The sequence below is a fragment of the Urocampus carinirostris genome, chromosome 15 (assembly GCF_059441175.1).
Source record: "Urocampus carinirostris isolate Australia breed hairy pipefish chromosome 15, RoL_Ucar_1.0, whole genome shotgun sequence".
NCBI lineage: Eukaryota > Metazoa > Chordata > Actinopteri > Syngnathiformes > Syngnathidae > Urocampus > Urocampus carinirostris.
This window is the reverse complement of record NC_142363.1, coordinates 21,464,353-21,524,313: the sequence shown is the minus strand read 5'-3', so window position 1 is coordinate 21,524,313 and position 59,961 is coordinate 21,464,353. Positions and strand designations below refer to the sequence as shown.

The following is a 59,961-nucleotide window of genomic DNA, read 5'->3' as shown; positions in this document are numbered from 1 at the left end:
GTGGTTTAGGGTCGAAACGCCCAAGGACAGTTGGACACCACCTAATGAAGGCTACAGTCACTGTTTGAGGGCCTGCAAAGTTAGCACTGATTAGAAGTATATGTAATAGGCTCCTCGATGAATTCTTAACTTCACTGCCTCATGTATATGGTGCTGTGCAAGGTTTTTGATGTAACTATTTTACAATTATGAATTCAGGTGTCTCATGTGTGGGGTGCCACCAGTAGCAGCGGTTATATTTACTTAATCTGCTCTTTGTTAGGTTTGACGAGGAACTGTTGTTTTTCCGTTTTTTTTCTCAGTTCCTATTTCTTTACTTGCTATTGTTACTGTCCGTGTTTGTTCATTTGTTTTTTCATATTAGACTTTCACCCTGGATGCTGTATGACTATTACCAGTGTCTGAAATAACGTCTGCCCGGACGCCAGGGGCGTGTATCTTTTATGTCAGGCGTACAACTTACAAAACGTCTCTGCCCGGGTGGCCGACAACTTTTTCAAGAAAAAAATAAAATTAAAAAAATGTTTGTTTTATTACGATTTCAAAATATTCGTTCGGTTTGGCAATTTGCATACTCGGCAGCCAATCAGAAGCCTGCATCGAATAACTTCCGGACTTTCCCGAGCCTTATAAGGTCGTGTATTTGCATATTATTTTCCAAAGTAGGTGCACAGAGAACACAAGAAAAATGGATAAGTGGTTAGGAATGAAGCCAAAACCTCAGCCCCAGAAGAAAGACTCAAAAGAAGCTAACAAAATGTATGCATCGTGGAAAGAGGGGTTCACGAGGCTTGCATCAGACGCAACACAAACATTGCATGAATGAAGATGAGTACATACAGGTACATACTGATGGCAGATGGAAAACAGTGATGTCATATACATGCAATGAATGTTATAAGTAGATTAATGATAAACCTAATTTTAAAGAGTTGCTCTGTTATATATTCTGATTATCAATCCTTAATACTTTGCAACAATGGTTTATAGCGATTAGTCATCTTATTGTGTTTCAAGTTGTGAAAAATGGGGCAGGCAACTTTTCAGAGTTGTCTGCCCTGGTGTCCGGTAACTTTTTGTCATGAGTTTCAGACACTGCTATAAGATACTCTCATATTTTTCTATGTTTGTATCCAATTTAATTAAAAAAAAGAAAAAAAAAGCCTATTACTATGTTGTAATTATGTTATTACATTATTACAATGTTGTACAATGTAATCATGTGAAGTAGGGTTAAAATACGCTCGCACACCCACTAAAGCATCTGTTTAAAGCCCAATTTTAAAAAGAACATGGACAATAATGATCATGTATTTAAAGACAGTCCTGTTCTCATGCCAGTTAGAAATCAAATTTCCTTGAAAATCAGAACTACTCATTCACCTGTGAGCTATTTTTAGAACTAGTCCACAGGCTACTCAGGTGTTCTCAGGGCGACCCAAGGTATAAACTATAAATGGAGACGGATAAATTGTAAAATAATTCACTTGTTTTTACTTGGAATCTTATCTGTTATTTGCCTAAAAACTCACTGATCTGCTTTCTAAATTTTGCAAGCATCATGTGGCATTTATACATAACTGCAGATAATTACAGACCATTTCAACATTTTTTTACGCAACTCGCAGTTGGGCGCGGTCATAATCCTGCATACATAGCAAAGGCTTATCGCACAATGGTAAATAAACGTGAGAGTCATGGACATCAAGCTTGGATACAGAATCCAGTTTCTTTCATTTGGTTTTATTTCCGCCAGAAAAATGTTAAAATTTTCATTGTGGGTCCAGTTGCATCATGGGGAGACAAATTGCAGCTCACAGTATTACCTCCATCATCAAACCAAAATCGTTTTAATTACAATTCAAAAACTTTTGAGATGAGATTTTTTTTTTTTTTTAGCTTAAAGCCTAAATAGGTTATCCCTTGCCTAGCAGACAGAGTGCATACTTGTATATTAAAATAGCTCCATGGAGGAGCACACCAGGCAGTTACAGTGATATGGTCTCATCCATTAATGCAGCCAACTGCAGAAAAGACAGAAGAAACAAATACAACATTCAACAAACAACCAATTTACGAATTACGTAAAGCTCCTTATTTTGATTTAAAAAAACTGTCAGTGTTCAAGAAATTTGGTGTTTTTGAGCATTTGGTAGCACAAGCAACTCACCAGTTAGTGTTTTAATTTTGTTTACGTGAAATATCTGATATGGAAATTTCTAAATGCATAGGAAATCTGTGCAATTTAGCAAAATGGGTTTTAATCCGGTCTTAGAAGACCCTAAAGGGACAGTGTGTAGTACAACCAAACGGGAGTGCTAAAAAGTACAAAGAAAAATACAAACTCTGGAAACTAAACCACACCAATTTTCTTATCATTTTTTTGAGTTTTTGGGCCCCCATAGCAGCAAGATGCCCGACAATCATGTCAGCTCCCTCTAGGCAAGACTCATGTTATGTAAAATAAATGCAAATTTGTCAACCTACTTTTATATGTATTTATCTTTCAAAAAATGCATGTTTATATGATAGTTTATGTTTTTAACTCATTATTGTTCTTTTAATGAATTTCTTACGACTAGGAGGAACAATTTTATTACACACTGTCCCTTTTAGAGTGTTTGAGCCAAGCCGCCTTGCAAATAACAAAATAAATATGTGAAGGTAATAGAAAGTCATAAGACAAAAGCTTGTAGTTTAAATTGTTTTGTAATTTAGATGATTGAAAATATTATCAAAAGGAAAAAGAAATTAGTTGTTAGGGCTTTGTGTCGAACCCAGGGGGTTTCCTGAGTGGTTATTAGATACCCCAAAAATCTTTGAGTGAAGTTTTACATCCACTTCTCTTGTTTTGGCTTGATTAATGTCATGTTGTTTTAAAAAACAACAGAAAATCAAACTGTTGAGAGTGTTCACATTTGCACAAATAGTGTCATAAAACTGAGCCTTTGGTTTGTAAACAAAAAACAAAACAAAATGATTAGTCTTATACAATTTGGATTTAGTGTGTTTTATCAGAGGATTAGACATTCAGTGAGACATTTTTAATTTTCACTTAATTATAATTATGATAGTGTTTCATTTCTACAAATATTGTTTGGTTCCAAAATGTCAGCAATCCCCATAATGTGACACAGGGTGCACTGTGACATTTGTTGATGGTAAGCTGAGAGACATTTATTTTAGGTGCCATTTCTCAAACTGGTCAGGAGTCATTTGGAGGGATTTCACATGTCATGTGATTCGGTGATGAAAAACGGGTGAGAAACGCAGAGCAACACACCACACCCCGCCAGTTCATCTTGGACCCGAGAACAGATTGGCAAAGAAAACCCTTCAGTTAATTCACCTCATTTCAGATCCACATTATTAAGCATTTTCACTGTCTTCCTTGGTAGCGCAGTCGTGTCTTTGCTTTCGTTTGAAGCGATTCGGCAGCGGAGGGAAGTCCGCATTCCGGGTCTTGATCGCTCAGACTATTCTCCATTGCATGACGCTCATGTCCTTTCCTCCGGTGGACACCAGGAAGCTGTCGTCATGCAGGAAGTTCACGTTGGTCACGTGGCTGCTGTGGCCACCGTAAACATGGCTTGGAGCCTGGCAAAGATTTTTTGAACATCAGCCCCAAAATTTGTTAGACTTTACTCATATGACCAAGAAACCCACACCATACAAATAAATCTATAATTTTTCAATATCATAATACCGGTAAATAACTGATAAGTTTATTAATATGGCCACCTGCACAATAGATGCCGGTTCATCAATTTGACTATTATTGCTCACATTCACATACCCTTTAGTGCATATCTGCTTTTGTAAGCCAAAATATTTAATTTAAAAAAGGGATTAGGGAAAAGCCTTTAAAACGGGTTTGACTTTCTTATCTGAAGGCTTCTCGCACAGTCCTCCTGGCAAGTTCAAAATCCATAGATGTCTTCTCTTATTTTGAGCATACACTAAAGTTTAAACTTATCAATAAAAGAGATTTGGTCTTTCCTTAGGGGACATTAGATTCGGGCTGCCACAGAGCTCACTGTTGAGACCCACCTTGTTCCCAATTTTCTTTTTTTTAATCTTTATTTATATTGCACAATTTATACACCAGGTAGTTAAAAGTGATTTACATAATTTTTAATTGTCACATTTTAAAGTACGGTAACCTTGCCCTACTTTACGCTTTGCACTGGTTTGAAAAACATTCCACGATCGATTATCCCCGTAGAGACAGGCAGAGCGGACTTTAGTCAGGAATAGCAGGTCTTTTGTTTTTGCAGTTAATTCCACCTGAAATGAACAGCACTTGTGCTGCAGCGAGCAATCATCCCCGACCGAATATTGTTACACGCAGGGCCCGGCAGAGCGCACTTTTGTGGTGCCTGGTGGCTCTTTTTTTGCCGTTGTGCCCTCATAGAAGGAACTTCACTCGTGTGGACGTTTCCTGTTCTTTCCACTTAAAATGAACAGCACCTGTGTGGCTGCGATCCATTATCCTCAATTGCTGCCTGATAAAAATTGGTGGGGCTAGGAAGTTTGTGAATTTTTGCATGTAACCAGGGCCTATGGTCCCAATTAACCACGATGAATAAGAGTTTACAGTATTAATGATAAAGGAATTGAAGAAACAAACGCATATTAAATAAGTAGTAGGATATTGGAATTAAAAAATAAAAAAGCGCCAAAAACATTTGTTAATCCATAATTAAGATTGTTTAAATGTTTTAAACTGTTTTTACATTATGACAGTAAAAAAGCAATGTGCCAATACTCTGAATTGAACATCACAACATTTTTAACAAAACAGAGGACTCTAATAGCTTACCCTAAACTGAGAACAGGGAAATGAGAATAGGTGGACCTTCCCGAAGTCGTCCCCGGTCGCCAGAAGGCTCTTATCGTTGGATCTGCTTCCGGCATTGATGTCAGTGCCGTCCGAGCCATCTGACCACATGCCTGATGAAGATAATACATCAGTGGGTTACCACAACTTACTTCCTAACAGAGAGGGGGAAAAAAAGAAAATTAAATTAAACTTACCGAAAACCTGAAAGCCTAGAGTGCAAGTGTGTGTGGCCCATTCAATGTCTCTGATGGTCTCCATGCTGACTACTTGTTTGCACACGGAGGGGATCCCTGCAGAGACACAGTATCGTTTTATTGTCTGTGTGTGGAGCTTCCTAATGTAAATGAGGAAGTATCGGGATATTTCTGAGGGGGGTCAGTGGTCTTTCCGGAAAGCACAGGTATAAGCATGGATTTTCAGTACTGAAAGTTTCTTTTATATCTCCACATATACTGTATTTGCTATGTGCTCTGTGGATTTGTTCCTTTATTCCCAATTCTTCAATAATGCAAAATTTCTTCATAAAGTGGAAATACTGTGATAAACTTACAATAGAGTATTTCGTAGTCTCCTGAGTTTGACACCAAATACTGCGAGTCAACTGACCAATCCAGGTGGGTGATGAAACTTGAGTGACCCTGGATAAAATTTGAAACTATATTTTAAAAACAATACCCTGTGCAATATTTTGTATTACTACGCTATATTGCAAGTGAGTGGGAAAGAAAAACACTTACCGAGCACTTCCCCACTCTGCTGTACTTCCTCCCATTTTCTGCCACTGCATAGATGTAAATGTAGCTGTCATGAGAGCCAATGGCCAGGAAGTTGCCATCTAAAACAGGTTTTAAAAGGTAAAAATATGAAAATGCTGCAATAAAACATGCCCTTACATTATTTAGTAGGTAATTGGACTGCAACAACTTATCAATAAAATTGATTAAAATCAACCATTTGAAGCGTTGGCAACTAATTAGATCATTGATTTTTTGTTTCGCGTGATTTATGAGCCACCGAGTATGTTATATCAAATGTGGTGCACGCTGGGAGTTGTAGTACCAATGGTCCTGCAGAGAGCGCTGTGACCTTTTTTTAAATTTAATGCTACTGTATTTTACTTTTCTAAAAATCCTAAATATTGAACATTGCATAATTACAAATAAATGGCATAAAGGTTTTAACTTTGTAGTGTTTGAAAATTTCCTCATGAAAGTTTCATTTTCAAGGGAACAGACATTCCTGCAGGAATGAAAAGAGGAAAAAAACAGTAAAATAGGTAAATCAAATAATAAAGTAAAATGAAAAAAATGATAAAAATAATAATTACATGTTTGACTCTACACAAGGGGCTGATTATTGTGCATGTATCATTTTCTTATTGGGAATCATATTATCATTCAAAGATTTAACAAAAAACAAAACAAAAAGTTTAACATTTTTGAATAGTGGTTTTGTTTACATTTTAGAAAAATTTATTTTGTGGATTAAAAAAAATGCATCACAAAATGAAATGTATTGCTCTTTCTTGTTTGTTTTGTATGATAAGTACAAATATAATGTGATCTTTGGATAAGGTGGTAAGAAAAGAGTAACATATTTGCAGGTGTATAACCATACATTGGAATTTATGTTTGTTTATTATCCAATGAACTGACAAACATTTGTATTTTTTTATTGTTTTATATTACAGGATAGTCTGTTGTTTTGTGCACTGATTTTCTACCTATATTTGAATAAAGAGAGGGAAACTAAAAATGTCTTTGATAAATCCAATGAATCGATTAATAGAAAAAAAATAATCAATCGGTTTATCCCTTGGGCAGCACGGCGGCGTATTGGTTAGCATGTGTGCGGCACAGTTCTAAGGTCATGAGCTTGAACCTTCCTGTGGGGAGTTTGCATGTTCTCCCCACTTGCGAGGATTTCCTCCGGGCACCCCGGTTTCCTCCCACATTCCAAAAACATGCATGTCAGGTTAATTAGCCGGTTCAAATTGTCCCTAGGTGTGAATGAGCAAGTGAGTTGCCTGCGACTGGCTGTCAACCAGTTCAGGGTGTCCCCTGCCCACTGCCCGGAGATAGCTGGGATGGGCTCCAGCACTCCTGTGACCCTACTGTGAATAAGCGGTGCATACAATGGTTGGATGGATGGATTTATCCCTTAAGAAATTAATTGTTGGTTGCAGCCCTAGTAGGGATAAAAATACTGTAAATTAAACTAAATTAAACGCAAAACAGAGAAGTTTGTTTTGTTGATGAGCATACTGTATTTAAAATCATGCTGGACAACCACAAATGTTATTTTAGTCAGTAGCAGCAAAAAGCGCTAACCTGGGCCAAAGCTCATAACAGAAAGCTGTTCATTTCCATCTGTGTGCACTGTGACTAAATCCTTTGAGTCAGTGTCCAGAACCAGCCACCTGCAGGAAAAACAGCACAAAAGAAATGTATGCCTGGTTTTACACATAACTTCCTCGTGGAAGGTGACTCAGAATTGTAAGTGCACCATGAAATATTTAAACGGCATCACTTTTGAAAAGGAGTTTCCCCACATACCTGCCAACCTGGGTTCCTATTGCAACAACAGCTCCAGATGGATGGAAGTCTGCTGATTGGGCAGTGTCCTGTTGGAATTGTTTCAAGATTGAAATTTGTTTGAAAAAAAAAAAAAAAAAAAATCAAGAATTGCTTTGCAAAACCAGTGATTCTCAAATGGGGTATAGTACCCCTGGTGGTATTTGAGATGATAAACTATATCACAAAAATTAGCATTATTGAAGAATAGCAAAACCTCGTTATTCTTTTTCTTCGATGCACAAAACATTTGACTCATTTAAATTTATTTTCTTATTTAATAAATGTAACATTTATTTTTAGGTAATACAGCTTTTTTTTAAAACCTCCCCAATTTGATACATTTTACCCTCATTTACAGTAAAAGGAGAAAAAATATCATTTAATTGAGCAAACTTATCTCATCCGGATGTTGCATTTAAATTAGCAAAATTTGAAAATATTTTTTACAAGAAAAAAGAAGGAATTAATAAAGATATAATATTAAAAATAAGAATAAGTACATATAAAGAAATATCTGCCATAAATGTCAATGTTGCTCACCATCATTGCATTGAAGAAAAAAAAAAAGGAGTTAAAAATACGATAACATATGAAGCATAGTTCTAACGAAATAACTAAATCATTAATGGTGATGATATCAAAAATCCTCATTCCTGAGTCAAACACTAAGAAATGATACAAAAAGTTCATCCAAGGCTACGGCATTAAAAACGTGGAGAAACACTGATTAAGATAGAAAATATGTAATTATATTAGAAGCCACAAGGAGGCAGTGTTGGCTAGACTTACTTCCATATTTTTACTCCAGATAAGATGATGTGAACTGGAGTCCCACATGCAAACCTGTCTATCATATCCACATGAGAGGAAGTAGGGCCTACAAGGATGCACGGCCAGACCCCACAACTCATCTGTGTGACCCTAAAATTAAGATTCGTGTTATGATTCGAGGTGGCTCGAGTGCAAGAATTGGAAAATGACTAACCTGAGTAATGGGCAAAAACTCTCCATCCAAGCTGCCTTGCAGAACAAAATTCTTCGTGGTTCCGATGAGAACAGCCTCCCCTCTGCCCTCGGCTACAGTCCGGATGGGACCAAAAGAATCTGGCACCTGCGACCAAATCGTCAAAATATAATAAACCATGAACTATTGACCTTGTTTACATTAGTCCTTCACTAGTAAGCAGGTTATATTCAAAGAAAGAAATCATCCTCTGATTTATTTATGAAGCACAAAATCTGCTGCACGCTGGGATGCTGCTTCTTGCCCACATATGCAGCACAGCTCTTCACAAGAAAATATACTATTAATATTTTATCACCTCATTCAAAATAAATCTTTAAACCAGAAAGTGTAATTTTCAGTAGTGGATTTCATGAAGTTTAACCTATTTACATGTTAATATCCAAAAACACAGTGACAGTGTTGGGAGGAACGTGCTACAAATGAACTCATTCCTGGAACACAATTAATTTTCCTGGTAAAGAGTACCGTGATGAGTTTTTAACAATATTGGGCGCTACTTAGCAATTTTCAAAAGCAGAATATTTAAATCTAAGTTTAAAACACACTTCTATAGCATATGAATAATCTATATTTTATGTTGACAATATCTGTTTACTATTTGTTATTGCAACATCCATTGCAGCCTGGTCATCCTGGAAGGGGGATTACCTCATGTGCGGTCCCTTCTCAAGGTTTCTTCATTTTCCTCTTGTTGAGGTTTTTGAGTTTTTCCTTGCCCTCATGTAGGTTTTAGATCCGGGGATCGTGTAATAAGTCTGTGGTTTGCAATAATCTGTGGTCTGTGCAGCCTTTTGAGACTCTTTGTGATTAAGGGGTATACAAATAAACATGACTTGACTTAAAATGACCTATCACAATGTTTTTTGTTCTTTATCCATTCTTTCTTCACTCTAGAAGAAGCATATGACTCTCGATGCACCAGAAACACAACGATGATCACAACATTTTAAAAGGGTGAGCGTATTTACATGTACGTACAAAATACAAGTACAGTTACAGTGGCGCCATCTCAAGCACAGAGAACGAGAACACGTAATTTCTCCCTACTGAGATTCTGATATTCTCTCTAACGTAAATACTCACACCATTTACAACTAAGATTAAATACTGAAATCACTTTATATGCACATATTTGGGTGTGTCAAAGGTAGCAAATAGTAGGCAGCGCGTGGGGAGTGATTACAAAATCAATGGTTCAAACATGTGCAGAGAATTTACGGTAAAAGATATTTGGTCTTTTTATTTGTAGAGTTTTTTTTAATACATCATGCCTGTAGAAAAAAGAAAACGTTTTGGACATTACCCAGAAATGGAGAAGGAAATCTTCAAGTGCTTTGAAGACTAAAGACAAATTTGGTATTATGGAGTGTCATGACCGTTTGTTTCAAGCTCTCAAGATTCAAATGCTTCCAATAGGTTGTTGTCCACATTTTCTTCTATTTCTTTAATTATAGGGCTATTTTTAAGCAGTTTTAGGGGGTCGGTTTCAATGTGAGTATATAGGTCATTTGTAACTCGAAAAGTAACTACTGTATACTTTCACAGTAACATGCTCCTTTTGGGTGTCAGTAATCCGGAGGGGGTGGGGTGTTAACACAATCACTTTCTAAATGAAGTAACAACTAACTTTAACGAATTACTTTACCGATCACAACATTGATCTTTTCTCACCTCCACTGTTTGAATCTGCTGGTAACTGCTGTCCCAAGAGAGAAGCCGGCAGTCTTTGCCCCCAGACAAAAGGGTGCCATTCCTCAGCATGCACAGGGCAAAGATGCTTCCTTCGTGAGCTCCGTGGATGACATGGCTGATGCGATTAGTGCCTGCGTGACAGAGGCAGATAAGATGGACGATGAAGATTTCGCCCGGAGAAAGTCGGCTTGTAAGGAGCCGGCAGTCAGACCGCCGGATCGATAGAGTGGATCAGTGAGAGATTATGTTAGAAGGAGAGGGAGTAGCCGGCTTCTATATAATGCCTCCAAGATGATCTTGCCCGATTATAAATAGGCTGCATTTGAAGGAAGCATTTAGAAGGATAAACAATGTCTAGCAGGAGTCTTAGAAATTTGCCCACAACTTATTTGTAAGAACTAAATACCTTTTCCCCACACCAAGATGTTTCCACTTGAGTCCCCAGTGATGATGTCACCATTTTCCGCAAAGGTCACACATAAAACAAACTTGGGCTTTTCATGTTTCTGTAAATCACAAAAGGACAAATTTTAATTACGATTCCAAAAGGGCAACTTATTTATAGTTCCTTGGTATTTAAAACGTTACCTTTTCACCATTTATCATGTTGAGCGAATTCCCAATGATGACCGTATTTCCCCAACCATAAGGAGCACATGCATATAAGGTGTACCCTCAAAATATTCCTTTATGCTGCTGCTGGACCTTAGTGCTGTCTTTGACACTGTGTACCATAATATCTTACTAGAACGGTTGGAAAAATGGATTGGTCTCTCAGGAACCGTCCTTTTATGGTTCAGATCCTACCTCTCAGATAGGACGAACTGTGTTAAATATGGTGAAAATGCAATACTGAGCCCTTTAGTGTTGCCTGTGGTGTTCCGCAGGGTGCAGCACTTGACCCCCTTCTTTTCAGCACTTACATGCTTCCATTAGGTGATATTATTCGCAAGTATAATATCATTTCCATTGCTACGCAGATGACACTCAACTATATCTTCCGATGGAGGAATCTGCCACATTAAACTGTGTAAACTTGGAGCCCTGCTTGACTGAGATAAAAGATTGGATGTCACTCAACTTCTTGCGCCTTAACTCTGAAAAGACCGAAATGTTAGTTATTGGTCAATCTAAATGCCGTGACTTGTTCTCAAAAGCTGCTCTGAACATTGAAAAATGTAATATCACCCAGAGTGACTCAGTCAAAAATTTAGGTGTCATATTTGACACCTATCTGTCCTTTCAAACACATGTTAAAAATATTACGAAAACAGCTTTTTCCATCTTCGCAACATTGCTAAAATTCGCCACATACTGTCTCAGTCTTATGCAGAGATTATAATTCATGAAAATACTGGTCTACTAGTGATCTCACGAGGCAAGAAGAGATCCGCAGGTTCAAAAGCGTTCTCCATTCGGGCCCCGGTGTTGTGGAATGCTCTGCAGTTTTGATCTGCAACCTCAGGGGAACTGTTTACATCTAGGCTTAAAACACACTTCTTTTATATAGCATATGAATAACCTATATTTTATGTTCACAATATCTGTGTATTATTGGTTATTTCAACATCCATTGCAGACTGGTCATCCTGGAAGGGGGATGACCTCATGAGCAGTGCCTTCTCAAGGTTTCTTCCTTTTCCTCGTGTTGAGGTTTTTGAGTTTTTCCTTGCCCCCAGGTAGGTTTTAGATCAGGGGATGGTGTAATAATAGTCCGTAGTTTGCAATAGTCTGTGGTATGTGCAACCCTTTAAGACTTTTTGTGATTAGGAGCTATACTAATAAACACTACTTGACTTGATGAGATCATTGTTTCCATATATAAGACGTACAGAACAATGAGGCGCATTAAATTAAAACTACAGTATGAAAAGATAGTAAAAAAAAAAAAAAACATTACATCGGACTTAAATATTAGGACATTTGGTTTCACAACCAAATTACCTTTAATCATTCATAAATGGTTATGTAGGAGTATTATAATTATAATTGAATATGCATTTGCAATCTTTTTTTATCTTTTTTTTTGGTCTGTAAGGTGCACCGGATTATGAGGGGCACCTTTGAATTTTGAATCTAGCAAATATTTGGTTTTTAAGTGTGCTTCATGTTCTGGAAAATTGTACCTAATAAAACCATCAACAATACTATGTTTTCAACACAGTTCTGAAGTTTGGGGTTTGACTCTTTAATATGCTCCATGTGCTTGTCTGCCTGAATTCTTCCAAAGAAATCCTGAAAAAAAGGTGCTGATGCTGGTGTTACGTCTCACCTCAAAAAGTCCTTGCTTTTTAACCAGCATGCCTTTTTCCAAGCTCCAAAAATAGAGATGTGACTTGCCGCAGGTCACCAGGATACTGCTGTCAGTTGGGTGAAAATCCACAGCGAACACAGTGTCGTTGGATGTCTGAAAATAGACGTTTGCATGGTTAGGTAACTCACCTAAACCAAAATCCAGTACAATTTAGTGTGAGCTTTTTAGTGACAACTAGAGGTGAGATCTAGTGGCAATCTTTAAGTCAGGCCTGTCTGGTTTCTCACTCACTGTTTTTTTTCTCCCTTTTGTGGAGGATCTCAACAGCATGCGCTTACATTTACTCAAGTGATTATTTAGATAAATAAAATGCTTACCAAACTACCAGTATAATTCAAAATCACTAAATCCAAAGACATTTTCTTCCTCGGTGTAGGGGTTATAGACGCGCGGCCTCCTTCTTCCTTATGTTTCTTGCCAACAGTTTGCAAACTTCACAAACTTTCTTTCTGCTTTTTGGGCAAATCTTTCACTATTTGCAGCTTGTAATCTGCATGATTTGATTTTCTAACCCTAACCCAACCAACAATGTTTGAGTTATATTGAAGGGTGATTTAAAATAAAATAAATAAATAAAATAAATGAAAATGTTGCAATAATGAAATTGTGAATGTATTTAATTGCTGTTAAAAGTGTCGATAAAAACTCATATTGTTGGGATGTGAAATAATGAAATTGTGTGTTTAATTGCTGTTAAAAATGTCAGAAAAATTGTTAAAACGTCACGAAATTGTGAATATGCTTAATTGCTGTTGAGATTGTCGAGAATAATTGTTCAAACCTCACATTGTTTATTTGCTAAAAAACAAACCAAGAAGGGTTGAATGTATTTAATTGCTGTTTAAAGTGTTGATAAAAACTCATATTGTTGGGATATGATATCATGAAATTGTGTGTTTAATTGCTGTTAAAAATGTCGAAAAAATTGTTAAAACGTCATATTGTCAGATATAACGAAATTGTGAATATGCTTGATTGCTGTTAAGATTGTCGAGAAAAATTGTTCAAACCTCCCATTGTTTATTTGCTTTTAATAGTGTCAATAAAATTGTTCAAACGCAAAAAATTCAGGGTTAAATACCCCAAAAAAATGATGACAACTTTTTTCAGGTAAAGGATTTATGTTTAGTCGTTGTAAATTCAAACAGATGAAACTGCTCAACATTTTATGTGTAAGGATTTGGTTCAGTCTTCTGAGTGTAGCATGGCATCTCATCCAATATTAATAAAAGGCCTGCTAATTAGTCAGTGCATTCTCACAAACACTACCACTTATATATATATATATATATATATATATATAATATATATATATATATATGTGTGTGTGTGTATATATTCTTGACTTGAGACCAGTATTTTGGTCTACAGATGCTCTATTTTGAAGCAATTTAAGTTTTTGTGCATGAATAAACGATCGCATTAGACTTCTGTTTTGGTGAGTTTGCCACTTCTGGTTTAAAACAAGCACAAGATGTTCATTTTTTTCATTTATATATATTCCGGAGACGGATTGTGTTTCGCGCGTAGAAATAAGTGTACGCTATCAAATCTATTGGTTTTTAATGTCAAAAGGTTGGTATCTACAGTATGTTTGTGTAGAGTTTAGTGTAAGCTTTATTTATTTTTCTTTCGTTATCCCCTTTTCCTCTCTCAACTCTCTCTCTCTTTCACTTTATTTCTCTCTTGCTTTTTCCACTTCTTTCTCTCTCCATTTTTTTCTCTCCTTCTCACTTTAATTGTTACGCTTTCCTTTTCTGTCTCTTTCTTTCTCTCTGCCCCTTTGCCCTCTCAACTCTCCCCTCTTTCTCTTGGGCTCTCTATTTCTCTCACTCCTTCACTTTTTTTCTGTCTCTCTTACTTTTTCTCTCTTACTCTTTCTCCCTTGTTCTCTCTCTCATTTTGTCTCTCTCTTTCCTGCTAACTTTTTCTCCCTCTCTCTCTATTTCTCTGAACTAGAAATAAAACTACTATTCCGGACCCCATTTTTTTCCCTAGCATGTGGCCCCCAGCTCAAATGAGTTTGATACCCGAGCTCTAAACAATATTAACAGATGGCAGGGAGATATGCATCCACAAACAAATGTCCACATATGAAGAAACCCACCTTAACTTCAGCCAGTCTGTCTTCTCTTTGCCAGTCCCAAACAGACAGCACATGGTCATTGGAGTCATCAACAACGCAAAGTGTGTTTCCTCCGTTCTAAAATATATGTATGAAAAAAGAAAGTGTAATGACATTTTAAAAAAATTAAATTATCAAATATTGCCTGCGGATGATTAATAATAATTCTAACATCTCTCACCGACTTCGAAAAAGCCAAGCAGACAAGGGCTCGCTCAAAGTAAGCGGCCCCAAGAACGTGGAGGGTGTTGAGGCTGACTGAGTCCCAAACGCGAATATGAGGAGCCAGCTGAAAATGATTCCATATTTGGATTATCAATAAACCAAACATGTTCCAAATTATAATAAAATACCAATATTACAATTTACTTACTTTACCCTCTAAAGAGGTGCCAGCTACCTGCCCGGTTGCTATGGTGATTCTATCAGGATGGACAGCCAAGCTGATAATTAGAAAACAAATATTAAAATCATTAAATTGAGCGCTTGGATAAAAATGCAAATAAAGAATAATTTTGACTCAGAAAATGAAGATAAATAATGATTTTTTTGGGGCGATTGCTGACAGATCAGAGTAACTTAAGATGCATCCAAAGTGTGGAGGATTTATCTGAACTCTCATGAACCCTGAAGTGTAAGGATGTGTAATCATGGTGCCATTTATTACGCAACATGCGACATGTGAAGGAAGCCAAACACAGCTTGATTTAGTGTTCTACAGCAGTGAGGCCACAAAATCAAATGATATTGAGCTGTTCTTTGTGTGCGGGGAGTTGTTTTAAGGTACTTGCGGGTCTCTACGGACGTCCGATACCACTCTTTTAAGATAGTGATACTAGTCAACACCTTAATATTACCTATACTAATACCAAGTGCTGAAACATTAGTATTCTACACTTAATAGTTTCCTGTTCTCCTTAACAACAAACTAGATATCCAAATATAAGGTTAGAATGAATTAAAAATCCACAATTTCACAATACAACTAAAATAAAAAATGGAAAAAAAGGCTGACGGGAAAAAGCTGAAGGTTGTCTTGGTCTCATACACTCAACTGCCTATACTCCTTCCACACTAATAGATATAAGAAATGAGTTTCCAAACCAAACTACAAATGATTGTTGGTAGAATTTGAACCTACTAGGGTGAACCCCAATGGATTTCTAGTCCATCTCCTTAACCACTCGGCCAACATTTAATTAGACCTTGCCCAATGCTACACAGTTAAAAACTGAACTCTTGTCCATCTGAAAATGACATGTAGCAGAGTCAAGAATACCAAGGTCAAAAGGATTCGTCAGGATTAGGATTTGAACATACTGTACGTGCTCCAAACCCCATCTTACTTGTGAAGGATGACCTTCTTGAGCCTGGCGTCCTAGAGCACGTGGCCATTATGACTTTATAAATAGATCTTTTGGGAAACAACCCAAAGCTCTTATCTCTGGTCATCAAAATGTAAAATGAATTTACTGGCGTGTATTTTTAATTAATCCTTTCATTTAAATAACCCTATTTTGTTTGGTAAGCTGAAGGAACAAGACTTAAAGGTGATTAATGTGCCAGCCATGGTAGCTTAATTGCTGATACATTCTAGGCAGGATTCAAACCTACAGGGAAACCCTAACAGATTAAATAAACCTGATCATCTGATACGATACTTTGGTGGGCTAGAATGTAAAATGCAAACGTGCCATACATTGTCAGCACGATTTTTTGGGAATATAAAGGCTTTAAAGTCTATCGCCTTAACAACTCAGCCATGACAACTGTATCCCACCAGCTTGATGTCAACATTAGCATTGACTCAGCCCAAAAGAGTTGCACGAGCGAGCGGCTATAGGGAAGAAGACTTGAAGGCAAATAAGTCAGCAATAGCTGAAAGGATAACGGTTTTCCGGCAGGATTCAAACCTGCAAGGGGAAGACCCAATGGACTTCAAGTCCATCACCTTAACCACTCGGCCACAACAACCTGACACACAGTATTTAATGTCCAATAGTGAACTCTGATGATTACATGAGGAAGCCTGTGAAAACAGCACTCTTAAAGATGACATAGTAGAGCAGGGTTGGCCAATGCAGTCCTTGAAAGCTGCATGTCCTGCATGTTTTGAGAGTTTCTCTGCTCCCATTCAGATGATTCCTATCACCTGGATCATTATCAAACTCCCACACAGCTTGCTGAGTTGGAGGAGATAATCGTTTAAAACATGCAGACCATGCAGAACATGCAGCTCTCAAGGACCGGGTTGGCCACCCCGGTAGTAGAGTTAAGAATTCCAAGGTCTAGAGGATTTGTCAGGAATGGGATTTGAACCCTCACTTCCTTTTGGAGGCTATAAGCTCCAACTAACATGTGAAGGATGTATCTTTTGAGTCTGGTGCCCTAGGCATTATAGACTCTTTATATAGACTATTTTTACATAAACCACATAAGATGCAGCAGGAATATCTGCATTTTCAATTCATAACCTTCACCTGTGGTGATCATTCGCATACTGCTGTGACTGTGACTAGTTGAGTTTCAAAACAAATGGTTTAAATTGTATAATAATTGTCTGCAATGCTTATCAAGAGCACTTTTATTCATTGGGTGTACCATTTGATGTCGTCCGTGTGTCCAGTGTAGTGTCTCTGCAACCGCTCATCCACATTGAAAAGGACGACCACTGAGGCGATAAAGTATACCGTTTCTCCAGTGGGTAACAAGTAAAGATTGGAGCGGCAGTCTCGACCCCGGTAACCGTACCTGATCAACATTTAAGTCAAGAAAACAAAAATAAAGTGATTGGCAAAAACGCAGGCTGACCTTCATGTTCAAGCAGTGTTGGTTTAACTGTGAACAACATCTCTATCACAAATAACAGATGCTGAAAATGAGAAATTCCACATTTTACATTTTTTTTTTAAAGGATACACCCAGTCCAGTTTGAGCTTGTTGGTCGGAAGGTCTGATCTTGCTTCCAGACAGTAGCCATCCACTTGATCCTTAGGCATGAACATGGTGATGGGACGGCCCTTCAAATACATTTTCACATAACCTTCCTCTGAAAAAGGAAAGAGGAAGGATCAGTTTGCTGAATGCAATAAAAGTCTAGAGGGATTATGTCTTTTTTTTTGTATGGCACATTTTTGTTGCAATGAGGTAAACAAAGAGTGCTGGTTGTGCGTGAGTTTTATGAGTTTTATCCTTAACCTAATACATTTCTAAGTGCCAGAAAGAAGGAGATAAGCTACAAAACACACGAATTAATTTTGAAACCCTCTTTATTAGGCAAACACATTATTGGAATATAACACACAAAAAGTAATAAATACAACAAAAGAGTTCGTTAGGATGGAGAATCAAAGGGCTCGCATATGCAGACGCAAGCAGATTCAAATGTTATGGTAAAAAACAAAACATAAAATGCATTCATGCAATAAACAACCAAACAAATCGATTGGCAATTTAAATGATGATAAGTATTTTTTTTTACATTTGGGAAGATGTCAAAATTTGAATACATGTCATTTTTAATTATTTAGAACAAGTGGAATTCAACAACCATGGTTACCTCATAGTGTAATTGGTAGAAAGCAAGGGTGTTGTTTTGACATGGACTGAGAGGAAGTGTCCCTGCCAATATCGAGCAATCACTGTTTGGTCCCCACAAATATTATGTGACCCCTTTTTAAAAATGGACTATGTTCCCACCGATGCTAACACCACACCTACACCATTGGTCTAAACCAGGGATGTCAAACTCAGGATACAGACTTTCTGTTCTGAGGCGGGCCAGATCAGTAAAAGAATGTCAGTTTCAAATGTTTAGCTTTGTTTTTATGTATTGTGCTTCAGCCAGTAACCTACCCTACATATTATAATCACATATGACATTTATTCACAGACAAAGGGGAAAAACATTTTCATGTTTGGCATTAAATGTATTAACTGGTTTATTTTAACAGTTGAGTGAATGCAGTTTTACAACTGAACCAACTCACCAGCCTATACAAACTAAACACTAACCTCTGGCAGACAGAGAGGGCATTTGGTTTGCATTTATCTAAAAAAATAAATAAAACCTTTTGAAACAAATAACCCCGAGACTTGATTCTTTTTATGACATGCTCAGAAATTTGAGACGGGCCGGATTAAATCATCCAACGAGCCGGATCCGGCCAGCGGACTGTATGTTTGGCATGCCTGGTATAAGCCAATATTGTTCTGTTGTATAAGTACAAATTGGGTCTCTAATTTGGTTATTCAAGGGCCTTAAAGTTAATAACAAATCTGAAAGTATTGACTTGGAGATTTCACCGGGCTGCGGTAACTTAGTGTGTTGCGACCATAGTTCGACGACTGATTTCCCATTTTCCTGAAATGGGGAGTAACATTCAGAGTGTTTCTGACAGACGGCACCCTTGTAGCAGATCTTTTTCTGGCCGTGATGCTGTGTGCACGTTGGGTGGGGTTTGCAGCTGAATGCGGCGTTAGGGCCCAAGCTGCATCATTGCCACCGGTCCCCGTCCTCTTGGCCGAGCGACGGCTGAGGAAAATCTGGACTGTAACTAGTGTGGGTAGGCCGTTGGGGGTTATGGAAATGGGGGTCGAGAGGGTACCGGGAAAAGGGTATGGAGGAAGTGAGTAAAATATGTTAGAAGGCTCCTGTCATTGTGGAGCTAATTAAAGTATAATGAATACAGAGAAAGGATAGGTAAAGGGGTGACATTGTACTCTAATAATTTATGTTTTCTAATTAAACACATTGTCTATATGTATTTACTAAAAATAAACATACGTGTTTTATATCTGTACTAATTTGGCTTCAGTTTTTTAGAATAATATATAATATGGCCAGAAAAATCAAATTGATTACCTAAATAGTCAAACCCCTTAAGAAACCAAATTTCTATTACTCTATAAAAAATATTTGGCAGTTATATTAGTCTTCCATCCAACCATTATCTGCACCGCTTATCCTCAGTAGGGTTGCGGGGGTGCTGGAGCCCATCCCAGCTATCTTCGGGCAGTGGGCAGGGGACACTCTGAACTGGTTGCCAGCCAGTCGCAGGGCACACAGGGACAGACAATTCGCTCGCTCAATCACACCTAGGGACAATTTGGACCGGCCAATTAACCTGACATGCATGTTTTTGGGATGTGGGAGGAAACCGGAGGGCCCGGAAGAAACCCGCACAAGCACGGGGAGAACATGCAAACTCCACACAGGAGGTTCGATCTTATGACCTCAGAACTGTGCTGCACACGCACTGCCCTCTATTAGTCCTATTTTTCAAAGTTTAGGTTCTCAATTGCTGTGAAACAACTGAAATATTTAAACACAATTGTGAAAATATAACTTACCGATTTTGATGTAGAATCAATAATCGAGAGATGTGTACATTTTGAGTAGTGGTATCAAAATAATCAAAACATACATCAATTAATTCTAGATAACCAATTATCTATAAACACATAGAAATGTAATTACTTACGGGGATTTTCTTTTTATTTTAAAATTATGATGGCCCTATTTGGAGACTTTTGAGCCCTATTTGGGAAGACTCAGTTTGAGTGGAATAAATTACTTTCTAACTGTAGACAGCTTTTCCATTATCTATGTTCCAACTAAATTAAAACCTATATTCCTGAAATAAAGCAATGATAACATTTAGAACTTATTTGACAAAACCCTTTTGAGTTCTTAACCCAAGAGGACTTAAAGCAAAAAACACATTTCTAAAAGCACTAACAAAGCTTGTTTGCAATGCGAATATTCAATGTGCCTGTGCGGTGATTTAAGCAGAGGTGGATTTAAAAGCTCTGAGCTGCAACGTGATCACAGAACTCAAACCTTATTGAGGGTGCCTGTAGTTACTATGACGATGGAGTGAACATAAGGCAGACAAACACTCCAGCACCGTCTGAAGTGGAGTGAGGCGTTTGAGTAAGTGCAGTCACAGTGGGAGCACAGCAAAGTGAGTGCATATTAGGGTCTTTTGCTTGTGCGTTTGTTAATATGCGCTCAAAAGAATAACGCTACCACACGATTTAGTCAACCACTCCTGGTCCTGTCTTGACAGCTCTCTGATCACAGAACATCTGTAGACTTTCTACACAGTTTAGATCATGAGTCCAGAGAGCTGTGAAGACTTAGGTAAGGAGTGAGGGAAAGTGAGAGGTTTCTGGGGAGGGGGTCCATTAAGATAGGATCATACCTTTGCAATGTGTCACCCGTCGCATCCCTTGTAAAGTTCACAGAGAGAGACACAAGCACCAGGTGAGGGGTAACATAGCTTCCTCACTTCCTGGTCTGTCATCACAGGTGAGTGCATGTTCTGACTCTTTACTTTATCAACACGGCTAGTGTGCAGCTGCGTGATAGCGTTCCACACAGTCATTTACATTAAAACACGGTTCTGGATCATATCTATTTATGATCTAATTATATATACACCATATATTTTTAAACCTCGTGTATAGTGCACACTCAAAAACTGCGTTATACACGAGGTTTTGTGCAATGATTGATCAATTGGATGTAACGGGAATCGACACGGATCATGGCAAAGAGAGCACCGAAACCACTAGACCACCATATGAAAAGGTAATAGATTTTATCTCATTATCTCACTATTTTTAACCACCGTGCCAGAGACAGATGTTAGAGAATTGAGATAACATAAAGTTGCCTTGAAAGATATAAATAAACGCAAAAAAAACATAACGAGGGAAACAACTCTTATGTTTCTGGTGATGAATCTAACTTTGAAGGACATTGAATAAATACACGATAAACTGTATGTTGGTATTGTGTTCATAGGTTACGTTGTCAATTAATTATTTTAATCACAGTCCAATGTATTCAACAACATTTGTACATGAATAGATACTGTATTGCATATATTTTACACATACTTCTCATTAATTAAATTGTATTCCAATACGTATAATAAATACATGAAAATATTTAAAAATAAACGATAAACATCCATATGAAATTATTTGGGGCAAAGTTTTGATGAGAAACAATACATTTTTTGTGTGTGTGAAATAAATTTCTTAGTCAGTGAATCAATAGAGTCACCAATTTGTGTATTACTTGTTTACATATTTTGCTTATTTTTATTGAGCACAAGGGGAGAAGTTTATAACGTATAACTTTATATTTTCATTAAAATACTTATTGGAGTTTATATCATTTTCTTTGAGTACACATCAGAGTAATTTATCAGCTAAAGCATATCAAAGTCTCAATTGTGGATTGCTGCTAGAAGGGACCAGGAAGTCCTGTAACTAGTGGTGAGTAACTTAAAGCCCCAATGTGTCCAATTTGATCACTAGATGGCATTGTGTTGTTTGGTAAAAGAGATGGCTACACGGCAAAGCGGGGCAGCAGGATGCCAGGCAAATACGGCATTGACTTAAGTGGGGATTCCACGGTGTATGAGAAATACAAATACATCCGTATTTTTTTTTCCAATAAAAATTAACATTGGTAAGATAGTTCATGTATTTTTGCGCAGTATTGACTGGGTGGAAACATATGTTGGCAGGAGAGATATGGACACCACCAGGCTGTACTTGCCCAAGACACACCGCAGGAGGTGATGACCCTTGTGGTTATGGGATCCAACCAACCATTTAATCAATGTTGGATGAAAGTTTTTTTGTACCACTAGGAGGCACTAAATATTACACTGTTCCTTTAAAATGTCATAAAAATTAGAATAATGTCGGCATATCTTTACAATATTTCTTTGTATCTCCCTCCTAGTATATATCCTGTAAAAGCCCTTCTTTAATAATTACAATAAATATAATTTCAGAAAACAGGTGAGCTGTGGTTAGTTCGCTAAACCCAGAGTCGCTGTAATGTCATATTCCCTGGACCATAAACGACAAATGGGCACCTCTCTGGATGGTGGACTTATTTTGTGAAAATAAATCTTGGGAGTTGATTTATGATGAAAATGTAACCATGACTGAAAAGTGATGGCAAGAGAAAAAATGTTTGCTTTTGTAAAGGATGAAAAATAAATAGATGACAGTTTGTAAGTTTCGTGGCGCTACAAAACAAGCTAAGTGAACAAAAGAGGCCTTACCTGCATTGAACACAGGATCCCTCTGCTTGCTGCAAAGTAAACGAGCAAACTGTCAATCAGCGCCGTTCCTGCACATGTTCGGCATGGACATCTTGTTGATTTGGATCATGTTGACAGTGAAAAGCGCTCGCTTATATGTCAAAGACGTTACTTGTTCACCTGTCACTTCTTTTGCCGCTGGAATTGCTGCCCGTGGACCCGGCTCGAGTTCGGTTGCCCTTCGAGTCGCCCGAATCTTTCCGCGTAAGGGACCCGACGTGCTCGTTAGAATTGGCTCTCCTCACAGTGCTGGTGAGAGGGAAGACACACAAGCCAGTAAGAACAGATTGGATTTGATTCAGTTGTTATAGGACAAGTCAAATTCAAGCACTTTCAAGTTGTGTAAGGGACATGGAAGGAACCAGGAAGATTATATAGTTTGTATTTGAAATTATCAAAAAATATCAAACAAAGGCTTGTACTCTTTATTAAAAAACGCTTTGACTAAAGTACACAAAGACTTGAAAACAGGTTATAAAAACAGTTGGGTTCTTCTGATTGCCTTATCCTTAGATCAGTGTTTTTCAATCTTTTTTAAACCAAGGTAAACTTTTATTTTGAAAAATTCCAAGGCACACCATACGTCAAAAATGTTTGATTATTAATTCCAGGCAAAACATTTTCATGTTTTTTGTAGTTGTTTTTAAAGCTTTAATTAGCATGTCGCCTTAATCGACTTTATAAAGTTTTTCTTATCATTTGTGGTCATCACGGCTCAAGAAGTCTCATCTCATCTCATTAGCTGCACTGCTTATCCTCAGTAGGGTTGCGGGGGTGCTGGAGCCCATCCCAGCAATCATCGCAGGGCACACGGGGACAGACAACTCACTCGCTCATTCACACCTAGGGACAATTTGGACCAGCCAATTCACCTGACATGCATGTTTTTGGAATGTGGGAGGAAACCGGAGTGCCCGGAGGAAACCCACGCAAGCACGGGGAGAACATACAAACTCCGCACAGGAAGTCTGGAGCTGGATTTGAACCCACGCAGGAGGTTCCCATGACTTGAACTGTGCCGCACATGTGCTAACCACTGTGCTGCCGTGCTGCCCGGCTCAAGAAGTAGTATAGTTTATTATTTTGTTTTAATAATGTTGCTTTAAATTTAAATTTTATTACATTTTTTACCTGTTTTTCAAGTTTTACTGTATTTTATGTCATTTTTCTAGAATAATAATACTTAAAATGTGTAAACAACGTTCTTACCTTTTTGTATTTTAATGTTTCAGAAAAATGATAAAATTCTGCAAAAATATGTGGGGTATTTTGACTTTATTTTATTTAGTTTATTATCTTTTGCAGCGCAGTCCCAAAAGGCTTCATAAAACAAAAATTATTAAACATACTGTATTAGTTCATGAGCAGATACAAATGTAAATAATTTAAAAACAGTTATCTGCAGCCACCTACTGATATGAATGAATGAATATTACAGTTACTAATCTGGTCATTGGAAGAAAGCAAACATGAACAATGGCTAATTTAAACAAATACTTTATAAAAATTGGCCAATTTCCTGCCTCACACTAAACAAGGTTTCACAGCACTGCCTAAGATAACCGAAAGTATCCGCCCAGTTTGTGTGTATAAACCAATTTGAAGCATTTCTACTCCCGAGAAAAAAATGGAGTAATGGTGCATCCGTATTAGGCATGATTATGGATGGATGGATGGCTATCTATTTTAATTAAAAAAATATTATTAATTATAAGATATGGATTGAGGTTAAAACTTGAAAAGGGGACAACATTAAATTTAAGTTTTATGTAATTCATTACACACATTTGTATTTGCATGCAGCATATTCTCAATCAAGGTAAGACAGCAAAAAACTGTGAAAACCAGATTAAAAAAGGGACTTGTTAGATGACTGCCATGTAGATTGCTTAACCCTAGCTCAACCTGATCAATTGGGCCGCCGACAGCAGAGTGTTTCAACACAATCAAAAGACCTCATCAGCAGTCCACAGTCCAGGCGACCCAGTCAGTCTCCTAATCCTCCCTATTGACATTCAAAAACGCTTGGCCCTTTTAGAAATTATTCGTCTGCTTTTGAACTGAACAAAAACGGTGTAGGAACGCTGTAGTGTGTTGCATTGGCCAATGAGAAATTATACGAATGGTGTCACATAGTAACATCTTGGTGTTGTGAAGTACTTCTATTTTGGATAGCACACAATGGTTAATACAGATTACATGACAATTAATAATAACAAAGCGCATGACTGTGGATTGATGTTAAAATAGAGGTTGTATTATGTTAGACTGAAAGCAAGAACATGTAAGCATGCTCACCTGAGCAGAGGTGAAAGAATTCTAGATGGCAGGGACAAAGGAGACAAACTACACATCTTATTAAACTGTGACAATTCGTACATTGGTTGACATGAGTGTCAAAAGGGAAATAATTGGGAATATAGAATGGACCAAGTAACCCACTGAGAATTGAAGCTAACATTCAACGCATTTGTCATAATTAATGATTTGGTTCCGGGTTATTCCCTCGAGTGCCAACCGAGAGCCACTGAAGTGGAGCTATACTGTACGTTGGAAATTATAATTAATGACCGACAGGATTTGCAAAAAATAAATTGCATATAACTACTGCTCTCAGTCATAGACCAGACACAATTAAATCAGAGAGAATAGATAACGGTCTAAATCATTTGGCTGACACTGTGTTTAAAATCTGCACCACAATGACACACCGTCTTTAGATTCCCGAGCTTTGTTAAATGTCAGTGGCTTCGTCTGAAAAAGCAGAAAATGGGAAGATTGATGATAGGAATTGTAAGACATGACGAGACCTTTAAATGTCCAGAGGCGAGTAAAAAAAACACAGATCCCCAACCCGGTTAAGTCAATTTCAGCATCACATTTCCTGAGGGAATTCGATTAATGTCTTATTCATGCTCACCTCCTGGTGGATACTGTGCCAGTGTCCTTTCTGGATCCAGATCCAGAGGGGGAGGGCAAGGTTCCACCACCTTTCTTTGGTAAGATGGTCCCGTTGTTCATTGAGGGTCTTAGCGGCAAAGTGGCAATCATAGGCCGGCCTGGCGAGTAAATCAGGAAAAAAGAATGTTACAAAAACCCATTTACCAATAAGGGAGGTAAGCTGACACAGTTAAATTCAACTCTGTGTTATGTGATTACTTTTCCCCAAGGCAATTGCTCTGACACAAGTGACCAAAACTCTGGCCAAAACTCTGGCTCCCGGTATCATAGCTAGAAGAACTAATGATGCTTAAAATTGCATAGCCCCCCTCAAGCTCATTTAAGTCACAGATTTAGGAGTATTTTCCCAAGCAGTTTGAACACAAAGTTGCTTAGTTGGCAGCCGAGACTGCTTACTGTAATTCCTTTGAAAAACATCATTATAGCTCAAAATGTGCTCAAATGGGTGGAGTTTGCATTCTTGGACCCTGGACCAGCAAGACCGCTAGACTAGCGATAGCTAGGAAATGAATTAACGGCAACATAGATGGATTTAAAATAGGACCCTGGAGGATAAAGGTTGTTTTAAACAAACAAACAAAAATGTAACATTTTACGCCAAAATATTGCATTATGTACAAATAGTCGCAGATTATTCCCTAAGTAATTAGTTAAACAATAAAATGGTTTCTTGGAATACACAATGGTAACAATTAATTTAAAGACAAACACATGTTCGTGCTTCAAGTTCCTAAGGATTAACCAAGATGCGGCTTTCCTTACAGTGATGAATATTTGATAGTTTTGTAAGGCAAACACTCACACTTTATTTCATCTTTCACGCAAAAAATACCCTGCAGGGATAAACTGGGGGTTGTAATTTTGCAGTACATCATAGAATACCACCTCGGGTTTGTATTCTTTGTTGCACTGTGTTCTATTCCTGAAAATAACCACGTTGTTTTTAGCAACTTTCAATTTTCGCAAAAAATCCTCATCGTCCGCTTATGATTCATATTATTGGCAGTTTCAAGTGAAACTGAAGATAACAATGGGAGGGGTGAAGGGACTCTTGTGGAGACATTAAACCACACAGTGAGAAATGGCAAAATTGCATCATGCAACATAGACACAACATTGCGCTAAACTTGTAAGCGCAAAAAAAAAAAGCGTTTGCATCGTCTAAAATTGTACATTTCATGTTGGTGCGACATATTCTGGTTTCCAAAAAGGGTATCCTCTTAACTTGAAACAATTTCAGACGATCCTTTCAGCTTGAAAAAAAGATTAGGGGAACACATTCATTTTGAGTTTATTTGTTACATAAAATTATGAAAAAGAACAAAAACATGCAGGCATGAATCCTTGTCACTCATGTCTCATTACATTGCCACCAAAAATTATTTTGCTCATTATCAGAAAATGATTAATATTTTCTCTATTTTTGTGTTTACATTTTCATCATTTTTAAGTATATTTTTTTATTTATGAAATAAAATATAACTAAAACAAGAACATATTTCTCTTACTTAATAGTTTATTCTTAGAGTATTTTTTGCATCACAAGTATTTTTTGCTTAGATGACTATTATACTATTTTTCTAGATGGATTTTTTGTTGGATATTTAGCATATCTACAATAAAAACTGACGGTACTAAAACACAAGAACACAACAACATGAATGTTTTCAACAGACTATTCATGAGCTCATTTTACCAATGCTGAGACTTAAAAATGACAAAAAAAAAAACCTAAATTAATTGTGTAAAAGCACAATTCAAACCACAGTGCATCAGGCAGAGTGATACAACGGTAAATTTGTTTATAACTTTTGTCACAGGCAGTGTGATGTGTGCTCTCTCATACAGATGCAACAGAGGCCGAGTCGGCGCAAACAGTCCGCCTACCTGTCTTCCCAAAATGGCTTTCTGCCGAGGAAGATTTTCTCATCAAAGCAGACTCTATGCACACGTCACACAATAAAAAAAAACCTCACATTTTAGTCCAGTGAAAAAAGGAGAAAGACAAACTGAGAATGGACCCAGTCTTTTTTTTCCCTGTCTCAATTTTTTTTCTCGAATATTAATCTAGTTTGCCCCCTGATACAAAATGTACGGTGTTAGTTAAAGAATCAGTAGTTCCTGGCAAGCACAACAAAATAAAGTGCCATATATTCTGGACTATAAGTAGCACCTAACAACCGCAAACTGCCTAGAAACGTTAACGTGCACCTTATAATCCTGTGCCCTTACAGTATATATGAATACAATTGGAAATGTATACCAGTAAATTACTATAGAGCAACTGTGAGAGCAGGAATCACCACCAGACCACCGGGGTCATAGATGGTATATGAAAAGGCATTTGGTCTTATCTCATTATCACACTATTTTTAGTCATGTTACTGGGTATAAATGTTAGAGAATAGAGGAAATGGAAAGTTATTAAAAACCTGTATAAAATTAAAGTAAAAACTATCAGCTCAAATTAAGCATTGTAAATGATAAACATTGTTGAATATGTGTGGCTATGATAAAAATCATTTAATGACAACCTAAACTATGATCACAATACCCCAAAAAATTTACAATATTTATCTAATGTCCTTCAAAGTCTGGTTCATCCTCAGATACACCAAAGAGTTGTTTCCCTCTCATGCTTTTTTACATTTATTCATATTCTTCAGGACGACTTTTTATTTTCTCCATTCTCTAACATGGTAAGCTAAGAATTGTTTGATGGCGAGATAAATCTGCCTATTTATATGTGGTTTGTGTTCCTAGTAGACTAGTAGATAGGATACTGCGCTCTAGCTGCTGTAATCCGGGTTCAAATCTCTTTACAATTACGGTCAGCAATTATTTCGAATGATCAATTCATGTACAAACAGATATTCATTTATTGTGCAATTGTAGCCCTTACTGTAGTTTTAATTCCATCTATCTTACGGTATCATGCACCTTATACATGAAAAGAATATCACAAAAGACTATTTTTGTGTGCGCACCTTAAAATCCAGTGCGCCTTCTAGTGCATAAAATACGATATTATACATAGATAAGAATATTATAATCGTTCAACAAATATCAAAAGGATACGTGATTCTAAATGTGGGTTCACCTTTGGTTGGCCCTCGACGTGAGCTCAAGGCTTGTTGTTCCTCGGACACGTTGAGCCGGCGGACCACATCAGCCAGGGCGGACTTAAGCAGCTGGATTTCATCTTCCTGCATCTGGACTCGTTGCTCCAGGGAAGCGATGCGGTCCGTGACCTCCATGCTGCTGGATGCCGACGCACTGTCATCTGAGAAAACATGATTAGTTCTTGTAAGACTGTTTAACAGAGTAGATGGCATACTTTCAGTTATTAGAATGGCAAATCCCAGTTAATTGTGTTACAAAATCCTAAAATCTTGAACTTTTGAACCAACATTTGACAAATAGTTCTCTGAATAGGCTTGACTTTTCTTCCGGCATCCAATCAAATCAATGTTTATTTTTATAATCTAGGCAATCTTCACCTTTTCTTTGTCTACTAAATCAAAGTGGGCAAACACATGTGATCACTTTGATCAAATATACATGTAAATCACTGCTTTGTTTTCCCAGCAGACTTGCAATAACAGCCAGATGAATAATGCATGGACTGCATTGGACATCTGCGTCGTGTGTGTTCTCTGAGGATTTGCCTTTAAACAAGTCCGACTGCTCAGATGATGGAATACGAGAGAGCTCTTGACTCGGTAAATAATGTTGTCAAACACTTAAATGTTGTTTTGGAACCAAAAAAACGGCAGTAAAGCTGATGTCTATCCATGAGGAAGCATTTTGTAAAACATTTGTCCACAATTAAGGTACTGACTGAAATGAGAGGCTAGATACACTTCGGACTGAGTCTCAACTGACTACAATAATTGCAACAGTAAAATAAATGAATGGAAGGATTTAACGGTTGAATAAATTAAATTGCAGTTCGAATGAATGAACCTAAAGACAGATTAGCGCTTAACATGGACAAGGGGTCCTCAATTGAAAATTAGACACCCAGAACATATATGAATAATTCAGTGCGAATAATTTGTGCTATCAAATCACTTCCCTAAAAAATATACTAAATGCTTATTTCAAACTAAAATAAAAACACACAGTAACCACACTGCAAAAAGAAGTGAAAATGAGGTTGATAAACGCTCCCTGACACCAAACTCTGATTTTCAATGATTATACACCAGAACTTGAATCCTTGAATCCTGTCATATTTCTATTCTTAAAATAAAGTGTGCCCACCTCAGGTGGCTACTTTAAAGCAACACTTCTTCTTGTTAATTTTTTTAAAATGACTATGTCCCTGATAAAGCTCCAACTATCTGAAGAGAATCTGCTTCTGTCGGCTCCCATCAAAGACACTCCATAGTTTCTCAGGTGTGGGTACAAAGAGCAATTGTCACATAGTTTTTTATTGAGCATTTATGCCGAACACCTGTCTGTTGTCAATTTCAAGACTGAAGTTAAAACACCCAAGATAAGGAATTAGAAATGTGATTCACATGATTAGGCTGGACATAAAAATATCCTTGCAGTCGCCAATGACTCGCCATCAGCGATGTCATTCCCCATTCACCAAAAAATCCATCAGCATGCACACCTTGAGACTATCCAAACCAATGAACCCACATTATTACAGCACACCACATATCTCTACTGACATGGTTTCTTTTGGTCCAGTCTTGTTTTATTTTTAGGTCAAAAGTGAGGACAAGGCGCATGTCCTAGATTGTGAAGAACTTGGCACATTTGTCTTTCTATCACAGAACAAACAAAGAAGCACTTCCCCGAGTCATGCGCTGACCCCACCCCTCATCAATAATTAAATTGTGGAGCGCGAGCATGTGTTCTGATCCATTTCCTCGTTTAGTACCTCAATATCAACAACCCTCAACAGCTAAATGTGGAAACACGTAGAAAGCCCTTACACATTTTAGTCTGTAATGTGGCTGTTATAATAACAACTGCGAATGCAAGTGAAGAAACTTGGCACACCTTTTTTTTTAAACAGCCTTCACTCTCCTCGGAATACTTTCTCCGACGTTAGGGACAGAAAGAGTGATGCCTTTGGAAACAGTCTGTGACAACATGCAGAACGTGTTTCCTGTTTTGAAGTTGCAGGAAGAGAATTAAATACTCTTCTATCTCATTGCAGGAAGCTAGATTTATGCTGAACTACTAGTTGTCCATTAGTTTTCTATACATTATAATTCAAGTCATCTACCATTTAATCAAGAATAATGATTCTAAAACAGCTAAAATTGATTGATGCAATTCTGGACCGGATAATAATTCCAAATATAAGCAACCTAAATAATCCTGGACTTAAATTTTGTTGAATCATACATATGGTGGGTGTCTATTTCATGCTGGTTATGCAAAAAAATGAAGTGAATTGAACCCGATTAGAAACACTAGAAATGGCAAGCAAGAAAAAGCTACAAAAAGGCATTATAGACTTTGTTGTCTGAAACGTATCTTCATGTCAGACACAAGAACAAGTGGATGGAAGGATCGTAAAGAGAGTAAAGTGTGAACAGCGGTCAAACAAATCCCATGGGGCTTCCTATACTATTAGTGACCTTCTATGAGCTTGTTAAACTGTCCCTTTCTTCCACAGACTGCATCCTTCCGGGGGTCTTACAAAGGCTAAACAGACAGCAACTGTTGTACATGAAAAATATGTATGAGAGAATAGAGCAGGCGTTCCATGATAGAATTTGTTAAAGTTATTAGAATGAGGTTATTTGGTAACTGTAGAAACACGGAATAACCAAGTAAAATCCGACAGAAACTAAGTAATGAGAAAGAGATTCTGCTTTTTCCAAGTTTATCCATTTTTTAGGGGTTTGTTGGTAAATAGAAGCTTGGATGTGAATTTGTCACCACTGTCTGGTGAGCAATTAAAAGACCAGCACAGAGTTGAAAACAGTAAAATATGAATGATTGCAGTTGTTTGTTCTTCTTTTGTTCTCAGTAATTGATCTTGAGTGGCACTTTGAAACAAAAAGTCTCACAAGGATGAAAAACCAGCAGCTAAATATTAATGCTTCCTAGGATGCCTTGCTTGATCTAGATCTGTCAGACCACGAGCTAAGGCTAACTTCCAAGTTTTAAGCAGTGGGAAACAGATTGTTATCACCCATTTACATCTCCTGAATATCCCCCAGTAGAATGCAGACCACCAAGAATGAACGGATGGTGAAAATGGATACTCTTTAGCTCACAAGAAAGTTAAGCACAATTATTAAAAGAACAAAAAATTGTAAATGTGTTTTATCTAAGTATGGACACCGCTTTCTAGTTGGTTTTGTCCCTGTTTTTTTGCTGACAAACGAGCTACTATCGGGATCATTTAAAATGATTTAATGCTGAAGGAATGGACTGCATGCATTTGCATTGGGTGGGGTTGAACAGATCCATCATTACGCAAACTGCAGCAATATGCATAAAAGTGTTTTTTTCTTTCTTGCTTGACAGAGGTAAACGTGAACATTTGTTTTAAAGGTGTCTAGGAAACAAAGGATTTAACTACCTCAACTACATATTGTTGAAATCTGCAACCACTCAGCTTAAACTACAAATTGTGACAATATAAAATTAGATTTAGACCACAGTCATAAGTCAAGCTTGACAGCGGCTCCAGGCACAACAACACAACATGTCTCTGTCAAAGTCAACCTTTTGTCCACATCAAACGAGCTTTTGTGCCCAAGTAGAAAACACCCAAAACGAGAGACATTTGTTCCATCCAGCGTGTTTGAGGGACTGTGTTTGTTCCGTCCAATCACACCGTTGTTACGGGAAACACTTTCTGTGCCAGACACTGTCAGCTCACTGAACATCAGCCAGCAGTACCTCCAGCTTCTGGTGTGTCGAGAACATACAGTGGTACTGTTAGGTGCAGACACCCTTGATACAAAACAACATGCAAAATTGTCCAATAGATTGGTTCTACGTCAAATATCCTTGTGTCAACTGGCAGTGTATTAGCTGATTTGTTAGTGTAAGAATCCATTTGTCCAGCATGCAACAGAGTACCGTATTTTCCGGAAAACAAGGCGCGCAATTTAAAACCCCAATTTGGCCAGAAGATTGTAAAAGCATACAGTATTTATAAGTGTGCGTTACAAACATGAGGTTTTACATTGCACTATCCTATTTAAGCAATGATTGATCCATAGTCATCGTTGACCAAAATTGTAATGCATTGTTTGCAACGGATTTTGAACTTGGGTCGTGGTGGTGATGGTGCTGACACTGTCCTACTAGAGCATCAGTCGTAGAAATGACAAAGGAAAATGCATTAAAGCTTTTCTCATTATCACACTACTTTTACTTACGGTGCCAGAAACACTGATTTGCAGTCTATTTTGATCTGCTTTTTGATAGTTTAAACATTCTCTTCACTTCTTCACCTGTGCGCCAATAACATCACAAAAGACTGAAATAGAAAAAAGTCCTTCAACAAAATAATATCCAAGCTCTTTTATGTACATAAACATATTAAACCAGAACACTATTGGCACACAGGTGAAGAAGTGTAGAGATGATTTATCCTATCAGAATGCAAAACAAAATACACTATTCAATTCAGTCTTTTTGAAACCATAAAATAAGTTTAAAATGAGATCAGCTCTAATGCCTTTTCATATGTCATCTGTACCTCTGGTGGTCTAATGGTTGTTAACCCATTAACAATCCTGTAAAATTATCTTGAAATCCCAATCCAAGTCGCAAAGTAAATTGAATGCTGTTGTTGAACTATTTGGAGATTCTGGACGGTTTCGGTCTTTTAACAAGGTAACACTCCCCAACTACAATAATCACTGCAAGTGCTACTAACATTGAGTAATCTAAGTTGGAACACACAGAAATAGTAGGTTTTTATTTCCGTCAGATTTTTTTTTTTTTGCAATCGCATGCCCGCAGAAAAGTGTACCATGGGCATCTTAGCTGGAAAACATCTGGGACCATAGCATTAAACCTTGCCTGGTCCCAGATCAAAGTCTATCAAAATCTAAAATAACTAAATATTAGTTTTTTTAGATTTTTAAATATTTGTATTTTACACAATTTGTATGTTGGCGTTTCCAAAAGTAGCCCTTTGGAGATTTCAAAAGGACCAGTGATTGTTGACATAAAACATAAACGTCTTTGCTTCTCAACAGTCTGATGGCGAGCGCCCTCACTCACTCAGGTTTGATTCCCTTTGCAAACAATGTTTTACGATTTTAATCAGCAACACATGTCAACTGATGAAGAGACCAACAGTTATACACAAATAAACACAGTAGCTCTTACTGTAGTCTCAATTTATTCACCTTATAGTCCAGTTCCCCTTATGTATGAAAGATAAATAACAAAAGTTTATTTTTCGGGGTGCACCTTATAATTCAGTGCACCTCATAGCGCGGAAAATACGGTACATAAAACCAGATTTGTAAATTTGTCTATACAAGAGCTATTTGTACTGAGTGGCCCAGTTGGTGTGTTTTGTTGTGTTTCTTCTCCAAATACTCATGAATCATTCGTTTTCAGCTGGTTGTGATTATCGGCGCTCCCCGACTGAGCTCATTTAAAGGAGTAACGAGAACAAAACAAAAAAATACCCATGAGAAATAAGGGATTTTCTTTGCCAAAAACACAAATGTTGGTCAATCATAAAAAAATAAGGATAAAAAAATATTTGCTGACCTTTTGCAATAATCTGTAGGTAAACTTGGTTGTTTTGACTTATCATAACTTACACACCATCATAACAAAATAGAAAATATTTTTGGCATAATTTATGTGAATGTCCATCCAGTCTGGAACAAAAGTGTGTAAATAAAACTAGCCAACTGAGGAACACTACATTCCTCATTCATGGATTCATTTTACCCAATTAGGTGCGTCTTCCTCCCTTTGCATCTCTGCACCTGTGCCCCTGATTAATCTATTTTTAATGGACTTTTGAAACGGGACCTTTTCCCCCCTCTCCATATGTTAGAAACAGGCTGAAAACACGCAACCAGCCGCACACTTGGATTGCTTCCTGCTTTCCTGATGTTTGAGACCAATTAAGGTGCAGGAACATCCTTGGGGATCTGCCCTGCAATATCACAGAAGTTAGTTCTACCTGTTTGGATCCCGTGGGATATGATTCCTAGATCCTGGAGAGTTACAGAGCGGAAATTAGATTGAATGGATTGCTGCATTAACAGATATTCCCGGATTTATTCACCAGATACTGCAACATTTACAGGGACTGGCTCCCATTAGAGAGTGTCAGCTGGTGTGATTTATTACTTCCTCCCACTGCTGGTACAAGCTGATGACACTGCTAAGAACATCTAGCGTTACTGTGCAAAGTGCTTTCTTTTCCTGGCTCTTTTGTGATATTTGATGCATGCATGAAATTGTGTTGAAAGAATCAAGGGCTTGCCTCCCAACACCCCCACACACATTGAATTTAACACTTTGTTCTTGCACATATACAGAGAATTGTGCTGTTGCTATATTTGAAGCTACCAGCTTCCACATTCCTACTTAGCATGCATGATTGTTTTAGTGGGTCAGACGATGAGGCAGCACGAATGTATGTCAGTGCAGCAAAAGGCAAGAAAAGTAAGGAATGATGAAAGCACAAGACAAATAACAAACGGCCTTCTTTGCAAAACATCAACCACCTGAATGGAGAAACTCGTACAGGCCAAGGTATAGGACGATTTAGAAAGATAGTCGTTGGTCAGAAAAGGGCAAATCCAAACAAAAACCGCTCGATTCTCATATGGTGAATCATTAATGACATCATCAAAACATAGCTTGCTTCCTCCACCAAAACCTCTGACATGCATTGCAGCACAAACAGCAGTTTAACTGCTAGCTCTATCGTGTGCACTTTTAATGAGCACACCCTCTCTGTCACTGTGTATGTATCAACACTTTGGCCGGCAGCCATAAAGCAAAAGTGCAACGTGAACTTTATCAAGACTAAAAACAGCCGAGCAAGATAAGAAGAAAGTGGGTTTAACTCTAGTTGAATTCCAGTTGATCCCCAAAATTAAACATCATCACCAGGCAGCCCCTACCGACCACAACTTTGTTTTAAAAATAGTTGACCAGTTACACATACAATTTTTTTCATATGGCTAATCGTCAAAATATGTGATTTAACTTAAATTTAACCTCAGTTTGTTTGAATGTTCTAGCTTTTTGCTTCCTGTTAAAGTTTGCATCAGTGTAGACTTCACAAACTAGTAATGGCCACACAGCTTTTTAATCAACAAAAAAATAGCTTGGATTCCAAAAATACTGCAGTGCAATTATTACATAGAAAATCCTGATAAAATGTCGACAAAAATCGTAGAACGTGTAACGAATACCCCAAAAAATAATGGTAGAAGAGGACCAACCTCTCAGATCTAACAATCACTGTCTTTCAAAGCACTTGAAGCTTTTCCAAAGATCAAACAGTGCATTAGTGAGCAAGCATGGAAAAAATGTCTGGGAGAAAAAAAAATACACAAAGCATCCAAGGAAACTTTAGGTTGTCAGTTTTGCTGCAGATAGCTAAAAATAAAATGGTGTGTGCAACTCATTGGACTACAGTTAATCGATATCAGGCAGAATGAATCAGCAGCAGTGGAGAAGATGTGCCAGATTAGGTCAATATTTATCAGACTGCTGTGCTGGTAAATATTATGAGTGACACAAACAATGAAAATCTACAAAATGTAGACACATTTCTGAATTTTTTTTACTCACTTTTGAAAGGGAAACCGACAGGAATATCCTTCATAATCATATGTTTGATGCAGTTCTACTGACCTAAACATGGCATTGTTTGTGGGATAAGTTTTTTTTTTTTAAATTTCATTTTAAATCCACTTTCTATTCATCGCTGTAGTCCGTTGACTTCAAATTACATTTAGTTTCTGGAGGATTCAGGTATACAACAATTGCCTTATTACTGCAGATGAGAATTGATTGGTCATTTGCAAACATAATTACATACTGTCTGTAATTGTGCAAATAAAGCTCTATTATTGTGAGGATCAAGGAACCAAAACGATGATTCATGCATTATACAAAGCATATATTTTAAATCATTCTGCTCATTTTCAGTTACAACATTTTTAAAGGAATCAGTTAAATCTCATCACGAAATTGCAATTAGAGCAATGCAAATTAAATCTAAGTGGGGGTAAACAATAACTATGTTACTATGCTATCCAGAATGACAATTTGGATCAAAATATAAGAAATTATATAACTAAACTTGGCTTTTCTATTCTCGGGGTGTTTAGTTGGCAGAGAGTTGTCCTCTTACCCCCGGGCCTCAATCAGTTCCCGCTTTCAGTAGTGTGAGTGTGGGGGGTTAATCCTAATCCGTGCACACGTGCCATCATCAGATGTGCTTTTTGGGCTGAGGATGGAGTAGAGAGGCAAGATGAAGTGTGTCAAACTATCCTTATGTTACAAAAGCGGGAGGGTAGGATCTGTGCCAGTGTGCCTGTGGGTGCACTGCATGTAACATAAGATAAAAGGGAAGTCTAATACAGATTTAGGCATGCATTGTGTCAAAAAGGTGGTTGAGATGAGTGAGGGGAGGGGATTTGACAAAATAGAAGTGCAGAGTGTCATGTTGATTTGTTGCTTTGGATAGAAATGTGTCTCAAGTTCAGCCTCTTAAACAAAGTCAAACAATGCATTTATGAGTGTTGATGGTGGATGAATTCAGAATTTTTGGGACTATGATGCGCACCAAAAAAAAAAGAATTGGCCAGAAATTTGAGAGTGTGCCTTATGACCCAGTGTGCAGTGTATACCGCAAAATGTTGTGGATATGATTGGAAATGTATGTAGCATTTATACGTTGCTACAATAAGTTTTACGATATCTGTGTAATAGATGATCAATCAAAAAACATTGCTGTTCAAAATCGCAAATTACTGTATGCAACGGAAATCAAACCCAAGTTGTGGCGGGGACAGTGCCAACACCTAGCAGTTAGACGGCCAAAGATACAGGTGACAAGTGAAAAGGCATTCGATATGATCTCATTATCAAATATTTTTACAACGTCAGAAATAAATGTTGGAAAATGGAGAAAACAGAAAGTTATTGAGAAAAATAGAAATTCTAATTAATCATGGGGCGGCAGTAGCTCAGGAGGTAGAGTGATCGTTTTAGGATTAAGGGATCCCAGTTCGAATCCTGGCTTGTCCGTGTTACATGTCGAAGTGTCCTTGGGTAAGACACTGAACCCCCCAATACCCCCAATAAGCAGGTTAGCGCCTTACATGGCTGCACAGATCACGGCCGCTATTGGGAAATGTGAAGCACAATGTAAAGCGCTTTGGGAAGTCATTGACTTGAAAAGCGCTATATAAATGCAGATCATTTCATTTCATTTTCATCAGATACACCAAAGAGTTGTTTCCCTTGTTGGCATTTTTGCATTTATTTATATCTTCTAGGACGCCTTTCAGTTTTTTCCTTTCTCTAACATTTGTTCTGGCATCGATTACAAAATAGTGTGAAAATTAGATAAAAACTATTGCCTTTTCAGATGTCATTTCTATTAATGGTCTATTGGTTACGATACAGCGATCAACCTGCCGCGACCTAAGTTAAATTCCTGTTACGTTCAATGTTTTGTAAATTTTGTCAGAAACATTTTTCAACTGATCAATCATTGCACTCATTATATACGCGCAACATTTGTTCACGAACAAATACGGTATCTCTTACTTAAGTTTTAATTCCATGCACCTTATAGTCAAGTGCGCCTTATATATAAAAAAATATATGACAAAATACTTTTTTGGGGATGCGCCATTCCGTTGCGCCTTATAGTGTGGAAAATACAGTACTGTAATTTTAAGTAGTTTGGTAGATACCATAATGGCAACATGGCTATATTCACAGGCACAGGCAAACCGTATGATAAAAGGAAAATCCAGTGTGCAGGAGTGTATAAAGAAGCAATTTTTCCCTTGGCGTACGCTAGCGAGCTAGCTCTGACCCTCCTGAGGACAAAACGTGCAGCCTGCGTGTGTTCTAGCAGTTTAGCTGACCTAGTCTCTCAACATTAGTGTGGTTGGATGCTCTACAACACATTGGAGCTGCAGAGAGGGAAGCGAATGACATCGTTGCATTTTGGTCGGACCAACTGGCGCTATGAAGTCACTCAGGCCTGTAGGCCAACACTGACACACAGGCTTACTCAAACAGACCTGCAATACATTAAGTAGGAATAACAAATCAGGAGCTCTTTTCCTTTTTCCTGAGGTTGAAAATGGCGTGTTTTTGTGACTGCATTTTTGCACGGTGAGTGTAAGGATGTTAAACATGTTCAGCAGACCTTGAATAAGATCTGCCCGTCATGTATCCAATAGATTACACGCATTATATATCAAAAAGGTAAGAGGTGCTGGAGCTCATTTCAAGTGTCATTGATAGGCTTCTCTCTATCTTCAATGATTTCTATTGATAACCCCCATTCACCAGATTACCTAAAGATTATTTCTTGATAACAATTCATAGTAAGAAAAGCGTATTTGAGTGTTTCAAAGATATTTTCGTCCTGGTTGTAAAAAAAAAAAAAAAAAAAAAAAAATCAAAAATCCGATAACTATATGGAGGAGAGAGAAAGCACCTTCATCACATAAAACTAACAAAGCTGTTTTTACTATAACATTATCTAAAACATCCTTAACAACAAACCAACCGTGGCATCAAAACCTTTTTACCTGACACCAAAGCACTAAGCCTCTAAACCAATTATGTTCCTACAATCGGAGTATTTCCTGACCCTACAGTGTAAATTTAAAGAAAGTTCAGTGGGTTATTTGCCGAAAGCACTATGTCAAACTATTCTATCATTACTGCTACACTCGTTTTTCTGGTCAATTGACACACTTAAGTAAAAGTACTTGAAATGGTTATCCTTATATGCAAAGTTTTAATCAGAGCAGGAGACAAACATATCAAATGTCTAACGTGCAAGGATATGCAAAAAGAGTGATCCACTTTTGTGTGTAAGTGCAAACCTAACAGCTGTCTCAAAAACACTGCCTTTCAAACACAAGTTTTTTTCTTAACATTTTTATCCGGCCAACCAGTACAAAACCAAAGATTCAAATTGTATTTTTTTGTCGAGCTAGATTTGCACTTTTCCAAATGTGTTTTGTCTTGAAACAATGACCGCTATCTTTGAAGCAATCACGGAGTTGTTTTTTGGATATAAGAAATAGTTGTGATTAATAAAAATCAACATTTTGTTTGGTATTTCCGCAGAGAGTGGCAATATTTCGAAATTTAGGAAATTGGGAGCAATAAATGCGCTTGTCAGTGGTTAGCGCTTGTGCGGCACAGTTCATGTCATGGGAACCTGTCGTGGGTTCAAATCCAGCTCCAGACTTCCTGTGCGGAGTTTGTATGTTCTCCCCGTGCTTGTGTGGGTTTCCTCCGGGCACTCCGGTTTCCTCCCACGTTCCAAAAACATGCATTTCAGGTGAATTGGCCGGTCCAAATTGTCCCTAGGTGTGAATGAGCGAATGAGTTGTCTGTCCCTGTGTGCCCTGCGATTGGCTGGCAACCAGTTCAGGGTGTCCCCTGCCCACTGCCTGGGATGGGCTCCAGCCTCCCCCGCGACCCTAATGAGGATAAGCGGTACGGCTGATGAGATGAGATGAGAAATGCGCTTGTCAATAAATCGGTGCACCCTCAGTATGATGCCTGTATCACTAGTGTGGCAAGGTTTGGAATTGTTCTAATCTCTGGTTTATGAAATAAATAACAAAATCCCATAGTCTGCTCTAGGTGTTGAGAAGAACCAGACGAGGCAGCTTGGGCATCTGGTTAAATTGCCTTGTGGACCCCTGGTGATGTGTCCACCAAAGCATATGCCACTAACAGTTGGCCCTCAGTGTGACCCTGAAATTACATCTAATGAATATCACTCAGGTTAGCGCATTGAGCAAATCCAGCTACCAGCCTTCTTGTGCGGGGTTTGCGTGTTCTCTTGATGGATGGATGGATAGATGTTACTTAGAGGCGGCAAAGCGCCAGGGTGGTTAGCACGCAGCCCCATGGTGCGGGGGTCCAGGGTTCAATTCCAGCTACTGCAGCCTCCCCGTGTGGAGTTTGCATGTTCTCACGGTGCCTGTGTGGGTTTCCTCTGGGCAATCGGTTTCCTCCCACATTCTAAAGACATGCTTGTCAGGTTGATTGGCACGAAATGCTGCTTTGTACTTGTAATATGTGGAAGAAAATTCATGACTTGCACATTTCAAAAGTATTATCCCCTCACTCTCTGGCGGGTGGTGCTTAATATACTGGAGTATAGTAAACACCATTGACATTTTCTTTATCTGCTAATGTCAATTGGGTTAGCTCATTAATCAGAACTACTCATACAAAAGGCAGTGTCATGTTGGTCTGACACATCACCATAGCAACACCTCAGCCATAAAAGTGATTTATCGTCGTGGGAGGGGACAGTGACATTTTGTAGGATAAGTGGAAATAATTAACAAACATAAAATTACCGACATCAAAGGAGTCAAGCAAGGCTCTTACATGAAAACGAAGAAGAGAATAACAACGGATTTAAGTCCATCTGCCACAAAAGTCCCTAAGTTTGTCGCGGATAATCCCTTTTGTGCATGCTTTGCACCACCACTCAAATACATCCTTAACTACTTCTGTCCTCTTAAATATACTCAAACAGTCCGCCATAAGTAAAGCTCAGCTCTTAAAACTTGTTTGAAAATACATCTTTTTAAAAGTGAGGTCATATTGATGCGTCATGCTGCTTCTATTTATCCCTGAGTCATCGGCCACTACCCCCACAAACTTCACCCAGTGGGCATATCGTCGCTGTCCAACATGCACTTTGTTGATTACTGCTTTGCTGAAGATTGACGTGAACATGGCACGTTCAAAACTTCAGTTCAAGGGCATTTCTCAGCAGAAGTCAATCAACCTAACTATTGGCAAACTGAGTCACATCATATTGAGGCTAGAAGATTTTTTACCATTGCAGAACTGCAGCAGGGATGAGGTGTCATACAAGCTGCTGTAGCTGGAAAAGCCGTCCTCCATTCTCAGACCGTGCTCCACTTCCACCGCTCTGTCACTGTGTCTTTCTTGGGTGACTCCCTTTGCCTAGTTTATCTTTTTACTTGGCTCTCCCTCCATTCATTCTGTGCGGGTCAAGCTCCTTGGGTGAATAACCATGGCAACCCGTTCACTTGCATGAACTCCAGTTTCTTCTTATTCTCTCTCAACCTTGTGTCACATAAGGGGAAAAAAATCAACCCCAAAAACCTCAGAGTAGAAGCTCTTTCCTTGAGGAATGAGTGAAGTGAACTGACAGAAGTTCAAGAGGTTGTTTTTCTTCCTCCGCCGCCTCCTCTTGTCCTCTGTTCCTTTCGTCTGTCCTCAGCAGCTGTTCACTCTCGCTGATCTCCGGCAGAAAAACAGCTTTAGGAGCATTTGAGTGCGCAGAGGCGTTTGCTTCGTGGCTGCGCTTACGTGTGTTTGGATAATGCAAGGGAGAGCCCAGCCTTTCCCACTGTCACACAGCACAGGCGAGTCAGAGCTCCGGGATGGGAGGGGCTTCCGGGAAGGCTCATCCTCTTCTGCTTGGCGATTCAGATTGAGGTAAAGACGAGAGGAAGGGGAAAATCAAATTGAATTAGAAAAAGGAAAATGAAACTAATCGAAGGGATGTCAAACGGTTCTTCAATAGATACCGACAAAGCTGGAAGCAAAGCTGCTGTTATTTTGTGATCAAATCAAGTGTCCCTTTATTTCTTTATGGATATCAAAAGTATACCTGGGGCTGATAGTCACAAATAAGAAAGGTTCTATTTTCAGTGGTTCTTCAACTGCTCAATGCTAATCTAATGTCTGCACTTAATTGTATTTCGTGACATACACTACTGTTCTAAAGTTTGGGGTCACTTGTAGAATTCCATTCTGTGCTGAAAGAAAAGTTTGAAGGGTACAATTATTTTTTTCAAACAAAAAATAATCAAATCAATGTCTCGACTATGCTTCCTATTTATTTTGCAACCAATTTGAAACTTTTCAAGGAAAACACAAAATTGTACGGGTGACCCCAAACTTTTTAATGGTAGATGCAGTCCAATATTCATAAATACCAATTTTACTGAGAACCAATTGCTAGGCAGTAATTTAAAAAAAAAAAAGTATTTTTCTAAAATACATCAAGAAAGCAACATCGGTGTGATCACAATCATAAATCGTGACTCAACAGTGTCTATTATTTAACCATTAGATGTTGCTGTATGGCGTAGTGCAACCGAAAACAAGTGTTAAAAAGCACATGGAAGAATACGGACTACAGAGCTTCAAATTGAACGGAATGGACCAATCTAGTTCTTATTTTTTTGCCCAGCCTTTTTGAGGTTTTTGGGGACCTGTAGAAGAAAGATAGCGGACAATAATGTCAGCTCCCTTTGTGAAGCTCATGTTCTAAAAAATAAATTTCTTGACCTACGAGAATTCAAAACATACACGTTCATATGATAGTTAATTTATATTTGCGTAGTATTTAAATTTATCTGTTTTTTACCACAATCAGGCAGTAAATAATACACACTGTCACTTTAAATGATGATAATCTATATTTAGAAAGCATAATTAGTCGTAATAATAGGGAGTTTGCTATATTTACTTTATAATGTGCACTTGCAAGCACCTTTTCCCAAATCACATAATATTTAAATAATTTTGTTTTAGCAATACAGTATAACGCTAAGTTTTAAGATGAGGACAAAACTTAAATAAAACATAATAGGATCACTATGTTTGAATACGAGTCCCCCAATAATGTTGAAATTGTGGGTTTTTTTCATACATGTGTAGAGGGCTGCAAATTAAGGAAAATCTCCAGACTACAATGTCACATGAGGACAGTACACTGAGACCTTCGCGCCAAATTGCACGGAGTGGGCAAATGTTCAAGCGATTGGTTTCCGGGGTTGCCACCCGGCCTCAACGAGATTACCATTTTGTTGTCTGTCTAACTGTCTTATCAGCTGTTGCAGACGTCGCAAAAACGGAGGAATCCCTAAAACAAGGACAAGATGTGGGAGGGGAATAGGGAAAGGCAGAGGGAGGGATAGAAGAGAAATAAAATGGGATAAAGGGGGATGGGAGGACGGATAGGAATACAAAAACAGGGCTTGGGGGGCAGGAGCAAATTAGAAAGTGAGCAGGGAGGGACTTTATTGAGGGGAAAAGGATTTGAACTGAGTGTTTCCTAATTCAAACATTGGGCAGCTTTTAAGTGCACATAGGAGGGGGGGGCCTGCATTATTTATTATTCAAGCCAGCTTTGGAAAAGAATCAAGTCGACACTGTCTGAACCTGCCTCTTTGTGCCTTATTGCAAGATACTGCTGGTAGATCACACAAAAGAAAAGAGTAAAATAATCGAACTATAGGAAGACTAGAATGCTTTTAGTGTATCTTAATCTAAGAAGGTGCTCTTGCCTGTTTTTATTATATTCTGATTTAACATCCAAATAAGTTTAATTCCTCTCAAATTATTAATAAAGTTCAAGTTTGGTCAATATACTTTTAAGAAATAAATAATATGATCAGTTTCTATGTAGCTATTTTTTTATTAAATTTATGTTAGTAAAAATATTTCCTTTGAAAATAATACTATTAAAAAAACTTGGTGGCTGGTAGGTTTTTGTAGGAGGCATACTTTTTATCAGACATAGGTCAAGATGAGAGTCATTCCTACATTTCCTGGTCTAAAAACATTCTAGAACAATGTTCGTGTATAACGGACAGGTTATCAAATCCAATAAGTGGTACGAATGTAAATGTAAATGGTCTGCATTTATATAGCGCTTTTCAAGTCAATGAAGACCTCACAAAGCGCTTTATAATGTGCTTCACATTTTTCCCTTTTACACAATAACTGATAGCAGTGTCATCCATGCAACTACCTGCTATCGGGGGCATCAGGGATTCAGTGTCTTGCCCAAGGACACTTCAACATTAACTCCGAGGAGCCGGGAATCAAACCTGTGACCTCTTGATTCCAAGACGAGCGCTTTACCTCCTGAGCCAATGCTGCCCCAAAAAAGACATTCACAATTTGGAGAGATATTTCTTTATTGAAACTCAATCTGCAAGTTCTAAGTACAAAAAAAAATAAAATAAAAAACTAGTGTCTCAAAACAGTAAAATGTACTGTATTATGAATCAATTAACTGAAAACGATGTCAAAACACTTGGATTCAACTCGTCGTCCCTTTATCTTTTTGGGTGATTTGTTAATTTTGAGACGTAATTAACCTGGCAAGAAAAAATAATTGTGAACTCAGAGTTTACTCGTAGAAATATGCCAACAGATCGATGCTGTCCCAAAAAATCCATCAAATAGTTGAATTACCAAATTTAGAATGCATACTAGCCAAGGCTGGCAGTATTAAATCGTCCAGCGAAAAAACATCTAATTAAATGAACACCTTAGTGTAGAATGTGTGATACACTCATTGTACCAAATCCAAATCTTTCAAATAAGTTGCCCAAACGCTAGCTGTCTGGTATGTTATTACACAATGTCATCCAGACATACAGCATCAGATCTAGTAAACCTGTGCAGCAGAAAGGATTATTGGTGGGGAAACAAAGTATTCTTTGTGAGCCGTTGCATTTTAATTGTGGGAATTCAGGTTGGCAGTTACATTTGAGAAGCCACATGAAGCAAAGCAGGATTAAACCTCGACTGTTACAATTGAGCATCAATTTAGAAAAGTAGCCATTACAAAAATAGCTTACTAATCGCAAAAATACAATAACCTTTGGTGTTTGGAATTGGATTCCAGATTAAATACCCCCTAACCCCACCAAGCAAACACACCACTCTGTTTTGTTGTGCGAGTTGTGTTTTGTCTGAAGGGGCTCAGATTATTGTAAATCTCTTTCTGGTGCACATTTGGGATCAGGATAAGCATCTGATCTACTCCCCCCACCACTGAAGCCACCTCCACCAATGCTTGTCCCCCAGAACACTAACAACGCAATGGGTGGCAGGTGGTGGGACCAGGCTGTTCTGGGCCACACGATCTAAAGGCCTGCCCCCCATACTGCCGTCCCTTGGGCTATGCCCCTCAAACACAAACATTGCATGTGATGATATGCTACCTGGTGTGATACATTATCTAGGTGCCACGTCTATGTGAGAACAAGAACATAAAATCATTTCACAAAATTCATTCAACACCATTCTGGTCCTGTTTCTTTCTGCCTGACTCAACAGTCAAAACAAATATTATGAGGTGTTATGCCTATGAAAAACAATCGTGCCAAACAGATGGGAGGGACTAATAAAAAAAAAAGCTCCAAGCTGAGGGCCTGACAGATTGAATGTGTAACATTTTGTAAAACTGACACATGCAGTCTAGTGCAGGGGTCACCAAGCTAATTACGAGGAAAGCTACTTTTTTTGTTACTGAATTGAGTGAAGGGCTACCATTTTGATAAACAATTCTAAAATAGCAACTTATCTTTATTACTATGTTGTAACTCGTCAAGTCAGGTCACATTTATTTGTACAGCCCATAATCACCACAAGTCTCAGATGGCTGCACATACCAACATTGCAACATTCCTTGAATAAAAAAAGACTTTTTCTTTGGCCATTGTTGACAAAACTTTTGTGAATAACGCGAGATTTGACAAGGAAAGAGCTAGATCTTACAAGACAATTCATCGAAAGGACATGAAGTGTGACGAGCGCCTAGCTGTCCTGGTAGGGATATTTGACATAAATAATGGAACCAAAACAAAGATCCTTGACATTCCTCTGATGGGACAAGCGAAGGAATATTCAACACCCTCAGTGCTTTTCTTCACCAATATGTTTAGACTTTTACACTTACTTAATTAAATCAACAACAAAAAACAAATATATTACCTGGTTGTAATTATTAGTAATTAAGTCAACCACTAAAACACCATGCCAGCAAGTTGAAATGACCTAATGACGGGTGCCCAATTTTCAGAACCTGTGTGTGGGCTTCTTAGGTGTTCTTAGTTGGCTACCTTGTGCCCATGGGCACCATTTTAGAGACCTGTGGTCTAGTAAGCCTAATTGAACCTAATAAAAAACTAAAAATACTGTTTATTTCAATGTAATCAGATAGATAAAGCAATATTTTCTTACTAATCTGTCATTCATCTTTAATTCAGAACAAGCATCTCAAACATATTTTCTCGTTATTAAAAAACATTAAATTTATATTAAATGAATAATAATTATTAAGGCACTATCACTAAGTAGCCTGTATTTTATCTTCTAGAAAAAGTGAACTAAGATAACTTCAAATAAATAATAATAGCAACTTTCTATTATTCACAAAACTACAATAAAAGTGAAAGTAGCATGCAGTGGAAACAAATTCACAACTATTCATAGTGTATGATACAATAATGAATCAAGGTAATTTCAGGGGCCAAAAAAAACCTCCTTGGGGGCTGGTTTGTGGCCCGCTGACCTTGACTTTGACACATGTGCATAAAATAATTCAGGTTGGAGCAGTGGTTTTTAAATTGGGGTACTTAAAGAGACTCCAAGGTATGCATTCGATTTTTTTTTTAAATAAATTTAAAAAGAACAGCTAATATCAAAATAATTTAAAAGTAATTATTAAATTATGTAATCATTTAGGAAGACAACACATAATAGGATTTCCATATTCAGTTGAATAAAAAAAATGGGTCGGAGTGGACCCATCCAGACTGGCTGGCAACCAGTTCAGAGTTTTGCCTGAAGATAGCTAGAATGTGCTCCAGTACCCCCGTGACCCTACTGTGGATAAGCGGTGCAGATAATGGATGTATGAATTGATGGACCCATCCACTTTTTTGGTTATTCAAAAAAAAAAATCATTATAAGAAACGACTGAAACCCACTCGTCAAAATAGGTTAGTTTGTTAACAAAACCATGACAGAAAATGCAATTTTGTTTGAAACCCCAGATACGGTGCCATTATTTTTTAGATAAAACTGTGATTAGTTGCACTACTAATTGTGTCAAGCCCAGCTGCATGCAACCCACACAAAAGTACTACAAGTATTAAGTATATTTGGGATAAACCAAATAAATATTTACAAGGCCATCAAAGGCCAAAATTAAGGTAATTCTTTCTAAAGGGAAAAAAAAACTGCTGACGTTGTTTAAATTCCAAACATAATCAGTCAGTCTGCCAGTGGGCTGGGAATTTAGATTAAACACAACCAAATCCAGAACGAAAGAACAAGGTCAATCCTCTGGATCATCCAACCACCATCTGTGTGCTGTCCCGGTTATTGGGCTGGTTTACACCATGAATTAATCCCACCTTGGGTCTCATATAACACAAAATCTGGAAAAGCATGCGAGTCTGTTGTATAATAAGGTGCTAAATTTGGTGGAGAAATTGTATTTACCCAGGGTAAGAGTAGCAGGCATGCCGGTTATGTTAAGCCATTGTAGCGTGTCGCGCCTTACTCTCTGCTCCTACACTATTAATTAGCATCAGCGAAAAATGACCGGAATAACAGACATGGGGACTTGAGACTTAGTGACTTGGACTCGAGTCGACTCGAGTCGCTGTTTTTATGACTTGTGACTTGACTTGGACTTGGCAATCTAAGACTCGGGACTTGACTTGTGACTTGACTTGCCCAAGAAAAAAATACTTGGGACTTACTTGGGACTTGAAGGTGAAGACTTGAGACTTACTTGAGACTTGCACATGTGTGACTTGGTCCCATGTCTGCGGAATAATAAGCCACAACCTGGACTAATTGGTGCGATTCTGAAATACATTTTGAGAGAGAAAAGTGCTTCTCAAAAATAATATATGGGACTTCCTCAGAAAAGTAGAATACTGTATTGTAATAAAGTTCTTAATTTTAGCTAGTGCAATAAAAAATGCCATACGTTCTGGATACATTACAAATCAACTGAAATATTGCAAGTTTTATTGTTTTAATGTTGGCAATTATAGCTAAAACTCAAATATCCTATCTCAAGGCTTTAAGCCCAAATCAGAATATCAATATAATAAAAGGCTTTCAATATTTAGGATGATGTTTGGATCCAGCACACCAGGCCCTCCTGTCCAGAGGGCACCAGCAGGAAGAATAGCTGAATGATTTCCACACCTCGTCCTCATTAAAAACCCAGTTTTTAACAACTGTGACGACAGCAGAAGCTGTCAGGTTGTTGCTTTCCATGTTTTGATGTTCCTGCCTGCACTTGGTCCCTGATCCATTGATGCCCATCCTTACCAGACTCAGGACTTCCTGATCCTTTCCAGCTATAAGGTTTGTCCTGACTGTATTTTTTGTTTATAATTTCCTCCATTCCCATGTGTGGAGTGCTTTTTGTTCATCCCTTTGTCCCCCAATAAACTAGACGCTCAGATGTGTGTTTCTGCCTTTATAGAATTTAACAGATGATTTGTAGAATGTATTTATGTGTTTTCATTGCATTACAGAAAATAAAGAAATGCATCACAAAATTTGAATTCCCCTAAACATTCGTGAAGAGATTTTAATTTTATGTTTTACTGTAGAGAACCACAAGCAATGTATATCTCAGTGTCAGTGTAAGACACTGTGCTCTTGCAAGCAGTGACAACATTAATCACATCTGACTTGACTGCTGAAACATCCATGTTCACCCTCCCCCTATTTCCGGAATATATTTTTTTTCTCCTCTATGCGAAAGCCGTAACAGATTCGTCGTTACACGGTACTAGCTGAATATTGATTTCCATGCGCTCCTTTTTGTGCTATAAATAAAAAGCTTTTGTTTGTTTTTATGCACGCTGCCCTATTTCTCCTTCTGTTGATCTTTTCAAAGTAAGAGCAAGTCAAGCCTTAAATCATCATATCCCAAAATAAACCACAGTGGAAACCATTCATCTCCTCTTCTGCGGCCTAGAAACACATTTCATCCTGCTGGTTACCAGAGGAACAGTTTCAGCAGGTAAGGCAGTTCCCTGGATGTGACATGCAATTTTAATCTTACAGTTCAAATTGCATTTAAGAATAACAAATCAATAACATATTCATTTTTTCCTCCAGAATTCTTCAATTAGGAAAACAACAGAAAAAGACGTGGTAGATATCTGTGATGGCAATATTTATTCATTAAAGGCGAATTGAGCGATGAAGGAAAATCTGTAATTCAGTGTTGCTGGTTATTATCTGAGTAATTTGCGTGTCAATCAGTCAGCAAGTGAGAAAATGGCTGCACCTTGAGATAGCTAGAAAAACAGAGTATTTTTTTTTTACTTCTTTTTCATTGCCCTATCATTACAAGTCTCCAGCACTACCCTAGTAAATATTTTTCACTATTTACCCTCATAGTCTTTATCATATTTTTCTGATTTAAGACTTTATTACCCGTTTATCCTGAAGTGCCATGTCTCATTTCTTTTTGAAAAATATTCACAACGTGTTATCAATGAAAATAGAGAGAATTCAATTCTTCTTATATAATATTATAAAGAACACAAATACTAACCTTAATGAAGAAGTTACAGCAGTGTCGGCACATAAAAGACATTTTTATAAGAAGTTTGAGCTCAAAAATAATAATAAAAAAAAAATACTTATACAATTCTAACACTTCAAGATACGGATTCTTCTGAATGTCCCGCGCTTTACCAAACCTTCCTCACACAGTGCACTCAAACACAATTTTGGCTTATACTGCCACCTGCAGGACAGATACTGAACTGCTGCAACACTTTTTAATATGGTTACTGACATTATTTTATTTATTTAAAATTTTTAAATCCCAGTAAAGCTAGCAAGGGGTATTAAAAACAACAAACTCAATAATTGAAAAAGGAAAGAAAGAGAATGAATGGGGAAAAAAGTTCTCTCTATGTATCAATTTTTTTTTTTTTGTGTCTGATCAGAGTGTCCGACGATAAACAAAAAAATCTTTCATTTATTAATGTGAATTTTTAAAAGCAATACGTTCATTTCATTTTTTCTGATAGACCAGATCAAGACTGGAGAAGACTATACAGTATTTTGTTTTGTTTTGTTTTAAAACAAAACTTGCCTTTAAGAATGTTCGTCAGGAATATTACTAATGAGATTTCTTAATTTCCTCGTGCTGAGGTTTTTGAGTTTTTCCTTGCCCTCGTGTAGGTCTTAGATTAAGGGACGGTGTCATATTTGTCTGTGGTTTGCAATAATCTTTGGTCTGTGCAGCTCTTTGAGACTCCTTGTGATTAAGGGCTATACAAATAGACATGACTTGACTTGACTGAAGAAGAAATGTGTTGGAAATAGAAAAAACGACAACAATAGAAAAATTCAAAACAAGAGTCGAACCCAAAATGCTGTTCAGCAACCAAAAATGCTAAAAAGATAACAGACCATAAAAAACAACAAATATCTGAAGCCACTGCCTAAAAAAAGCCATATAAAAGCCTTTTTTAAAAAAAACAACAACAGAAAAGTGATTAATCCGTAAAAGTACAGCCTTGAAAATGTGTTTGTTTTGTGTTTGCCATCCTAAGGAGCCAGATTTAGAAATATATATTTCCCTATTCTTTTTTCAGTTTTCAAGCATTTTTGAAACAGCACCAGGGAGCCACTAGGGCAACACTAAAGAGCCACATGTATCTCTAGAGACGCAGGTTGCAGACCACCAAAATAAACCCAAAGGTTTTTTTTTTGAATTCCCAAATGATTATTGTTAGTTAGTTAATCTCCCAGTCAAAGCACAAAGAGATTAACTTCTATAACTATTTCTCCATTTGGCTGCTCTTTGCCAGGATTCAAACTTTCTGCATCCAGTCAGCGGAGACACACACAAAAATTGCAAAGAATTTAAGACATCTTTTCTCACATTTGTCTTAATTAAATAGCATAAGAGCTTCCAAGTTATATGCATCCATCATCCTCCCTTTCCCCTGACATTAACAGTGTGTAAAGAACAAGTTTGGGATAAGTGGGAAGTCAATTTCATCTCCTTTTGAAAAATGCCTCCATATAAGGATCCAAACCAAACATGTGGAATACTTGCTGGGTGCAGTGTCCTAAGACTTGTTGCCCAGTGGGGAGCTGTGCCCGAAACAGAACGGGCTCCAAAGTAAACCCCAATGAGTCCTAAGACCTCCTCTCTTCTTCAAATAGTCTGTAATAGAACCCTAAACGGAATATCTAATGTTAACTTACCCAGTGGAAGCCCTTCACAGTCAGACATGGCTGCAAACGGCACCTCCGGTGACTGTTGTGGCCTTTAACTTTTATTATCCCTGTCAGCTATCAAACTGTGTCTCTCACTTTCTGCAAGATATTTCTAACTATACTTCAGCCCCCTCCCTCTACTTCATTTCTTTTTTGGCTCATGGCACATTATCAACAGTGGCCTTGGCTCATGTCAATCAAATAACCCATTGCACCCTATTGGGTAGTAAATGTGTAACAAGCAGCCCCTCCCTCAGGATACTGTTTCCCTTAGATAAGGCAGGCCTGTCATGCTTTCACTTTTATCAGTCCAAATAAATGTAAAATTTACTGAACAACTCCCTCATTAGACTTTAGGACTATCAATGTGGCTCTTTTTGTTTCAAATTTGACAGTTTAATCAAAAACCTGATATAACTACTTTACAAAGCCCAAGTTGTAGTAACTATAATTTCCAGTGAGAGGCGCTATAACCTAATAGACATAGTGGCTTCAGATTTCTTAGTTGTCTTAAAACAGGGGACACCCACCTTTCTTTAGCTGAAGGATAATTTGTTACTGATTACCAGTTTGATGAAATAACAAGTTATCATGTTAAATATCATGTTAAATATTATGTTTTGTGTGTCTGTGTGTATGTGTGTGTGTTAGGCAGGGGGGTGCGCGTCCACACCTGTCTGTTTGTCCACCCAAGAAAGATATGACCACCACCTCTCACAGGCAGTCAGGTAGGTTACCCTAGATGTGAAAAATGCTAATGAAAAGCGGACCAACCACAATTGATTTTGTTGACTCCGCTTTTCTACCTACTAAAAAGAGTAAGATGATAAATGAACAGCTGCTTTTCAAATTCCAGTCTGCTGTTTTCTTTTGCTTTTTTCCTTAGATTCTTTGCAACTTGAGGTTAATCTTTTCCAAACAATATATTTGTAGACAACAACGTATTTGGGCTGTTCATACCCCCACTTCAGCATTTTAGTCTTCATCTAGACCAGGGGCCACATATTACAACAAAAAATCATGTGTGCCAGACTAGTAGATTTAAGAGAGAAATTAAAAAAAAAGGGAGAAAAGGGAGGGTAGGAAAGAGTGAGATAAAAAGGGAGAGAGAACAAGGAAGACAGAGTAAGAGAGATGGTAAGAGAAACAGAAAAAGGGTGAAATAGTGAGACAAATAGAGGAGAGAGAGAGACAGAGAGACAGAGAGAGAGAGAGAGAAAGAGAGAGAGAGAGGGGGGGAGGTGAAAAAAGACAAAAAAAGAAGACAAAAAAAAAAGAAATAAAGAGAGAAATAAAGTGAGAAAGATCAGAAGAATGAGAGAAGTGTAGGTGTGTAATGGCGGGAAAATAGGTTTGGCTGTGTTCCAACCCAAACAGTAAATGTATGGCCCAATCAAAAAGCCAACTTTTACATGATTTTGTCGACTTTTCATGTTATGAACACTTGTAAGTTCAAAAGAGACTTACCGTACATAAAGGAGTAGAAGTATTCTAAAACATCTCATTTAATGGTTCTTGCTTTGCTCAGCTTGTCACTTGACTGAGAGGATTATAGCTAGGGAAAGAAAAGTGCAGCATGTGACTGGAGAGGGGTCAGATGGTAAACATGTTCCAGGAAAAACGCAGTGTCGCGGAGGTTAAGTCTTAAGTGCCGTACACAATGCTAATCTGGAGCAACCACACCAGGGAAGAAGAAGTGGAGGAGGCGGCTATTGTGTGTGCACCAGATCTGCCCCCACCTCCCTCCAACCCCGAGTTTAGATGTAACACAGCACCCCAGTGCCGTTTGATCTTCTACTCTTGTTTGCAGAAGAGCTAGAGGGTCTTTTCCAAACATAACCCCAACCTTCACCCTGTCAGGACCTCTCGACCTCGCTTGCCAAGGCAAACACACAGTCTGCATGTGTGTGTCTATTTGATGCATTCATTTGACCCAGGTAATAATTAATCACTTCAAACATGTTCAATCGCAAATATAATATTCATGGAAACCAGTAGAATAAAACACAGAATAATCAGGAAATATAATACTGTATTTTTATTTATGTATTGCATATGTGTCTTCAAGAAAGGGGTCTCCAAACTTTTTCGGGCCGTATTGGTTCGAAAGAAATAGCACATAGAGTCCAGGTCGGAGGAAATAAAATAGTTGATTGATTGATTTAATATTTTGTCTGTACCTGTAAAGAGTTTTAAATGTGATGCCTGAGCAATACATGAGGAAAATAGATAACTTAAGCCGGTCAATTTCTTCACGTTTGCATTTACATGTACAAGTTGTGTTTCGTTTATTTTATTCAATCAAAACTGTTGAAATTTCCTGACATTGTATCATATCAAACAGCAACTATCATGTATAAGGCAAAAAACAGGTTATCACCACAAAATATTAAGAACATATTTAGAAATCGGGAGGGTGGCTATGAGTTAAGAGGGAGAAATAACTTCGAAAATTTAATTGTAAGAACCACATTGAAAGGTTTCTGTATTTCTGTCAAACTTTGGAACAATTTATGAGAGTACCTGAAGCAAATTAAAAATATCAGTTTAAGAAAACAGGAATTGATTCATGTGTGTGCGTATATATATATATATATAGATAGAGAGATAGAGAGAGAGAGGCAGCATGGCGGCGCAGTGGTTAGCGCATGTGCGGCACAGTTCATGTCTTGGGAACCTCCTGTTTGGGTTCAAATCCAGCTCCAGACTTCCTGTGCGGAGTTTGTATGTTCTCCCCGTGCTTGCGTGGGTTTCTTCCGGGCACTCCGGTTTCCTCCCACATTCCAAAAACATGCATGTCAGGTGAATTGGCCGGTCCAAAGTGTCCCTAGGTGTGATTGAGCAAGTGAGTTGTCTGTCCCCGTGTGCCCTGCGATTGGCTGGCAACCAGTTAAGGGTGTCCCCTGCCCGCTGCCCAATGATTGCTGGGATGGGCTCCAGCACCCCTGCGACCCTACTGAGGATAGGCGGTGTAGCTGATGAGATGAGATATATATATAGATATATACATATATATATATATTTATATGTAATATTTATAATACATATATAACATGTGAGTATGTGTATATTTAAATAAGCGTATGTGAATATGTATGCATACTGTATATGTATTTAGCCATGTGAATGTACACATATGGGATTGTATGAGTTTATATACATGTAGGATTGTATATGTTTATATGCATGTATGTCAGTGTATATATGTACATATAGTTATATTTGTTTTATTTAAAGGTGTGAGAACCAATAAGCAATATTCTTCTCACTCCTTTCTGAATATGTCTTGTATTTTCAATTACTTTGTTTTGTGGTTCATGTAGCTTCCTCATTTTTCATTTTTCGATTTTTACATGTTTTCATGTTAGCGCACTACAAATATATTGTTTTTATGGGGGTACACAAGCTAAGAAAGCCAGTTGAGTATTGCCTTGGACAAAGACTTAGATTTTAGTTCAAATAACATCTGTCTCTGTTTGCATACAGCATACTGTATAGTTGGTTGGTTGGTTGGTTGGATCCCTTAATCACTAGGGCTGTAGGGACACCATTTTCTGTAGTGTTTCCTTGGGCAAGTACAGCCTGGTGGTGCCCATACCTCTCCAGACTAAATCAGCGTATACAGGATATAATATACATAGCATTTACATAGCATAGCATATACGGTACACCACATAGTAGATGGAGTGGCGTGTGGCTTCGGCGACATCCGTTGAATATCTAAAAAACTACAGGCAATCGTTTGAATACAAGCGGCTGTCACTCAGCATCGTCCTGTGGGCCGGATTAAATCTGTTGTTGGGCCTTATACGGCCCGTGGGCTGTAGTTTGGTAACCCTTGCTTTAAGAGGAAGGGCTATATTTGATGGAAGCATGCGTGTGTTGTGTTTTTCTCATGAACTGCGGTTGACAGCATCTGTGATGTTCTCGTCCTGCTCATTGTGTTTGTAGTTGGCTCTCCTCCAGCCACTTAATTAAACGGTTGAAGATTCCTGTGGCAACAACAACTCTCCTCTCGCATTTATGAGTGCATCAAAGTACACAGGAAAACCCAGTAAAACTGTTCATAATAGAAATATTTCAGGGTGGATGAGTAAGTCAGATATAACTGCTTTTTCTAGTTGGTGGTAGTTGTGGTGAGGGGAAAGTGTCTGCAACTAAAGCAGTGCAAATTCCTATTTTTTTTTTAATGGCTGTAATTGTGTAACTGAGGCACAGCGTTAATTTGCTCTACTGCTCTAAAAAGTGTAAGCTACAACAGAAAGAGCTTTACGAAATGTCACCTCAAACATTTAAACCACTTTGGCCTGCAAGTGAACTTACTTGAACGATTTAGCTTCTTAATGCGCTCTTGGACGACGTCAGGGTGCAGGCATGTTGACTTTACGCTACTGAGCAGAAAACAGGAAGTGACATAACGGTTCTCTTAAATGTAATTTTCTAAAAACTACGCTTTTCATTTATATTAAACGTTGAATAGAACTTAGAGAGAAACAGAAATTCAAAAAATCGTTGTAAAAACAATTTTTTTGCCACTGATTGTTACCGAAATCAACAGTGCTCTCTAGCGGCGGAGTTCAACTTCAAATACAGTGGAACCTCGGCTCTCGACCATAATCCGTTCCAAGACCCTGTTCGAAAACCGATTTGTTCGATCACCGAAATCATTTTTCCCATTAAAAATAATGTAAATCGTTTTAATCCGTTCCAACACCCTGAATGTTTACCTTGAATGTTTAATGTAAACATAAAGCTAACCCAGGCTAATCGTACTTTCGCGTTATCGTAATCTTCCGTACGAAAGATTGCGCTAACATGAACGTGTAAAAATAAAAAAAAAGGATAAAGAAAAGAATTATGAATAGGATTTCTTACCTTTGTGGTGGTCAGCAGAAGGCGCAGGTGGACGGTGGGGTATTCCCTAGCAAGATCGAACACTCGCACACCTCCCTCATATTTTGCGATTATTTCTTTCTTAAATGCAATAGTTGTACGCACTACTTTTATTTTTTCACCTGTAGCAACTTTGCTGCTTGCACTGACTTTCTTCGGAGGCATAATTAGGGGCTAAAACACTTCGTACACCTATATTAAAAGCGAAAGCAAAACGAAGCACGTCCGCACGCGATAACAGTTGGTCACGAAAAGAGCGTTCTACACCCGTACGCCGCTCAGCATCGCACCCTAGCGTATGCACGCACGCATTACCGGCGTTCGAACTCCGATTTTTTGACCGAACAGCGAAGCAAGAATCTCTCGAAATTTTTGGTCGGACTCCGATTTGTTCGAACTGAGAGGCGTTCGAAAACCGAGGTTCCACTGTAATTTATTGAACCTTTACACACAAACACGTGACCTAACCACATGAGTACACCATGAGGACGGCAGTAAACTGTAGACAACAACAAATGGTAAATGTAAATGATCTGCATTTATATAGCGCTTTTCAAGTCAATGAAGAGCTCCCAAAGCGCTTTACAATGTGCTTCACACTTACCCATTCACACACACACAACAACACAAAGCTATAATATTCAACACCATTGGCAAAGACTTGTCAGATGATTATTGTGCAGCTGTCGTACGAGGTGGCTCACCTTGTCGGAAAACACAAAGCACGCTATTTAGAGAAACTAAGGATATTATTAGCATGGCTAGCTTCCGACCTAGAGTATACAGTCTTCCTGCTGAAATATTCATACATATAGAAGAATCGTCTAGCATGCCCGACTTCAGTCCACACCATCCATTATCTGCACCGCTTATCCTCAGTAGGGTCGCGGGGGTGCTGGAGCCCAGCTCAGCTATATTCGGGCAGTGGGCAGTGGACACCCTGAACTGATTACCAGCCAGTGGCAGGGCACACAGAGACAGACAACTCACTCGCTCATTCACACCTAGGGACAATATGGACCGGCCGATTAACCTGACACGCATGTTTTTGGAATGTGGGAGGAAACCGGAGTGCCTGGAGGAAACCCACGCAAGCACGGGGAGAACATGCAAACTCCACACAGGAAGGTTTGATCTGTGCCGCACAGGCGCTAACCACTGCGCCGTCGTACTCCATCTGCAACACTATATTGTAAATGGAGTATCACCATACACCAGTGCTGATCTAAAAGCTTATGAAAGTCTGGATGCTTACCAGTTCTTTTTAGCAAATTTGGTTACTGGTACACGTTGCTCACTGACAGGGGGAGGCTCCTCATTATTGCAAAGGAAACGTTAGCTGTGTGTGCTAATGTTTTTTATCCCGGATGCCATCAAATCTCAAATCAAATGTTATCAAAAGCTGTTCAAATTGTTTATCACTTGTATTTTAGCTACAGTAGCTACATTACCAGCTCAGTAGCCTAGATGGTAAGGCGCCCGCTTTGAGACTGGGAGGTCGGTGGTTCGCGCCCCGGCCGAGTCATTCCTAAGACTTAAAAAGTGGTCGGCGGCGCCCTCTGTTGGCTGCGGCTGCATCGGCTCGCTACAACGGGTCAGGTGCAATCGACATTTTGTTCTGTGTACATTGTTACACAGAATGACAATACAAGGAAATTATTATTATTATTATTATTGTATGTATTTGGTGTGACTCGTTGTGGCTGATTTCCACTTTGCTGCGGGATTTCCTTCCTTTATGCCTTTTTTTCTTTCTCTCGTCATTTGTTTTTTTTTTTATTAGTATGTTTGTTTATTGCTTTGTTCTTTCTTCTTTTTTTATACTTTCTTTCGTTGTTTCTTTTTTGGATGTTTCTTTATTTGGTTGTTTCTTTCCTTGATTCTTTTTTTTCTTTCTTTAAATTTGTTTTCCTTCTATTTTTTTTCTTTGTTCTATCTTTCCTTCTTTTTTTTCTTTACTCTTTCTCAATCCTTCTTTCTTTTCTTCTTTTTTCAATTCATTTTGTTTCTCCTTTTCTTTCTCTCTCTCTCTCTCTCTCTCTCGCTCTCTCTCTCCAACGTAGCAACCAGCTCATTTTTGTTTCTTGCCCATGGGTCGCCGTATTGTCGTCGTCTAAATAGTTAGCCATCAGGTTAGCCTCTCTCTCTCTCTCTCTCTCTCTCTCTCTCTCTCTCTCTCTCTCTCTCTCTCTCTCTCTCTCTCTCTCTCTCTCTCTGTCTCTCTCTGTCTCTCTCTCTCTTTCTCTTTCTTCCTCTCTCTCTCTCTCTTTCTCTCTCTCTCTCTCCTTTTCTCTCTCTGTTTAGTGTTGTTACAAAAACGAGTCTTACAGATCTTAACATGTTCGTGAAAAACTAGGCCGCCCAGAGGCAACGGGCGCGAAATTGAGTGAAAATTAAGCGTAAAAAGGAGATTGTGAGTAAGTGGCTAAAAACAGTCTTCTCTGTTCGCTCCATTACGTCCAATGACTTGAACAATGTATGTTGAGGAAATGGAGGGGTGGTCATACTCAACTGTAGATTACAAGCTTTTTTAGAGTGAAATGAACCAAAGACTGTTAGCAATGTCTCTCTATTAGCAAGACCTTGAAGTTAAAACATATTCAGTTTTAATTTGACATAAAATTCCACTAAAACAGGCGTGTGTAAAATTTTAAAAGAATGGCATTTAGTGATCCCATTTTACAGGTGATGATAGCCAAAGGCTTTGTCTTTCATCAAACTCGTTTAATAATCTTTGTTAATGACCTCAAAAGCAATAACACTTGCGAACTCGGTACCTAATGAACTCTTAATAGTGTTAAATCTAACAGCCTCTGAATGAATCCGCTAACTGTTTTATGGCGCAGTGGGCAGAACCCTAATTGGGGGCTTGTGGCGGAGATTTCGGTAGAGGCGTTCCTCGCATTTAACAACCTGAACCGAGGGGGACGGGACTGTTGATGCTACACTTCATTGTTCCCAAACACAGACCAAGTACACAAACAATCGCTGCTTTTACAATCGCGGGCGGCCATTAAGTTAATTTGTAGCACTTGGCCATTCCAGACATTCAGGCCACAGCAGATAACAAGTTAGGCGAGCAGACACCAAACAAGTACGGTTTTATAGCTTTGGAGTGCTCTCTGTT

The 59,961-nt window shown here is 38.2% G+C and overlaps 1 protein-coding gene across 6 annotated transcripts; it reads right to left on the bottom strand.

Annotated features, from left to right (window-relative positions):
* Positions 1 to 2,187: 2,187 nt before the first annotated feature.
* On the bottom strand, positions 2,188 to 56,344 carry eml1 (EMAP like 1). 6 transcript variants are annotated; one of them, XM_088353954.1, is made up of 25 exons: positions 56,265 to 56,344; positions 53,409 to 53,496; positions 28,771 to 28,953; positions 27,558 to 27,611; positions 25,630 to 25,768; positions 22,830 to 22,958; positions 22,671 to 22,699; positions 20,784 to 20,810; positions 17,497 to 17,626; positions 17,179 to 17,328; positions 14,951 to 15,020; positions 14,759 to 14,866; positions 14,560 to 14,655; positions 12,411 to 12,545; positions 10,545 to 10,644; positions 10,118 to 10,269; positions 8,405 to 8,530; positions 8,209 to 8,340; positions 7,399 to 7,466; positions 7,174 to 7,262; positions 5,581 to 5,678; positions 5,394 to 5,481; positions 5,038 to 5,133; positions 4,823 to 4,953; positions 2,188 to 3,597 (listed from the first exon to the last, which is right to left on the bottom strand). In XM_088353954.1, the coding sequence occupies exons 2-25, from the start codon at positions 53,413 to 53,415 to the stop codon at positions 3,472 to 3,474; spliced, it is 2,463 nt and encodes an 820-aa protein (XP_088210080.1). In that variant the 5' UTR covers positions 53,416 to 53,496; positions 56,265 to 56,344; the 3' UTR covers positions 2,188 to 3,471. The 6 variants fall into 6 exon arrangements, with proteins under 6 accessions (XP_088210080.1, XP_088210078.1, XP_088210076.1 ...); XM_088353952.1 differs by lacking the exons at positions 53,409 to 53,496; positions 56,265 to 56,344 and adding an exon at positions 51,930 to 52,044; XM_088353950.1 differs by lacking the exons at positions 53,409 to 53,496; positions 56,265 to 56,344 and adding an exon at positions 41,723 to 42,251.
* Positions 56,345 to 59,961: the final 3,617 nt, after the last annotated feature.

What these genes read in the sequence shown, in the direction of transcription:
- eml1 (XM_088353950.1), bottom strand. Translation starts at nt 41,789, where the DNA reads ATGGAGGACGGCTTTTCCAGCTACAGCAGCTTGTATGACACCTCATCC. An exon ending in CACACGGACGACATCAAATG is followed by an intron (nt 15,021 to 17,178) that starts GTACACCCAATG and finishes TCTAATTATCAG; the next exon opens with CTTGGCTGTCCATCCTGATA. An exon ending in TCTGGAGTAAAAATATGGAA is followed by an intron (nt 7,467 to 8,208) that starts GTAAGTCTAGCC and finishes CAATTCCAACAG; the next exon opens with GACACTGCCCAATCAGCAGA.